This window comes from Sardina pilchardus, chromosome 11, assembly GCF_963854185.1.
Source record: "Sardina pilchardus chromosome 11, fSarPil1.1, whole genome shotgun sequence".
NCBI lineage: Eukaryota > Metazoa > Chordata > Actinopteri > Clupeiformes > Clupeidae > Sardina > Sardina pilchardus.
The window spans coordinates 25044955-25117043 of record NC_085004.1 but is presented as its reverse complement, the minus strand read 5'-3'; the positions used below and the strand labels follow the sequence as shown (position 1 = coordinate 25117043).

Sequence of the window (72089 nt, the reverse complement as noted above, 5' to 3'; positions counted from 1 at the left end):
TGCCGTCTCACTGTGTCATAGTGGACTGCCGGGAATCTTAAAGGATGCCTTTAGTTTATGGACAAAATAGGCTACAAACAGTGCTAAGAGTCTAACCATATCCAATTTCCCTCTGATTCATACCATGCCGGCTTTTCCTTTCTAGATGTTCCTATAACTGAGCAGTTGTAAAAGAATGCAACGTAAAGGACTGTACTGAATGCAAAATAGGAAACTAAAGTATTAACAGACTGATGAGCTAAAGGTTTTCTGGTCCAAAACAGGTGCAGACCCAATATACCCCCCCCCCCCCCCCCCCCCCCCCCCCACAACACACGCACACACACACACACACACACACACACACACACAGGCTCACACTCACACAAAATGTGTTCAATTATCTTCCAGCATCGGTAAATACTGGCCGTACGTATCTGTTAAAAAAAACTGGCTCAACAATATGAATCACTGTGGAGCGAGGAGACACCCATCCACTCCCTTATCTTAAAAGGGACGTAGCATGTAGCAGGCATGGGCTCTGGTGTTAATGAGCTGAGAAATACATTTTGAACACAGCTTATGGCCGCCTTGTACTGCAGCGGGATGAGAACAGCTCAATAAAATATACACAGGAGGTCGAAACAGGAGGGAAATAAAAAACCCTTTTTGACAATGTTAAGCCGTGCAGCTGCTTTGAGGCAGCCGAGGGGTTTTTATCGGCTCCTCAGATGTTGGATCATGGGGCGAAGAAAGCTTTCCAAGGGTAAGCAAAGTCAGAGAAAGCTGCGTTACTGTACCCAGAGTGCCCCCTACACCCACAGCATGGACGCACCGGAGAGAGAGAAACGTCTCCGCGCGGGGGTCTCGCGGAAAAAAACAAAGGCGCCCAGAGACAACCTGAGAGGAAAAAAAAGGCCTCCACTTTCCCAAAGTCGAAAGCCTCACGGCTACGGCCTAAGAATGAACATCGACGGATATGTTAGCGGAGCATATGCTTTTTTTCTACCACCACAACAAATGATGTGTAGGAAATAACGTTTTTTTTTTTATGTTTAGGTTTTACAAACTGTCCGTACGTAGGAAAACAAACGTAAATGAGATTTGAAAGGACTCGACGGAGAGGCATGTGAAAGCGAAGGCATAACGGACCAAACACAGATCAAACGATAACACGTATGAGTTCATATCTCCCCCCCAGAAAACGGATAGGGCCAGACCTGCCGAGGCGTGGTGGACAAATGTGTGACAGACACGTCTCTGCTCTCGGGGGGCGACGGTACTGTAAACGCCGCGCTGATCCGCTGCACAGCAGCTGGCCAGAGGAGGGGGAAAAGGGAGAGAGAGAGAGAGAGGAAATGAGTTTATTGATGCATGCCAGTGTCTGTGGAGGAGCGTAATAAAGGACAGGTCAAGTAACAAAAGCTGTTCTCGCTCACACCAACAGTCTCCTCGCCGCTCGGTAATGACCTTTTTTCCCCTCTCGCTCCGTCTCAGGGTTAATGATTCTACACCTGGCCTCGACCGCGCACCATGATATTTTACTCGGACGGGGGAGTGGGGGGGGGGGTGCGAGCGTGTGATGTATGAAGCCGACACTTGTTTTGGGGGTGTATAAATTAAAAGAATGGGCCGCACTGACACCCTGGATGATGAAATAAAAGGCACTTTAGGTAATTCCTCCGATAAAGCCCTCCCCGACCCCGCCCTGTCGCGCCTCAAACGGATGATAGAATCGGATGCACTGGCGCGGGCCACTGTCAGCATCATCTGTCTCGTCCCTCCATTAGAGCAGAACGCTGGAGCACAGCCACCTGCCAACACAGCTCCGCACCGCACCACACCGCACTGCACCTCTCCTGCTCCTGTTCTGGCCTGGGTGGCTGCAGCAGCATCACGCAGCCTCCATCACGGACACAGCCCTGGGATCAAACCCATCTCTGGAGGAGGGGGGGGGCCCGGCTTAGCTTCCCACATGCAAAGAGAGTCAAAGGAAATGTCAATAAAGAGAGTGACACTAATATTCAGTGAGAGACACCTCTTGTGTTGTTAAAGAATCACATAGCAGTCGTGAACATTTTCTGACTAACATACAGTACAATGCGATTATGCTGGAGAGGGACCACATTTCACAGCATTCGCACTTTTGTTTCTTTTTTTTTATAAACATCCACATTGATATTTAATAGCACTTAAGCTATTTAATAGCGTTTCTGCTGTGTGCCTGGTTTTAGGCCTCCCATCCTCCTCTATAGCTGCAGCGAATGGGCTGCCTGGGCTGTGTGGGTGGGTATTTAAGAGTGAAATGATGATATTGCATCAGGGCGATAAATAAATGAATAAATATGTGGACGGAAGCCGGATGACAAACGCCAGCACTTGAGGCAGCACATTAGTTGTTGACAGCCACGGAGTGGGGGTCTAGGAGGAAGAGGGGGGGGGTTGAGGCTGGCCGGCTGGTCGGTCGGTCGGTTGCGGAGGCCTGTAATTCTGTCTCATTACCGCCCGAGTTCGCACTTCCTCCCCGGCTCCTTAATTCATCTCTTATAGTTTGTCCTGTCCCCAGCTCTTGTTTTATGGCTAACTAACTCACGCGTTATGGCCCTGATTTACGGGCCAGGATTGAGAGGCGCACAAATCACGGAATATTTTCATTGATTACCACAAATTGTCTAATCTGCTGTATGTTCTGGGCTCTTGATTGGGAGGTACTTACAGATTGCCTCCTCCTAACTTAAAAATCAATCAGGACCAGCAATGAGGCCGGCTGTCTGGAGCACTGGCCTCGTCCTCAATCAAATCTGTGGCAAATTTAAATCCATAAGCCATCAAATGAATTCTAATTTGTATGATGCCTGCCTCTGCAGTTTTCCCCACGTCTAGGCAGGAAATGGTGGAGGCGGGCTCTTGTGTCGGGGCTTTAAATAACCCACATAGCAGCATGTCCAATTAAACAACACGCATCTGTATCTGTAGTGAGTCACCTGTCTACAGCGTAGCGGCGTTAATGGCGTGCTAACATAGTGTGACACAGAAACCGCTGGCTAGTATAGGTGCTGTTCTATTTTGATGTCAGTCATCATGTCCTTTGTTTGGGATGTTTTGTTCCTGTCGGTTAGTGCGACGTCCTCTGTCAGTTTTGACGCGTGCTGACATTTTGACACGCAAGGTGCAGTGTATAATTATAGAATGCCTCCGGAATGCCGGAGGTCGGCCGTGATTCAGCCAAATAAAAATGCAGTCACATCCGCTCAGCCTCAGACCCCAAGAAAACCCCACAGGTCCTCACAACAGGAGGGGGGGTGGGGTGGGGTGGGGGGGAACAAGCTCCTGCCAGCCAGTCCTACTGGTTTCACAGGCAGGTTCAGGAGCCCGGTCTCCCCACCACCTTTGATGGTTTCAGGGGGTGGAAAAACACACTCTCTCCGGTGTGTTTGGTGTTGCGGCGAGGGCACGGGATCAGTGTCTTTGATATGAGGCAACGATGACAAGTGCTGATTTTCAGTGGAGGAGACGTGGAGGTAACCGAGCCCCAGGGCAGTGCACCTATTCACACATTAGCGTCACTGTCAGACGGACAGGCCTCAGAGCCCCCCCTGCTCCCACCACTGGGGGGGGGGGGAGGAGAGAAAGTGGCACGTCGGGCCCCTGCACCTGGTGACCACCGGAGAACTACATCTGAGCTTAAAGCGCCATATTACATGATATCAACATTCTGGTCCATTCTACTCTATTCCAGAGCCACATATGTCTGGGGATCTATTTTATTCTACTCTACTGTATTCTTTTTTTGTTTTACAAAACATGGATAATGGAGTTCTATAGATATTTGTACAAGCAGTGATCCAACAACCATGGTGGAAAGAGGAATAAAGAGAGAGAACGGTGAAAGTCACCTCCATTGCCTATGGTGTGTGTGTGTGTGTGTGCAAGCATGTGTGTGTGTGCATAAGCGTGTGTGTGTGTGTGTGTGGTGGAGGGTATAGTGTGTGGAGTGGGAGAGAGGAGGAGGGGCCGGAGGAGGATGGGAATAGTAAGTAGAGAGTAATTACTATTCAGTAATTTCATCCCCTCCGCCATACAGATTGTGGAATGGTTTTAAAACTCCAGGTCTGAAATGGAAATTTTTTAACTCGGCCGTTAAAAAGTAAGAATTCATATAACTTTCTCCATTGAGATTTTTATAGATTCCAGGTTACAAATGACCTTGAAAGAAAAGAAATCGACACACACAAAAAAAGACAGACTTAATGAAAAGCTACTTGACAGAGATCGAGTTACAGTGGAGGTTACAGTGGTTTGATATGCGATGGAGGAAGAAAGCGCCGGTTCTGGATCAGAGGATATAGTGGGATCTCCGAGGGGGTTCAAAAAAGCTCATGTCCGCACAGACACTCATTAGGGAGCAGAATGCTCTGTCGTAAAGATTGCATTTTAGTCGTAAAATCTGAGTATGCATGAAAACTAATTTAGTATTTTACTTTATCTTTTTCTACAGAGATATTTTCTAAAGCTCCTTACATGCGATACGTTGTTGATATAACACTAACAGATGTTGACGTTACTTTGTCAAGAGTTTAAATAAGATTATGGCAGTGGTTCTTAGAACATAATAGCAAGTAAGGATAATGACTGTTTCTCCTGTTATTTAACATTTATTCATCTGCATATCTTTCCCAGTTGGCCCTCTCCTCTTATGAGACAGAGCCAATTGTGTTGCCCTCTAATGCACTTGCAAATGGTCTTGAGAATGTCCACAATCGCAATTATTCGCGCATAACTCATATTCGCATCGATCTCCCCTCTCTCCTCTTTTTAATTTCTATCGCCATTAAAAAAGAATAGTTTAAAAAAAAACATTGTTATTCAGCGCCGGTGCAGTGGCGCCGAACACACACACACACACACACACACACACAGCGGCCAGTGGGGATGCGGCCGGATCTTCATCCGCAATCAGAGCCGCTGGACAGGTGAGCGCGGAGCCCCCATGCTGTCGCCGCCGCGCTTGAGTGGCTCTGCCCCGCTGCCTCGCCAGCCCTCGGCCACGCCAGCCCCCTGCTCGCGGCCTTCTTCACTGTCTGCGCTCATCAATAAATCCATCCCGGGGATCGATGCCTCCGCGAATCACTAGAAGTTATCAGCCGAAAGCTGGAGCGCACCCTGAATCTGCAAACACAATCACTATGTAAATCCATTGTCTTGGGTTCCTCCAAACACAAAAAGGCGGCCCCACCACTACAATGTCGCTAACAGAGCATTAACAAGCTGCTTTCTCTCCTTCGCTCTCTCTCTCTCTCTCTCTCTCTCTCTCTCTCTCTCTCTCTCTCTCTCTGGCGGACGGCACATTAAATATAAACACGCGACTATGGCCAAGGGGTTTTGGATCTGCAACCGCAGAGTATTAAAATATATGGAACAGAACCTAGTTTGCAAATAAGTGCTAATTTCCAAGGGAACCACATTTTCTCACATAATAAATGCGGTGTGAGCGGCATGTCAAACGTGTCCAGGGCTCCAAGAGAGCCGAGACTCGCGCTATAGGTCAACGGTGGCGAATATGCCGCCTGCCAATACCTGTCTCTCTTCCCACAGATTAAGGCGTGTTTATTAAGCGGCTGCCAAAATGGCTGCCATCTTTTCCAGGGGCCATTACATGTTTACCAGGGGGCTGCCAATGGCTGGTCATTTCTATGCCAAGCTGGAACTCCCTTGCCATGACATCTGTGCCGCTGTCAAGAGTGTTGCTGCTCTTGTCTCCTCCTCCTTTTTATTCCCTCCACCCACCACCACCACCACCACCATCCCCCTTGACTGGTCAGCCCCCACCCACCACCATCCCCTCTTGACTGGTCAGCCCCCGCCTCCTTCCCCCCCCCCACACAAGCTCTCTCTATTGCTGCTGGCTCTCTACCACCACCACCACCCCCCCACACACACATACACACGCACAACACCATCACCCCCATCTCTCTCCCAGACAGCATTGTCACACACACACACACACACACACACACACACACACACACACACACACAACACCCTTGCCAGAAAGAGAGGGAGAGAGAGAGAGGACTCACAGTGATGGAATAGAGACCGGCAGTTGTTCCTTCAGCCCCAGGGTCATTATTTAAAAAGTGACAGAGACTCCCAGTGAGCGAACGTGAGGAAGGTAAAGATATAGGGTGGGGAGAGATGGAGGAGAGACCAGAGACAGAGAGAGAGAGAGAGAGAGAGAGAGAGAGAGAGAGGAGGAGGAAGAGGAGGAGGGGTAGCCAGTCTGTGCAGGTGCATTGTCCAGTGGAGAGAGAGGAGGGTGCCGTGCCGTGCCGGGAGACAAATGAATCCAGCAGGCATTTGGTACACACCGGAGATTGCTTATCGATCCAGATCGCAGTATTCAGGCCAGCCCTGGAGAGGCCTGAGAATTTTCTGAGGGAGTTAATAACCTGGCAGCTCAGCTGTCTTGTCCAATTCAGCAAAGGCAGAGGCCTAATCAGGGCTGGATTCCTTTTTCTGTCCGAGGAGAGGGCCAGCCTGCGTTTGTGTGTGTATCGTGTGTTTGTGTGTGTGTGTGTGTGTGTGTGTTGAAGGAGGATAGACCCTCTCTATTCCTGCCCTGCTCCACCTCTCTCCCTTTCACTTGTCCTCGCTCCATCTCTCTCACCCTCCGTCACTCTCTTCCTCCCTCCTTCCCTCCCTCCCTCCCTCCACATCCCTCTCTTCCACTCCGTCGGAGCTCTGAGAAAGATTGAAATGACAGCCTATAGAAAGAGGCTAATCAAATTGTTTATTATCAGTCTAAATCAATATGTATGGATTGCTAAAACATCAAAGTCAGCCCCTGCAAAAGTAATAGTCACGGGGAGCCCCTCGGCAGCTGCACCGGCCTTGACTGGGGGCCTCTGGACATCTCGCCTTTTTAAGCGACTTTCACTCTTACTTAAGTCTCCGCGACCCATAGGGGTCAGCTGGCTAAAGGGGAATATGGGGACCAGGAGGGGGGTGAGGGGAGTGGGGGGGGGGGGGGGGGTGAAGGATACAGCAGACTGGATTAGACCCCCCCCTCCACCCCCCCATCCTCACCCTCCAGTGCCAAATGTGTGTGTCTGACCCAGCTGAATGATAAACAACCCATCAATCACATCTCCGCCGAACAATTGCATTCAAATGCAAAAACCCCAGTCATAGTCATCAGGTGCTGAAGTCTGTAGGCTAAGTCTATGTCCATGTCTGTCTGTGTCACTTTCACATGTCACGCACAGACAGGAAGAGAGGCGTGGGCCCTGAGAGGGACGTGCCGCTGATCTAGAGCAGGGTCCACTGGACTGGACCAGTGACCACTCTGAACCTGATACCCCCCAGAACCTATTCTGCAGAACCTATTCTGGCTTTATCTGACCAGTGGATGTGGATTGAGAACCAAGAACTTTCAAGTTTCTATAGCCAGTGTTTCTGTTCTTATTACACCCAGGACTTCAGAGTTGAAAAGACATGGGGCTGATGACCACTGGATGGACAGTGTGCGACCACGGCTTACACTGTGACTTATCACTGAGGGGTGTTTCATAGCGACCCTGACACCGTGCAAACAGCTTGAGTGTCTCAGCGCTGATGGCTTGATTGGCTGCTGGATGAGGCTATCTTCTTCAGGCTCACTTCCAGACTGCCTCCAATGAATTCCAAAAGCTAACTTGATTGCTTCAAACACAGCAACCCTAAACGCGCCACAAATCAGAAGCACTGTATAGTACGAGGGTAATTGCTATATCTCAATTTGATGTCTCAGCCAATGGGGTTGAGCCCACTCAATCTCAGACAGATACTACAGAAACAGACATTGAAAAGTCTTTCAATATGTCTGTCAAAATAATAAAAAGTCATCCATTGCTTTTTGATGATATCTGCTCTCATTCATGTTCTTTGTCTTGCTCTCGAAGCAGTTACACAGAGGCATCGCACAATGTTCTGAAGACCTCTCAGATTAGCAGGACATTGATGTTCTGCAACTCATTGATGATGATTATAGATATTTATCGGTCGGGGACATAAGGCCAAATCTCTCAGGTCTCTCTCAAGTGAAATGTTGGCCTGATGTCAATAATCGTAATAATAACCGTGACAGAAAAACACATCTGTGATATAAGCTTCAGCTCTAACACATGGGGATCAATCAATATCACCTACCAAGACAGACAGAAGAGAAAAGTGTCTATGCTATCACCAGACAACAAAGAACCTTCTGCCACCAACTAGACATATTTAGATACACACACACACACACCCCTACACACCTACACACACACACACATACACAGAAAGAGATAGAGGGAGGGAGGAGGGGAGACAGAGAGATAAAAAAGGGATACTTCGATACACATTAGGTAAGATATCCATACCAGTTTCAAACATGGCTGAACTGAATAAACTCAATAGCAGATGACGAGACCTGAAGACAAGATACCTGAAACCTTTGATTTATTAATATTATTTTGTGTTTTTATTTTACAAATATTTCATTAGTACGTAATCAGTGTCGATGTTATTCCCTGACCTGACTTGTCACCGGTAGACAAGGTTGGACATTTTGCATGTAATGGCCCAAGACAAGACAAGTCTTAGCACTCTCATAGTACTCTAGCACCATCAGGCCCCAGTAGATGGAGACACCCAAGTTTCAGGGCGCACTTGCCAGCCAAGAGGATCACTTCTGAGCGAGTCGCTCTGGTGTGACCGGCGGGGGCACGTCCGTTACCCATGATCCTTTGCCCCCGCGACGAGGGTCTCTAATTAAAAGTCTGCAACGAGACACCCGCCGCCGCAGCCCTGGACCCGCTTGATCAGCGCAACACCCAACAATTAAGCCCTCCGCCAAGCGCCAAGGCTCTGCATTATTGATGGAGCAGAACGCTTCATTAGAACTCTTTACACAGCGCCGGAACTGAACAGCGAGTCCATTGTCATCAAACACCACTTAAACCGTGTCAAAACAGCCCAGCTGGACGAGGCCTCCCTGTGCATCCGGGTTACGGAGCGCCGGACACCCGCGCGTGCGAACAGGATACGGCCGATGAGGGGTGCCACAGCAAATCTGACAACCCTTGGTTAAAGAGAAAGAAGAATGATAAAAAAAAGAAGAGGGGGGGGGGGGAGAGAGAGAGAGAGAGAGAAACTGTGGAAGTGGGTTTTAATGGCTAACGCGGGTAAGCGTAAGGATGCACGTGAACAACTGAACCGCAACTATGACAAATCTCCATGTGATGAGACGGGAAATGTTTGAAATTATAAACAATCCCTGACCAGGAAATATGTCCTTTACATCAAAGGAGGGCTTTGTTATGGGGCGCCCTAAGCTGTATCACCGGCACAAGCCGAGAGTCGATCAAGCATGTCCACACTCCACAGATAATGCATTACTTCATAAGGTAATGAAAACCGTCTGGCTTACATTTCCTGCATGTTCAATCTGTTAAAGGACAAGTGTTTTCAAAAGCAAAGTGTGTGCTTTGAGGTGTGTGTGTGTGTGTGTGTGTATCTTTGTGCACTGTATGTGTGTGTCTAAACTCACACACAGACACACACACACACACACACACACACACACACAAACACACACACAGACACATAGACACACACACACACACACACAGCTATTTACAGAGGCGGCCAGGGACTCATCACTGCGGTCTACCAAGCACCTCGACAATAGGCTTAATTAATACACACTCAGTGCCTGGTAACAGTGCGGCTGCGAGTACATCTCGTTCAGAGACACTTAATCCAGCGGTAGATTTGGTTGCTCCCCTCTCCAGCGCGCTCTCACAGCATCCCAATCAAAGCCACGGGGGCCGTCTCTGGTGAACTCATTAGACGGCCACGCTTAGCAGGAAGAGGAGAGAGAGAGAGAGGGAGAGAGAGAGAGAGAGGGAGAGGGAAGGAAGGGAGGGAGAGAGAGAGAGAAGGGAAGGAAGGGAGAGAGAGAGAGACGGAAGGGAGAGAGGAAGAGAGAGAGAGAGAAGGAAGGGAGAGAGAGACAGCAGAGGAAGAGAGAGACTCCCTTGAGCCCAATGCACCCCTGCCCAAAGCACTCATCACAGCATCCCTCTTCACACACATACACACACACATACACACACGCTCAGTCTGTACACGCATACATGTACACACAGACACAAACACGCTCAAAACAAACACACACTATGTGTGTGCAGTCTCAACAAATGCAACTAAATTTTACGAGCACTATAGTGCCAGAAGATGACATAGCAACAAAACACACACACACACACATACACACACACACACCTCCTCACTATTGGATTTTCAACTTATGATTACATTCATTAACAGGCATTGCAGTTGATGCGGCCTCACATCCTGACTCTCTGGTTTAGCAGGAGATTAATCACGGGCTTTTATCAGCCCACACCAGCATCTCTCTCCACCTACCAGCCCAGGGAGGGAGCTGGGAGTCGGGTGGAGCAGGTGGGGTTTAGGGGGACAGGAGTCAGCACCGGGGGGGGGGGGGGGGGGGGGCAGCTACAGGAGACCCAGAGGAGGGAGGGGTGGGTGGAGGTTGGTTGTGCACAGGGGTCCAGTGGTTAAAACAAAAATCATTTGCATCTATTTACATCCAGTGACAGAACAGTACGTGTTTCATGAGCATGCATGCAGACGGAAACGTCATTAGGTCAAATTTGCTTGGTAACTGATTACAGCGAATCATGCGCAGGCAAAGACATCAGACAAATGAAACTTTTAACTGTTTTAAAAAAAACCTATGAAAAGTAACATGACTAATCGTCTCAGTGTTTTACTGACAGACTCTAGCTTATGAGACGTCTCTAACTATTATCTGCGGTGCCAAAGGAAAGCGAAGAGTCTAGAATGATGAATGCACGCCGTAAAGGAGAGAGTGGCTTTGTTTGTATGTTTTAATTGTCTTTAAACAAACAGAGGTAAGGTGCCTGTAACTGTGTTTGTTTATGTGTGTGTGTGTGTGTGTGTGTGTGTGTTTGTATGTGTGTGTTTGTGTGTGTGTGTGTGTGATTGTGCATGTCTATAAACGTTTGAGTTGAAGATGGGTCTGGAAAATGGGGATGTTTACGCTCCTTGCATCATTCCTCAAGCTCCAGGGATGGTGGGAAGAGAGAGAGAGAGAGAGAGAGAGAAAGAGAGAGGGATGGAGGGAGAGGGAGGGAAAAAAGGTGAGTGATATAATTCTTCCGTCCCCGCCCTGCGATGCATTACCCAGGATGTACAGCAAATTACACCCAGTGTCCATTAGTTCCTTTCAGGGTTAATATTGATGCAGATATCATTTCTATCCGCCATGTCATTTATTTGAAATACTATGTGAGCTAGTAGCTCCGGCAGTGAATCAAATCAATTGATAGAGCAGTTAGCCCGGGCGGCCGAGGCTGCCTGCGAGGCGCTGAGCGAGCATGAAATATTATGGAGATTGTTCTTTAAAGTGATCTCTTTATCATCATTTGTCTGCAGGCCGGGCGATCCTATCCCGCCGCTGCCTCCCTCTTGGGCACCAGCTGTCATAACTCAATCAGCCGGATAATGCGCCGCGCCGCGCGCGCGCGTGTGTGTGGCGTGTGCCTGGTGGGAGTCGTGGGGCTGAGCTGGAAGGAAGGGGTGGGGGGGTGGGCTGGGGGGTTGTGTGGTCGTTGGCCCCCACCCCCCCTCTCCTTTTCCGCTTCCCCACAACATACTCACACATGCACATACACACTGCTGAGACACGCACAAATTACTATGATTAAATACACACATACACATATGTAGTGTGGGTTAAGCACGGACACAGATGAATCCCCACCACCACCCCCCACCCACACATGCACACACACACACACACACACACACAGAAATATGCACAAGACACACACACACTCTATAATACACTCACTCACGCACACACACACACACACACCCCTCCCCTCCACCCCATCATCCGCTGGTCCCCTGCCGCACGGCTGCCACATTTGTCAGAGAGCATCCGGCGAGCAGCTCATCACGCGCGCTGATGGCCCGTCTCTCTGTGGCCTGCTTGTTTGTGTCAGCTCCTGTGTGCTCGGCTGCTAGTTTATGTCAGCCACTACTGTATGCCTCCCTCTGCCACTGCTGCCTTCTGTCATGTTTAACTGGCTGGGGTGGAGAGAGGGGTGGGGGGCGGGTGGGGGGGTGCTGGCCCCCCCTGCAAAAACGTACAATAAATCACCCAAGCCATAGGCCACTATTTGTTTTCTGGGCACTGGTTATACTGCTTGTGTGTGTGTGTGTGTGTGTGTGTGTGTGTGTGTGTGTGTGTGTGTGTGTGTGTGTGTGTGTGTGTGTGTGTGTGTGATGGTGTGCATTGGGGCCATTTGTTTATGGCTACTTAAGGGGAGCACATACGGTCAGCATCACCGGAGGGGGAAAAAGGTCACTGTCTCTCTTTTGTTCATTGTGATATGTGTTATGCTGTCAGTGTTTAGACAGGAAAGATCCCCTCTCAAGGGCCTGTCTCATCAGCATAAACAAATACTGCTGACTAACCAGTAATGAATCAGAGACAGGAAGTAGACGGATATTCATATCTTGCCAGCTTGTACTGTATGACAGTAGACCAAAAATGGTCAGAATTGAAAGATTACAAAACAATGCAACAAATGTTTCCCACCAATTTTCGACGATTCCCAGGACATGGAAACACCAGGCACATGCAATTTTGTGGGCATGTCGCTCCACCAGGCTGATAAGGAATAGAAGTTTTTGGTCCTTGGGGCCCAGCCCTTCTCAAAGCTGGGGAGACTGAAAGTAGTTTTCTTGGCAACCGTTGAGACCATAACAGTTTTTTTTGTGGGATGTTGGTGGTCTCAAGGAGAGGCATCAACCCTGCTCATAACTGCTCATTTGTGGTGTAGCGCCACCTAGCGAAAGACTTGTGATGAGAATCTGTAAACCACATGAAACATGTCATGGGGATCACCGACAATTTCTGGACACTCCATGCAAGTTTCTTATAATTCTACCCAAAAGGGAGCACTGCAACTGATGCATTTCTTAATTTCTAGAACCACTTTGAAATATGATGTTTACTCTTGGCCACATTTGCTCACATCTGATTAAGTATTGTCTTACTTTACAAAATGGCTGCCAACAGCCAATCACAGCCAAAACAATTTTGTGCCAATATCTTGTGATGGTGCAGGCTCAAAGTCTTGAGCCACTATGTTGTGATGGTGAAGGCTGCACTGTTAGCCTATCACATGCTTTAGAAGCAAAAACTTAGTGCAATTGCACTAAGATGGGTGGTGCTCCATTTGACAGATTTCAAGACAACCATGCATGTGCCCATGTCTTGATAAGGGTTCAAATGTAAAGAAATTTGACATACTGAATTACAGCTATAATTTCTGCATGCATGACAACTTTTATGCAATTCTCTCCACAGGGAGTAGGGTACTGCATCTAACCCATAGACCCCTAAGATCACCACTTGGATATGGATATGGGCTTGCCTGTCTGGGAGCAACATCTGGTGTGTAGACTTTGCATTTACACATAAGCTTACACACACACACACACACATGGACATAGGGGTAGGGTTGGCAACTTTCTCAACCCCAAATGAGGGATACTTTGTTGCAGGTTTAACATTGTGCATAGCATAAAACATCTATCATTGACAATTTGACAAGGCCAACGAGGCTGTGATTGAAATTCGGGACTGTAACTGTCCTTGACGGGACAGATCAAAATCACCCATAATACGGGATGTACTGGACAACTCGGGACGCTTGGCAACCTTACATAGGGGGGCACACACACACACAAACACACATATGCACACACAATGACACTCATAGACACACACTACAATAGATGCACACCTTTGTTGCAGATTTTTCTTAATTAGGATTAGGAAGTAGGCTACACACAAGTTTGTGAACTTGAATACTTATGTACAAAATTTGAAGGTTTTGTAGAATTAACCTTTATACATAAGCAAAACATTGGTTCAGAAATCATTGAGCAACCAAGTGGAAAGCATGTAAGACTTGCGGTATACAGTGAGTTGGGAGTAGGAGATGGAGAGAAGTTGAGAAGCGTGATTTATTTTTCTTTATATGCCGCACCGCACAGTCTTATTATGAACTGCTACGCAGTAGCCTACATCTAGTTTTATCTCAATGTAATGAGGCACTGTAGGAAGTGGTATAATAGTGGAACACATTTGGTCAATTATCAACAGTGTTATTTGCGTTGTTACAGCCTGTGTGCACCAGCTAATATGATACAGACTCATTCATTCCTATATGTCTTCTGAGTTCTGCTTCAGAATACAATCAAGCAAAGGGATGTATTATTGAAGATCCGGTCACCGGAACCTAAGCAGCCTTAGCCATGCGTTGCTCTCCTCCGCACACCCGACTGATATTACATCACTTATGCTGCCCTGGATTTGGTGGCTGTAAAGAATCTGTTGGCCTCAACGGGATACTCTCTGTTCAAACAGCATTAAATCATGGCCAATACTGAGCAATGGCTGCCCGCTGTAAAAATACTTGTTCTGTGTGCAAACGATTACGAGACGAGGCTCAGGAGGGTAAAGGCATTGTGTTTCGTTTTACTCTCTTTTGGATGGTGATCATGAGAGAAATAATGTGAAAAGGGGAAAATAAGGAGATTGCATAAAATGACAGTAGAGGCGTGAAACAGCTCTGCCCCTGTCAATGCGCTGATTGTAGCACAAGGCTAGACGATGACAAGGCCGGAAGGGGGAACAATGAGGGGCTCTTAGCACATGGCGACTTGCCATTTGTCACTGTACAGTGATAAAACACGTCCAGAAGTGTCCTTTGAGCTCCGAAAAATGCCTGTCAAATCCATTAATCAAAGCAAGATGGCCGATTATGCTATCGCTAGCGCCATGAGACGGGGTGGGCTGGGGGGGGCACTAAAAGGCCGGTCAGTGATACGACACTCCCCTCTCTCACACGCGCGGCACGGCCGTGACTAATGATGACCACTCGCCGGCCATATTGATCATGGCGGCCAGGGGAGGGGAAATGGTGAAAGATGGGGTCCGCGAAACCCTCCCTTCGAACTTTAGTGCACGTCCAGGGCAGGCCTAGGGCGCCTCTAATGAACAGTGTTTATTTTGGGAGGGTGGATTGTGCCTAGTGAGTGTGTTTCTTAACGAGACCAATGAGGGGGGATCAATGCGGGGCAATGGGAGGCAGCGAGTCTTTTGGCCCACTCCTGATTCCACAGACCGGGCGGGCAACATCCATCAGCGCCGGTTGACACGACTTGCCAGCGCGAGCCGAGAGAAGAGCTTAGCTATCTCAGCACCCCGAAACGCCCGTCGCTATACGTCGCTCCGCAGAGTTGGTCCGTGTTTCAGGGCGAGATCAAACGCAGCACTTTTTTGTTTCGGAGGGCGCCAGCAAGTTTCTCTCCCTGAGAAGAGACCGTGGCTCTGGCTCTGCGGCGTGCGCGTGCTGCAAACAGCAGCTGGATGCCATTCCTCGGCTTTCTCGCCTGCCTCGCTCTGATTGGAGAGATGGACGAGAGGGGTGTTCTGCTGCCTTGCCGCCGACGCTGCCGCCGCCACCGCCTCGCCCTCACGATTTTTCCACAGATTCAGCAGGAAATGTTTTTTATTGTGCATGTTTTGCCTCGGCGATCCAAACAACATAACTCCACGTGCCTCTGCTCCGCTTCGGGCCCATGACAGGAGTTTGCTTTTAATGGAGTGCATTTGCAATAATGTGTCTTTATTGTGTTGGCCCAGAGGGAAAGCGGCGCGCTCCGTCTAAACCGTCCAAATAGCTTGAAGTCTAACTGGCTCAAATGCGCAAAATCCAATCGTTTAGTCACTGTTTTCCATTGCTTTGAGATCTCTTCTGTGCATACCGGTAGCAGACACGCCGAGCGATGGCCTCGGGCAGTTCCCAGAAGGCCGTGCAGCGCGCAGCAAACTGCAAATTACACAGCGGGCTGGTGCAAAGCAACCCAGCCAAAACAACAAGCACTTTCGTCTTTCATTCCCAAATCATACAAAAACAACATCCAACTTGGCCCCCCGAAACCGAAAGGGGCACGCCCACTGGCACGTCCGAAAGCCCTCACGTCCGATCTCGGCTCCGCAGAACACCTATTACATGAGCCCTCGTTGGCAGTCCCCCCCCCCCCCCCCCAGTTCACCCCCTCCCTCTTAGCTGTTCATTCATGAAAACTCCCCTCCTCCCCTCCCTCCCCACCACCTCTTTCCCCCGCCTGCACCTCTGTCCCGGTCCTCCCGAAGCTCTGTCATTCGGCGCAGCTGGTTTGTTTTAAGAACAAGGCCCCGGCGGTCGGTGGTGGCCACCAGACGGAACTGCGAGCCAATCCGCGCGGCCGCAGTCATCCGCGCCGGTCCGGGGAACGCTCGCAAAGTTAAATATAGAACGCCTTCTGGGTTGTCACAACAGATTTAATAAATTCCTCCCCGACAGTTTTGCGTAATGCACCCCTTGTTTTTAAAAGACCCAAAACACTCCCTTTCCCTTGTTGTTTATTTTCCTCAAGCCCCACTTTTGTTGATCTCGAGCCGTCGAAAACACACCAGCGCAGCGCTCGTGTGCTGAGAACAAGCTTGGAGTGTTTAATAAACTTTATTGGCTTTCTGTCTAGGGGGGCACCTCCCACGATGACTGCAAGAGGGAATACGACGAGGATAGAGAGGGAGGGGGGAAAAGAGACGTTATCGCCATTACACCATCCGATGAGCAAGAGCAGACGAGGAGGTAAGTCATCTCCATTTTTCTGACAGTTAACACTGATAACGCTCCAAACGGAGAACATACCAATGAGCCAATGACCATAACCACCCAATTGTCTTTGAAAACGTGCTTCGCCTGGGAGATGGAAACAATCTAGCACATACAATTAATATAAAAAATGCAATAGGACCACAACGGGCGTCAACAACAACATCGTTGCGTTGTGCCAGAAACCCAACCAGGAGAAACAGCGAAAAAACAGACCATTAGCGGAGCAGAGCAGAGGACAGGAGAGCAGCCTCAACCAGAGCACAGACAGAGGCAGTGTGTTGCCCAGCTGTGGGCGAGCCAGGCACTGGGCTGGGCGTCTGCGCACGCACACACACACGCACGCACACACACACACACGCACGCACACACACGCACACACACACGCACATGCCCTCGGTAGGCTGGCTCTCTCTCTGTGTCACGGCATCAGAATGCACGGCTGTGTCTGCATGTGGGTCCTGAGAACAGCCTGACGGTTTGGCGCGGCGCTATCAGGTGCAGATAAAGGCCATGGAAAGACTGAGAGCAAAACAGACAGGGGAGCTTGGGTCTCTATCACCGCAGGCCCGCGCACACTTCCTCTCGGCTGCCTCTCTCTCTCTCTCTGTGCTTCCCTCCTCTCCTGCTGTTTAAAAAAATGTCCCTTTTTCCAGCTTTTTCTATTTTTCGCTCTCTCTTTTTTCCTTTCTCTCCAACAACTGCTTTCATCATTTCTCAATTATTCTCTCTTTTTTTCTGCCTTCGATTTTCTTCATTTCTCCTTCCCATTTTCTTCTTTAATCATTCTCTTTCAGTGTTTTCGAAAGGCCCCTTTAATGGCGAAACCCATTTTGCCGTGACTCGGGATCAGTGATGATGTAGAGAAGGGCAAGAGATGCCTCGAGGCCCAATGATACCTAGTGGGCTTACATTTCTGCGCCGTAAACCAATGAGGTAACATGCACCGTGAAACTGTAGTTTTTTCCTAAGCCGAGCTTGAAAGGGAAATATAGGAAATTCAGGGCAGTTTGGGTTTAATCATGGGCTGGGCAAAAACCAATGAACACAGAAGTAATAATGATTTAAATTTCTGCTCTCTGTGGAGCGCAACACATGTTCCTCTGAGCGGGGAGGGAGCACGGCATGTTCCAAAAAAAACCTGAGCTCTGTTTCCCGTGGAACGGTACCATATAACCAGACCATACCGTGATCTGTTAATGAATAACACGAACAATTTCCATCACTTGCCATATTAACCTGCCCGAGAACCTGAAAAACAGTCCCCCCCCCCCCACCTCCAGGGGAACGAGTGCAGATGTGAGGGAGGTCAAATAAATGGCCATGATTCATCCGCAACCCTATCCCAACATCCACTTAGCCCGAGGTCTGTCTTGCCAGGAGCCACCTGTTGCCCCCTTTTTAAAGAACTCCGAGCTGCACAAGTTCTGTCATGTGGAACCTGTCTCTCGGCCTTCCCCGCGCCAAAGACTTCTAATGATTTAAATAAAAATTGTACACGGCCTTGGAGACGTCATTCGGCTCCCCCGTGCACACTCAGAAGTGTGTGTGTGTGTGTGTGTGTGTGTGTGTGTGTGTGTGTGTACGTGTGCGTGTGTGCATGCGTGTGTATGTGTTTGTGTATGTGTGTATAGTGGCCATTCTCTTCCAGTAATGGAGGAGCCAGATGCTAAGTCAATCACAATCCCACTGCCAAGCGTTACTGTACACAGCTGTACATAACTTTGGGATGGATTCATGCAACAGTCCATTGGCTTTTATAGATTACCGAAAAAAAACATGATTTGTAACGGTGCGTAATGGGGAACGATTTTATTCACTTCGGACTAATTTAACAACAATTCTAATCACGATTCTTCCAAGAGAACCAGGAAAGAATCAAGCAGACATAAGGCCCTTTCTTGGACCAATCACAAAGCATTTCTCTTGGCTCCAGGTCTTTTTCTTCCCTTTCTTTCCCATCACCACAATATTTAAGCCGTTGCCTATCTAGACTTTCAATTACTTAAAATGCCCTTTTGATCAAATTTAATTAAAGGCGGGCAATTACTTGGGCGAAATTAGCAGCATTTAAATGCGTCCATTTACTTGATTAAAGTTACATGATGAGAGTGAGGTAAGCTAAGACCAATACTTGCGCGATGAAAGGGCAGGGGAGAGATATTGGGTGTCAGGTGTGGCCCCGGGAGCAGAGTGACGGCGCATTACAAAAAGCCGCAGGTGAATAAATGAAGAGCAAGTGGCGTGTCGCTTCCGTCGCGGTCGAGCTCGGCTGAGTATCGTGTAAGGCTTACAGCTTTCTGAATGCCGTGTCACGTAGTCGCGACGCGATTCTTCGTGGGGCACGGATACTCCAGCCTCTGGTTACCGTTCTGAGAAACGCACACCTAGCCAGCTCCATTTCTAAGGCCAAAAGAGAGAGAGAGACAGAGGAAGGAGAGAGAGAGAGAGAGAGAGGTGGAAGGATTGGAGGGACTCAAGACTCCATTCTGATTCAGTTACAATTTATGCCATTCAAACATTTATGTTTTTAAATATGATATGTCACAGAAACCACAGTGAAATCTAAGGTCAAAAATGCTTGTCAGAGCTGGAATCAGGTAATATGTGAACTTCTTTAGTTTAGCTTGTCATCTTTTCCTCTCTTTCTCAAGTCACTTTCCATTTTCACTGGCCACATTAGTCCTGTCCTGTGCCAGTCAGGAATGAGAAACTGCAGACCCTCATGCTGGTGGACGTTGTCGGCAGGGGAAAAGAATTCATAGATTGTGTGAACTGTGTGTGTGTGTGTGTGTGTGTGTGTGTGTGTCTGTATGTGTGTGTGTGTGTGTGTGTGTGTGTGTGCCTGTGTGTCTTTGTGTGTGTGTGTGTGTGTGTGTGTGTGTGTGTGTGTGTGTGTGTGTGTGTGTCTCTGTGTGTGTGTTTGCCTGTGTGGGGCCTTTGACTGGCCGTGGAACAGGTAGCCGTCACTCTCTTCCTGCCACGCGCAACACAAACCAGCCTCCACAGTTCCCCCCGCAGTTCCCTCCACAGTTCCCCCCGCAGTTCCTTTCTGCCTGCTGCCGGCTATTATTTTCACATGTCATAAAGTCCCATGATGCTCATATAATCAGTAACATTCAGTGGTGCTGCGGCTTCTTACAAATAATTAGCCCAAATTGACCCGCGTCTTCCTCCGGGCAGCCCCTCCACCTCCTCAGGGTCACAGATATGAATGATGAGGCTGGGGGTTAACTGTGGGTCACGGACAGCTTCCTATCTCCCCGGTTATTTATTCAGGAGAATGAGAAATTGATCACATTATTGCGTTAAGAGGGGACCTGATTCGTTATAATCAGCTGGCTATTGGCAGCTGGGCGCCAGGAGGCATTGCTGTTGCATTAGATATGCTCTGGCAGCCATAGGTCACAACTGGCCAGGCCATTTTACAACTTCACGTCACCCCCACTGACCTTTTGATGACCACTTTACAAAATGGAGGGGTGGGCAAAAAGAAGAGGACAGCAATAAATGGGAGGGTGATATTACTCGCAGGGTGCACACCGTTGCTCAACTGACAACTTAGATGCTGCGATAGCTGAAGCAAAGAATAGTGTAGTTAGTAGCGAATTGAACAAATAAATAGACGGATATTACTGAAGTGGTGTATACAACCAAATTAGAATTAATTCATAAATTATTATTTTAATTCTTAAATTTACATGATTTGCCATAGTTTGAAAAAAAAATAAATGTCTGACTTTGTGTATTCAGCTTAATTCAGTTGTGACCTGAATTTTGTATGCAATTTTAAAATAATTGTAATCACTTTAATTCCAACATGTGATGTAAGTGGCTAATTAGCATTCAAATGAAGAGCCAGTAAATCTGTACGTAGAGGTGAAAAAAGACAGACCCAAGGACATGACACCATGTGTGTCTGTGTGAGAGGGATGGGGGACGTCGCTCTTCACGAGCAAACAGATGTCACGGGCTAATACTGTAAAATTCCCTAGTGTCTTTAATTCAGTTGTGAACTGTGGTCCCAGTTCGGCTTTCTTATGACAATCTGCCACTTTTCGTCAGGTGGAAACGGCGATCTTTGCGTTGTCACCCAGATTTTCCGTTTCCTTGTTTTCTTCCTTACTAACCTTTTAAGGAGAAAGGCATCTGTAAAAATGGTGTCAGATTAGAGCATGCAGACGATTCTTTGATTCTGCCATGCAAGTTGCTCGCTATTTCAAAGTTCAAAAAATCATCAACAAATCATCTGTGGTATTTTGCACTGTAAGCACAAATTACTTCATGGTATTTCGAATTAATAACCCAGAATTAATAATTCAGTGTTAAACATATACCAGTTCAGAAAAAGCTTTGAAGTAATACAATAAAACATAAACGCCGGGGAGACAGTGATAAATGTAAAAAGAATAGTCCACTGAACCGGGTCCATCCTTTCCTCAGCTCTCAGGAGGTAGTGGACATCATCTCAGGTCATTAATCAGATGGATCTGGGCCGCCTTTGTGTGCACAGGGAGGGTTCCTGTGTTTGTTCAGAGTCGCGATTTAGACCAGAAAGGACTTGGGTACAGTGGAGTATCTCTCTTCTCTGTACATTCTCTGATATCAGGCCTGTCTCTCTCTCTCGATTGTAGAAGTCACACTACGAACTCTGTTGCACAGTCGTTGGCTGGGTGGTGTGTGTGCCTGTTTAGGGTGAAAAACATCTGCATTTAAATTATTCCACTTCCTCAGGCTTGAATAAAATCACCTCCCTCCTCAAAACAACAACAACAGGAAGAGAGCCATTTTTACAATAGTTTCACCAAGATCTGCAAGAGGTCTGGGCTTCCTGTGTGTAGACTGTGTGAAAGTGCTTTAGTTGTGAAAACTGTGTCGGAAAAACAGAATGAATAAGAACATTTTAAAGAATTATATGTCTTGAAATTCATTAACTGTACTCACATTACATTAATTCATTAACTGTACTCACATCACATTAATTTCGGGATATGTAATTATTTAGTTTAATACTATCTGTCACATGCTGTGCACAGATAATAAATAAATCAATAGATAGATAGATAGATAGATAGATAGACAGATAGACAGATAGATAGATGATGGCACTCTCCTCACATATCTGCCATTATGGTAAGCAACCATGGACAAACTGTTATCTGGTTAATCATTAGCTAGGTGTTGCCACTGGCTAACTGCCTTAAAAACACACAGGTCATAGAATCTGCTCCTCAAACGTCCAGTGGGGGAACTGGGAAATGAAAGCCATGAAATCAGACAACAGGCCATACTACTGAGTTTCTCTCAAAGGTGGCACAGTTTGAAGTTAATCCTAGTGACCACTCTGAAAGTATATGCTCCATGTTTTGTTTTGAGCAAGGAATAGTGTAGTTAGTAGTGAATTAAACAAATAAATAAACAGATATGACTGAAGTGGTGTAAACAACCAAACTAGACTGAATTAATAAATTCATACCACAAGTGAATTATAAATATAAATATTAAAAGGGGGTTGTGAAGGAGGAATTCATTTCAAGGGTTTCATTTGCAATTGAAATTGCACAAATAGAGTACTGATGTAATTTCACTTAATATGTGGTATGTAAAGAAAAGCAGGAAGGGTGTTTTGATACAGACACCACATTTATTTGTAATCTTTAATTACAATTTTTGTATTTTTCTCAATCAGCTGTAAGCATATAATATGAGATACATGTGAGTCCTAATACTAATAAATGTGTCATAATTATGCTAATATGCAGCCTTGCATAGGTTTATGCAAACTTGTGATCATGTGAGCTTTGGTGATACATTTTTTTAAAAGCAACCTATAGAAGGCAGAGCATCGGTTGTAAAAAGTAGAAAATCTACAGCAGTAAATGTTACACATTAAAAGTGTTCAGGTTCAGTACAGCCCACTCTGATCCATGTTAAAAACACAGGTTGGAACTCTTTACGGTTACGGAGCCTTTTCCCTGTTCAAGCGAATGGTGCTGAGTCATGTAAGAAAGCTGGGCTCTTCAAGCACGACTCTGCGAAATAAACAAAATCTCTTCCTCTTAACATTCCGCTGTCACACACTCAAATGCAGAATTGATCCTACTGGCTCATAATCGAACGGAGACACTTTAGAAATCCCCCCTCTACTCCTGGCACCGTGTGATCTCCCCAACGGTAGTCAGCATGAAGTCAGTGTATACACACCAACGCCCCCATGGTTACTCAAATGGCGTCGTTTGTATGACTAATGCTTAAGCTTCGTTCGTATGAAGTTTGCCTTGTCGATAAATCATTACGCGTCCGGTGAGACAAGGCAACGACAGGTAATGTGAAGAGGGCCTGACTACTAAGTGCGAGTAACTAAAACAGCCATTGAGTGCTGAGGGCATGTAGGATAAAATGTTCAAAAACCTGTCATGGGTTTTGAGGAGAAACAGCTGTGGCACATATATGAATCAACTTGAAACTGTCCAGGCCTCATTAATGACGATGGAACGGCTTAAAAAGTCTGTTTCTGCACAGTTTCATCCACATCATGTGTAGTGCTTTAGTTTCCCGCAACATTTAGTAGAACTGTATGCCACTTGAACAAGCCTTGTGTGACAGCCGACATAAACAGTTGTGAAGACTGTTCCTAAATCGTGACAGCTGTCATTAAGGCAACTTTTGTCAGCAAGTTGACATAACGCCTGTGTTAATAAAATGTTGTTGACGTTAGGCTATAGACGTCTGTGCGGAGTTGAAGTAGCATGTAATTGCAGCTGCTAAGTAATTAAGTGTATTCATGGAATGTCAGATTTAAATCAGGCTGAAATTTCAATTTATCTCAAATAATGCCCCGTAAAAGGACATTTAAATGTCACATCAACATTATATCAATATGTACAGGGGTGCTATGTAAACAGCAGCGCATATGAATATTTATATACATTTATATCAGCGAAATCAAGTCATCAAGTAGCATATTATAGGAGTGTGACTGTGCTGACAGTCCTCAGTGTCAATCAACTTGAAACAATTTCAAAATTCAACACTGTTGGAGCTGACATGAAGAGTTAGCTTTGCGTGACATTTGGCCAGAGTGTGGTCACGTCTGCTGTTTAAGACAGAAAGGGCTTACTATATTGCAGTTTGACAGTTCCTTGAGACAACTCGTACCTCGAGACTTAAGTACGTCTCTCCCTCTCGATCCCCCCGCCCCTCCCCGGTGCATGTGCGTGCAGGCAACCGTGGCGGCGAGTGTGTGTGAGTGTGTGTGTGAGTCTGGTGTAGGGAAAACAGATCGCTGTGACACATTCTGCGACCCCATGAAGACTCCTGAACACTCTGGTGCCACATTCCGGAGAGTTCCTGGTGGGCCCATGATGGAGCCGTGTTCGCGCTACACTACTGACTTGTGGCTCACGTCAGAGCTTCAGTCTGATGGATGAATAATCTCTTTCTCCTCACGCTCTTTTCTCCTCCCCCCCCCCACACTTTCTCTCTCTCCTCTCCTGTGTCAGCTTTTCTCCCTCTTTTTCCGACCACTGCTATCCTTTCCCTTCGATCTTCTCCTTTTTCGCGCAGCGCTAACTGTTCCGCTGCGAGGGCCGGTATGACTGTGCATTTCTGTGTCGGAAAAAGGAGCAAGCGGGTCAATTTGTTCCTCCGCCGTGCACACTTGCCCCCGGTGACCCCCCCTGCCACCCCCCCCCCACTCCCCATTCTACGCTCTCGGCTTTTTCTGCCGGTGATCAATGGTGCCTGACCCACCCTGTCACACAAGTGCACCACAAGTGCCGTCCGTGGCCGAGCGACCGCTGCGTCCGACTCTCGGGCCACTTACCGGTCCTTGAGCCCCAGAGCACTATGTGGGAGTGGGCGGCAGAGGAAGATCAGGCTAATGTGCAATCTCGAGACTGACCCTAGGCCCCCCCTCACCACCCCCCAACCCCCCCCCCCCCCCCCACCCCACTCCCTGTCCACCCCGCCATTTACATGCTTTACAAGTGACTACCCTGTTCTCACCTGGTAAGGTCATCCCTTACTGCCGGCAATTTGCGTCTGGCTGCCCAGGGCTACGTCTTTTGTAGGGAGACATTCAGCTGCGTTTATGGTGCCCTGGCCCAGTAAAGCTGGAGTCAGTCTGCAGTCTGCATGCACACTGCTGGGGGAGAGAGGCGGCGGGGTGGGGAGACACACACGCAGACCCAGTCCCACTGGGGTCCGCTTGACGACACAGTAAACTTACATGGGCCTCCTCGATAGTTCCACCCCTAGCCTAATTGACCACAAAACAGCTGACTGAATCTTCATACGTGCATGTTCAATTTCCCCTTCGTCTTCTATTGGGGGGATGCTCTCTGGCACAGAGCAGATCTGTGGCTAGCAGTTTTGAGTGAACGTGAATCACATTCATCAACAGACTTACTGCAAAAAACATCTTTTTTTGACATTAAACACATATTTATGGTACTAAAAATGCTACCTTAAATGTGAGATATTGTGGAATACTGTGTACATCTACACAGTTTATAAATATAAGATGTAATAATGTCATTATTTTAAAACGGCTTAACGGCTTGATTAAGAACTAAAATGGTTTGCCCCATAAGCGCTCTTGTGTGATATTCACTGTGACTCACACACACTCATCTGGCTAGAGAGCAGGCACTGGTCTAGCTCACCATTAGTCATTGGCCACTTCCGCTCTTCAGCCCTCTGGTATGCAGCACCACACATTGAGCTCTGGCACCTATAGGAAAAAATAACATGTTGACATATAGCAAATCCTATATGACTGCCGTCTCCTCTCTGCTGCAAGACATGGTGCTACTGACTAATTCTTAAGATTTAGCTTATTTCCCTGAAATCCAGAGTTCCCGACACTGGACACAGTTTAGATTAATAGATTGGGGTTTAAATATAGTTTAATTATGATACATTCATTTTAACCTTAACCGACATTGTCACAGTTATTTTCCGAGTAACACCATGAAATTCTGAAGTGCTTTGAATATTGATGGTGAAAATAACAACAAAAGTTCATAAGAATTTCAAATGTCTTAAATAATTTAGTTATTTCTAAACATGGGCAATTGTGACCTTTGAACAGAACTTCTTTGAGATTTAAACGCAACTTCTTAAATATCTATGAATATACATGCAATCAACATAATCAACAACCACCAATACATGTGTATTAGTTTATAAAAAAAGATGAACATTGCTTAATATCATTAAACATCAATATCATATGCGTAATGTATGGGGGAAAAAAACAGCAGTGCAGCCATGGTCCGAGGCCAACCGATCACCTCATCTGCAGTTCATCACCGAGTTTCTGTAGAGATATTGGAGAGGACCACACCAGAGAGCTGATAAACCCTCTGTGTGTGTGTGTGTGTGTGTGTGTGTGTGTGTGTGTGTGTGTGTGTGTGTGTAATCCTGCCTCCTGGTTGCAGCGGTGCCTGCTGCGGTGGTCGTGGGTCTGTTTGATCTGGGGCAGACTGAGTGACTCACCGATGCTCACCGCTCTCTCTCTCTCTCTCTCTCTCTCTCTCTCTCTCTCTCTCTCTCTCTCTCTCTCTCTCTCTCTCTCTCTCTCTCTCTCCTCTCTCTCTCTGCGCTCTGTGCCGCACTACACCGCACCGCACACACGGCGGTGGGAACTCCGCAGGTTGGCAGGAAGGTCTGAAGGCCTGTGTCTGGTCCGTCTGGAGAGTGTGTGTTATGACTTTGGGCACACACACACCATGTCTGTCTGAGACAGATACTGATTTACTGGACCACGCACGCATATGCGGGTATTCACACACACACACGCAGGCTCACACACACATACACACATACACACACACACGCAGGCTCACACACACATACACACACACACACAGGCTCACACACACACACACACACACACACACACACACACACACACACACACACATGCACATCGTTGCTCACATACACACACACACACACACACACTTCCACACTTCCAGTCGGAAAGATAGATTGGCACACTCACACACTTACACTGCTCACACACACTCACAAGCTCACACATACTAAACCATGTATCTGATACATGTGCATTGACCACATACTGTACACACACACACACACACACACACACACTCACACACCTTCAAAGGCATCCGGTGTGGGCAAGCTATACAGTGATCTATTGTATCTCCCAGCCTGCATCAGAGGCTCAGAGAGATAGCGCACTATGCTAACAATGACACACATGCTCCAGAGCTTTCATGCTAAGGCCTGTCATGACATCATGCAAAAACATAACCGTGGGAACATCACACGTTTTCTTTCTATTTTCTTTTTTTTTCTTTTCGTTTTTTCTTTCTCTTTTCAGATCTGCCCTTTAAGATCTCTGTGCTCCACGGCCGCGGCCCCTTGCATGCTGTGGATCACGTCTGACTAATCGGCGTGCGGTGTCTGTGTGGGCTCGTACAGTCCCTGTGCAGGGGAGGGGGGCGGAGGGGAGGGAGGGGGAGGTGGGGTGGAGACCCCCCTGGTCCCAGAGGTGGGCCATTACTGGCCAGATGAGGTTTAATTACCCAGAATTGTTAAGTGCGCTCTGGTGGGGTGGGTGGATGTGACGCCTCCAGTGCTCCAACACTGACTCCAGTGTGACACAACACCACGGCCTGTGTGTGTGTGTGTGTGTGTGTGTGTGTGTGTGTGTGTGTGTGTGTGTGTGTGTGTGTGTGTGTGTGTGTGTGTGTGTGTGTGTGTGTGTGTGTGTGTGTGTCTGTGTGTGTGTGTGTGTGTGTGTGTGTGTGTGTGTGTGTGTGTGTGTGTGTCTGTGTGTGTGTGTGTGTGTGTGTGTGTGTGTCTGTGTCTGTGTGTGTGTGTGTCTGTGTGTGTGAGAGAGGGAGGGCTCCCACACAGGTACATTTACAGCTCTCATTGCTAGATCAATGCAGTTCAAAACTGTATGAAACATTACACAGAACTAAGCTATTGCAACATTAAAATACCATGATTATCATTTTTTAATTCATTAAATGTCAGTGGCAGTTTATTTTGTAATGGCAGTTTAAAATATCCATATTCACACTAAATATTATATACCATATCATAGCACAAATATATAATTCACTATACATTTCATAGATTCATTCAATGTAAAATAATAACCTTGTAATGTAATAACTTTGCTTATTTTTACTTAGGTATAAGAAAATTGAAAACTTGGCTAAAAATACTCTAGAATTGGATATTAGTCTCTCTTTGGCTAAGGATGAGATTATATTGGATTAAGGGGTATTTTTGCAATGCAAATGAATGCTCATGAAATCAATAACCCCAGTTCAACTCAATATACAAACTAATTAAGTGGTAACACAATCAAACCAGCATAAAGTAGAGAGCGGAGCTTCTTCAGGAAAAAATCCAATCAAACCTTTTTATGTGAAAGATAAAATCTAAAGTGATCTCTCTTTGTACAAATAATGGCCTGAGCTTTGTGCTAGTTTAATAAAGGAAACTTGTCTTAAGAGGTTACATTCAATGTGCATATTCTAATCAATATGAATTACATAGGGTTTTATCAGTCTTATCTGCACTAGACGGCTAAACTAATTAATGTTTTATTGAGTGTTTTAACTCAATTATTTTCCAAAGTCACAGAAAGGTACAATGAAATTTGCTATGCACTCCTCTCCTACTTAAGAGCAGTCTAGTGGAGCTCATGAGTGGCTCTCCTCTCCTCTGCTCATCGGGCTGCATATGTATGGTGTCAAATATTAAATTAATATTTGATTTATAATATTGTTTTATATTTTGTTGGAAATGTATTCACACTCTCTCTCTCTCTCACACACACACAAAAACACACGCACACACATACACGCATACACACACACCATTCATGTCATGTGTTTGTTTTATGTGTAAATTGTGACCCTTTCGCTTCCCAGCAACACCTCCCCCTCACTCACACACACACACACACTCTCTCTCTCACACACACACACAGCACAACACATCCCAGTTCATTCCAGCTGATTGCTCATTTTCTAATGCTAATGGCCAGCACGGCTCTGCTCTGCTCTCCGGTTTCCCTGTTGTCAGCTGGCCACTGAGGCTGTGGGCTGGATCTAATGGACTCTGACAGGAGGGAACGGATCCCATTCAAAGGGGATTTGATATGTGGCATGAATGTGGTGACCCTCAATGGACATATTAATGACCGTTATCATTCAGCCACTTTCCGCCATTCATAAAAGCCCCCTTCTCTTTTCCCTCTGGGCTACCCCCCCCTCCCCCCACCCCACTTCTCCCCAACACACACACACCACCACCCTGCATAAAGGACATGACTTATGGATGAGCTACATCATATATTGTTTTCACTGGCTTTTAGATAACGCGTCAAAGTAGCTGGGGGCTTGGAAGGGGTGTGGGGCAGGATGGACTTGGGGGAGGTGGTGTTGGGGAGGAGTGGAGTCGGAGGAAGTGGATGGGAAACATGGGTTGGGTCCTGTAGAACAGTAAATAACAATATGGGGGGGGGGGGGGGTCCAGGATATGGTTTCGCTCCATCCATGCCAGCCTTGGTGTAAAAACAAAGGCATGTACTGTAGTCAGACACAAGCAAGTCAATGTTTAAGCCAGTCCGCTATATCGATGTGAAAAATTCATCCCACAATATAAATGATTAACCTAGCATCACACTTGAAAGATCTGAACCGTAAAAGACATTAATCCATTTTTTGTAAATCTGAAAATATGTGTGGACTAACAAACAAAATGTATTTTATGGTTTTATACACTCACACATATCGAAACCAAATTTACAACAAACCAAACTACAACACACACACATATGCAAACCTCATTTACCACAAAATATAATTAAACTTAGCTGTGTAAGCAAAGGGACTGCTACATGAATGTTCACTGGATATTTTTATTGAAAAATAACCCATAAATGCCTCAATGTTTAATTTTAAAACACAACAGTTTACATGTTAGACTAGAAATGGGGCATGCAGACAGGAACCACGGTCTCAAATTGTAAATAGTAAACTCTGTAACATATACATTCTATACAAGACGCTTGGGAAATGAGCAGATTGTATTATAAGAATATTTTAACAAAACCAAATGTGGTGCTTTCAAATACAAATGTGGGTGCGAGGCAGGAAACACAGCCAAGGCAGAAAACAGAAATATTGTAATTTAACTTATGGGGCAGGATGTTCATCAGTGTGTGGTTTCGCCTCTCCAAAACAAAGCTGGCCTCGTTGGGCAAGGCTCAATCGGCCCAACGAGCTGCACTGTTAAAATCTGCAGGTCTTTTGTGTGTGAGCACATAACCCATTCACAAAGACGCTGTTCGTGTATTACAAGGGGTGTCCATTACAAACATGCAAGGCTCGACAGCTGTAACCTGAGTGGCTTTGCCTTGTACCTGGCTAAGATAACTGTCAAAGATTCAAATTTTTCTCTCAAAAAAGAACAACAAACGCATAGAGATCAAAAGATATACACAATTGACATGGCTAATTTATAAATCAGCAAGTAACCATATACCCTCACCCCACAGATTAACATCTGATGATGAACACAAACAGCCTCCAAAATATTCCCACTCATGAAATGGCTTACTCACGAGAGCCCAAACCAGACCTTGTAACTTGGTGCGATGTTTCATATGAAAGCATGTGCTTGCTCTGAGTAAGTCCACAGTGGAGCAAATACTGTACCTAAGCATATACAGTACAGCACAAGACCTCGTGTTCGGACATAACTCTTGAATGGACTGCAGTGGGTCATTCATGTGCAGCTGAGCTGTCGGTGACTGTGCAGGAGACAGTCATCCTTTTACACGTGTTGTAGTTGTGTGTGTGTGTGTGTTTGTGTGTGTGTGTGTGTGTGTGTGTGTGTGTGTGTGTGTGTGATTAATACTTCACATCTCATGTCCAGAATCAGAGCTCCAACTCAGCTCTGGATGCTTTCCTTCTTCCAGTGAGTGATTGTGACATGTATGTATGGTCATTGGGGATGCCAGGGTGGGCCATGTAAGGATCTTTTAAAATAATTAGTAAAAAACATGGAAATCACCTGAAAAAAAGACTTCAATGTCACCTACTGTATATACTTGAATTAGCTCTACATTATTAGTCTGCTGTAAAGTAATATTTTTGTGAACTTAATTAACTTCAACAGACAAACAAATGAGTTTTTTATAGTGCCCAAAACAGACAAAACAGAAATAACCTTGTACACATACTAAGCCGTACATCAATGACAATGACTGAGACTAAGAGGCCAATAAAGTAAAAACTGCATTTACCCCTATTCAAAATTTTTCCACATACAAAAATACAGCCGTGTAGAGTGTAAATATTAGACTGTGAACAGTGTTCTAGGTTTACAGGGTTTCTGCCATCGTATATGACCTGATGTGGTGATACTTCATAGAGGGTTGGTTATCTCATTTTATGCAAATTATTACCAACTGTTTACTTCCTACTTTCTTCAGGAGTGGTAGTCAGAAATACAATATACATGTAAGTCCTTTTAATTTGTTATGAATGCGCAATTTGCAATTCACTCCTTACAAACTTACACCCACAATCTTTTCTGGTGTAAGATGTATTGAAATCACCTCCATTTTCATCAGTTTTATGCTACATCCATTTCTCATGAGGACAGGTCTATTTTTTTTGTTTCCTTCAGATGATCATACTGTTATGATCTAATGAAATTATGTTGATGATGAGGCTAAAACTAGTTGCTTAGGCGCACATAACGTTTCCTTTATTTTATCTCTAACTTTTAATCACTTATTTTCTACATTAAGCAACCAAAGATAAGTGATGTAAGTTTTGACGCAAGCAGGATCATTCTAAGAACAGTTAAAAAACAAAACTCAACCAGAGGTGGGCTCGCGATAAAGCACCCGTGCGCTCCAGAGCCAAGAGCTTCTGGAGAGAAGCAACAGGAAGTCCTCGCTCAGAATCTGACAGAGATACAGCTTCCTGCTGTCACTGAGACCGAGATAGCCTGGGATGCAATCGAACGCACAGGGAAGGAGAAGAAGGAGGAAACGTGGGAGGGAGAAAAAAAACACCTCTCCTCCACAGACAAGTTTCTCAGCGAACGCCTCGATTCACTTTCACAGTCCAGAGATCAAAACAAGCCGCCATGTTGTTTCCAGGGAACAAATGTCTTAGCAGCTGGCGCGGTGTGAACACAGATATAATGCTGACAGGAAACTGAGGCACTGGCTTGTGGAGCTAATTATGGGGCAGAGCCGTGGGGGCAGGTTCACAAACACCACTTTTTTTGTGGCGTCACTCCGGGGGTACATGATTAACTTCTATTAAAGGGTTTCTTCTGGCCATAGGTCAGCCCGTCTTGGCCGGTGGTATGACTGAAAAGCCCAGACAGAGGGAGTCGGAGGGGGGGGGGGGGGGGTTATGTGTGGTGGGTCCAAGCATGTGGGGGGTGGGTGGGCTGGAGGATTGCGTCTGTTGAGATCCCACAGAAACAAGAGCAACAATCACAACATGCTGATGGCTGAGCGGGGCTCCACCCAAGAGCTGCTCTCTGACCGAGATATACGTGTAAGCAGCGCCTTACTGCATTCTTTTAGGTTTAATTGTCCCTCTTTCGGGCTTGTTTTCACATTCAGTTAAGTTTTACAGTGTTGGTATCACCGGGGAGAGAGGCACGTTATGGGCCCTCGCCCCCCCTTGTGCCACGCAGGCAAAGCCCTGTCTCATATAAGCAGGGAGGTGGAATTCAAGCCGAACCCATCCAAATGAAAATACCTTCGCTTTCGGGAAACTAATTACGTCTTTACCCGTCTCCCTGTCTGAATGGAGAGTAGAGGTGGCCAATTAACCTGCTTCTCAGAAAGGTCATTTATCATTTGGTTACAGTGAACATCTAGACTTCTTGGGTCACATATTTGAAAAACGTCTTTTCTTAAGCTAAGTCTGAGATAAAGTTAGCCTAAACTCTGGATGTGTATTCGGCAGTTCTGAACTGAAGGCTTGTTTTCTTTTTTCTTCTTTTTTGCCTTGTGGTGGTGGAGGGGGCTCTGGGCTAGCAGTGAGTCGTCCTTTCACTGCCCGGCCTGGCCGTGCCTCCTTCAGCCAGCTTGCCCGTATTTAAAAAGTTCCTTTCAGCACATCTGCCCTCTTTGTGTGGGCTTTTATTCACCTGACTTGCTCAAGAGATTCGCTTTATCTTAAAGGTCACTTCATTCAGCCAGGCACCAAACAGAATTGAATATAACCGTTCTGATCTTTCCCTCGCAGAATTCATGCTTGAATTCATTCAAATAAAAAAGAGGGGACTCTGGCCGGCAGCAGAATGAACTGAAAAGGCCCAAGCCGGGCTATTGAGAATGTCTCATGTATCATACAGTTCCACTTACAACAGAACATTTTCATTTAATGACACCGAACATATTAACCTTGGTCACCACCCAATTACTCAGAATAAGTGAATTATCTGCGGCCGAATGTAATTTGAAAATGTTGTCATGCAATACTAGGCAAAAGGAAAGGGTGGAGGATGGAGGGGGGGGGCAGAGGATAGGGGGGGGTGAGAGAGAGAGAGATGGGGGGTCCCTTTCATTAATACAACTCTCATTAAAGAGCAGGCCTCTGGGTTATTTCAAATCCATTAGCTTTGAACAGGTGATTCCCGCTTCCCTATTCACTCCCGGACCACCGAGATTCCCAGGCCGGAATGCACCCGTGCACTGGCGGTTTAGAATGACACGGACACAGACAGACAGAAGGGAGGAAAAAAAGTGATTTGATGAGCTTTCCTGTCTCAGCTCTCCTCTCTACCAAACACCCTGGCAAGGAAATGTACTGCGGCCCCCATTCATATTTAATTAGGCCCCTCTGACATCACCCATAGGTAATGTTACAGCATTCAGGTTTAGCCACTATGGCTGCGAATGAGTCGAATGTACATAAAACATGCAGCTCCCAGGAAACTCAAGGTTTTCAGAGATGGATCAAGTCACACAAGAGGCCAGATGCACTTTTTTTTCTTCTCTCCTCTGAAGGCTTTCATTTCATGGAATAATAGAGGGGGCACCATGTGTTGAAGTCTTACTCAGCATAACAGTGAATGATGTAAATGACACCAGATGGTGAATATTCAATATGTGCGATGTGGCTGGTGTCAAATGACTACGTGTTCTAACCTGCCATAGTCCCTGCCCTGACTCTGGTACAGGCTGATTGAAGGTCCAACTGAAGGGGAGGGATTCGAATGTCAGGTTACCACAACTTTGTTGAACTTAGTGCCCCTTCAACGGATTAAATCAGCCGTTCCAGTTGCAATCATTTTTTCTTCAACACAATTCATATTGTTTTCCATGCTCATTGAATTTGCTTCTTATGATATAAGATAATGTAATGAAATGTCTGAATGGCAAAGCACACAATCACACATAAAGGTCATAATGTCAATACACACGATTAGACATGCAAACTGATGAATAGACAACTTTTACCTGAAAGGGCCACTGTGAATGAAATTGCAAAACTTTTCTCAGGGGATTAAAACATTTGTTTATTTGTGACGGGGCTTTGGATTTCATGATGCAGCATCACAGGACAGTCACCCCTCCCTCCCCTCTTAACGATGTGCCTCGCATTCGTAATTCACCGCCCCCCCCCCCCCCCCCCCCCCCCCCCACCCCCTTCTCCCTCCCTCACCACACGCCTGAAAACATGCTGGGGTCCATTGATAGGCGTCCATGTCGATGCCTGACAAACCTCCAGGCACTCGGCTGTAATTGGAACGGTGGCTTTAATCCTCAGATCAAGACGAGCTCATTGACAGCCTAAGCGGGTGGGCATCCCACCGGAGCCTTATTAGCGCAGACACCCTCCTACGGACGTGGCCCACGTCAACACCCATGCATACAACTGTCATGCAACCACCTGACAACGCAGAGAGGACCTTTTCCCAGACCTTTAATTAGAAACCCTCCGAATATCTCATCACATTATTATTATTCCTCTAACACAAGATGCACTATTTTATCAGTGATGGGCATCTAGCATTAGAGAATATGAATGACGAGTGATTTATGGAAATTGCTATTGTGGTGACGCTGTGTCATATGTGTCGGCTCAAACTGCATAGAACAAAACAACACGATGTTTAATCTGTGAAAAATATCCGCATCGACAGAATCTGCATGGGCTTACATGTCCAAGGGGGCAGATAGCCGACTGTATAACTGCAGTGACTCTCATTCAGTCAGACAGGGATGAGCTGCACCCACCGCAGTGTGACCACCTCAGATATCTCTGAGGACAGAGCCCCTGTCCTCAGTCCTGCGGCGACGCTCGGCAGATAGCCTCTCCTCTCCTCTCCGCTCATCTCGCCACGATAGAAATAAAGTCTTGCTGAAATTGCCCCGTGTCTTTTCCCCTCACCTTCTCTGGGGGTAATCTGGTCTCCGTGCCCATCACCCCCTCTCCTCCAACACACACACACACACACACACACACACACATATAAACACACACACACACATACACACATACCTCGGCTACAAGCTATCCTCTCAGCCACACTGACATCTTCTTGGCAGAGACTCAGTGTCTGGCTCCAAATTCCATTTTGCGAGAGCCAAGCCAAGCCGCCCCCCAAAAAGTGCACCCAGTGTGTTCATTTGGAGCCCCCAGTGAGTGCCTGCGATGGGCTGTCACTGAACATATCAGCAGTGCACACCTCACCAGAGACTCACACACCAGCAGCACCACGGCAAGAGGAGCGTGCTCTCCATCTCTCTCCACAGCACATCCACACACACACACACACACACACACACACACACACACAGATGCATACGTATACATACAAACACACTGAATTAAGCCCATGCAGCATGATTATGATGGAAAGACTGTATGGCATGCATTGCACACACACACACACACACACACACACACACACACACACACACACACACACAGATGCATACGTACAGTATGTACATACAAACACACTGAATTAAGCCCATGCAGTATGATTATGATGGAAAGACTGTATGGCATGCATTGTTTCAGCTGGCAATTTATGTAATACTTGATTAATTCACTTGAATGGACATGCACCAGTAAGGAAGACCCTAATAGTGGAAAATGCAGATCAAAGAAATATACAAAAAAAAACTTAATTACCATTACCATTTAGAAAGCTTAAAATTAAAGGCAGACAGGCTTTTCAATTAAACAAAAAGCATGCAATCAATGCTTCCAAAGACCCGAATTTAAGCAATAAAACAGATTAGTAATCAGTCATTAGTGCTATAGAAATTCCACTGCATTGTTACACAAAGTAACCTCTGAATCCCCCAAAACGCCAGTCCCTTCAATGCATAGGATGAAATTGGTATGGGTAATTCCTCTGCCATTGTCCTCCGCAGAGAAGTTAGTCCATACAGGAACCAACACTACAAGGCTGATTGGTTGACCTCTGGCTGTGTGGCCCATTTAGGGGGAGGATGAAGGGGCTTTTTCATGTACGGGGGAACAGGAGGTATCGCCTTCCCCACGCAGAGCTAGGGCCCCATTCAGGCCCCGGCACAAAGCATTATTATTGGTTTTGAATTGAAATGTTAATTTGAGGAACTGTGTAACTGTGTGGCAGTGCGGGGCATTACAGCTCATTTCTCAATTCTCCATTTGGAAGAGGTCGGTTAATGGTTAAACGGTATACAACTCAGATGACCAGGCTTTTACATACACAATCGTCACGATTATCGTCACAACACGGAATTACAGGATATAGCTCTGCTGAGTCTACAAGACAAACAGAGTAGTGTTTTTATAACAAAGTAATGTTAAACTATTACACTAATGATAACCAGCATCAACAAATAAAGACAGAAATCTGACAAATAAGCCGTGAAACAGGGCTAGGGACACGTGCCTGCTCTTCTCTGTGAGCAATGCAACCTGTTGGACAAGCGCCACGCTCGGTTGAGCAAAGAGAAAATGGATCAAAGCGTAAAAAAAGTGTGTATGATTTTACCCCCACCGCCCGCTGTCCCCCGGCACCACCCCGAGCAGTAAATGTCAAGTAGTCGTGGTTCATAAACGCTGAAGAGTCAGTATCGATCAGAAGACGCTGAGCGCAGAGAGAAGGAGAGATGGAGAGAGAGAGGGATAGAGAGAGAGAGAGAGAGAGGGAGAGATGGAAGGGTCGTCCACCCACTCCCAGTGCCTTGTGGTCAGTGGGTCAGCACTATGCTGCGGTAGCTCGTGAGGAAATGAATGCATCAGCAAAGGAGGGAGAGAGAGATCTATATGACGGAAATTAAACAGCATAATCAAATTGTTTGTGCAACCGTTTAGCATCCCATATCCCCCCTCCTCGTCCAGGCCAATGCACTGACCACTAGAGAATGGCCATTCGAAGCCATTACAAGGTACAGCAATAACTAACAGCGATTAGAGGGGTATTGATAGTCGGTGGCCCACACACTGCCCTGAGAAATGTTATTTGGTCAAGTAGCTGCAATAATTAAGTATATGAGGGTCAGTCAATTTAATCTGGAGGTTTTATGGATTGATTCCTTAATGGTGAAGGTAAGGCTTTGCAGTGAACTCAAACCTTTCAAATTGCTTTGTATTGAAGTGGGCTGGCAAGATGGTTTAGTTTCCTGTTTTTTTTATTTTGTGTGGAAATAACCAAAGCTCTATTTTCCCATCAAAGGCCCTACACTGAATAATGCCCTCGCTAGTCACAGTGACTGAATAAAACGCGTCGTTCAGATGGACATTCCCTTTCATGAAGATACAGCTCGGTGGTTATATTTAGACGCGTCTTTGTAACGTCATTTAAAAGTTAACCCAGACGTCTGGGAAATGTTTTCATGAATCTCAGGTGTGTACAGTCAGTGCAGAGGAGTGTTTTGCATTCACACACAACTGCATGTAAAGTAGTGTGTGTGCCCTTTTTTAATAAGGAAGTAGTCAACCAAGCTAACCACCACTGTGAAACTAAAACGAGGAACCTGCTGCGGATCTCATACTTGATAATCCTCCGCGCTGCAGCGCCGCAGGCATATCAAACACTGGCCCACCTCCAGCAGGACAACACTGACCGGACAAGGTTACGCGCGGGATCAAGGTCGACAGGTTTCCGTGCTCCTCATGTGGAAAGCCTCCACCGTAGCCTGTGACGGGCCGCGGTGCACTGAACCCCCCCCACCACCAACGCCCCCCCCCCCCCCTCCTTTATCAGAACCTCCATCATTTTCCCACGATCCTCAGGGTGAAAAAAAGGAGGCCAGGCGACCATTCACAATATGTCCATGCATATTCATGCGCTCGGTTTTACGGCGCACCTACACTCCTCATTACAGCAGGGTTAATGATAAAGCTGGAGAAGCCATGTGCATTTAGCCAGTGAATGGAACAGGTGCACAGCTACAGAAACGCTTTTTTTTAGGGATGGATAGACTTTTTTTTAAAGGTGGATACCGACGGTCACTGATATATGATTATATCACTGATTATATCGGCTAACGTATACTGTCACTGATATCTGCTGTCTTATATGCCTATGAGTGAGGGTTTTGTGTAGTGCTTGTGTGGCCTACATATGCCTGGACTGTACAGGTGTAATGCTATTTCTGGTCTCTTCCTTAAAGGAAGGCAGCTGAAATATACGGGGAGTGTTTGGACGCGGCGCGGACAGCTTGAGGGGGAGACGAGGAGCGCGTCAGCTGTCAGCGGCGGGTGGCAGTTGAGGGATTATGTCCTCTCACAGGTGCCCTCTCGTCTCCGGGGCCAAAAATGACAAGTTCAATAAAACTCAGCCGCGTCTTAGCCGAATCACCCACCGCAGAGAAACCTACACCTCTCAGCACAGACCAGAGAACAGTGGCTGTGCCGGGAGGTGGAGGAAAAAAGAAAAAAAACTAGGAGACGAGCACGCATGCATGAAGGAGGATACTCTTAAGGAGCCTCACATTGCCTGGTGTCTTAGTTTTAATTCACTTATGGTACATCACTCACCGTCAGTTATATAACGAAACATCACAGCTGATCAGGACAAAGTAAGGGACAGGAAGGTTGGAGAGGATATTTTAGCGACGTTTTTTTTTGTGTGTCTTTTTTTCTTAAGGACATATTGTGATGAGGGAAATCTAATCGTGGAGATGACATTAACGGAGAATGTCCGTGAGACTCTGTGCGTCTAAGACTCGAGGCAGACACTGATGGCTAAGGTTACCGGCCGTAATTCTGATGCTGAAAGGGGCACAATCAGCGTACTTAATCTTGAAGCGGGTCTCTTAAAGAAAAGAAAGCCGATCTGGCCTCCATTCTACTGTACCATAGAGCAAGTGTGTGTGTGTGTGTGTGTGTGTGTGTGTGTGTGTGTGTGTGTCTGTGTGTGTGTGTGTCTGTGTGTGTGTGTGTGTGTGTGTGTGTGTGTGTGAGATTCTCCTTTAAATGGAGATACACATTAAATTACACACACAGGACTGGACATAGAGTTCTGTCAAAGAGAATACCAAACCTTCCTTTTGGGGGAAAAAAAATGTTTTTGTGTTTTCATACAAGCTGTCTTATAAGCCAGCCTACCTTTGAATGGGGTAAACTCAAACCGCCGAAAATCCAAGGCATTAGCATCACAATGTCACTAAATGTCTCTCTTGCAATAAAACCCTACTAAAAAGGGTCCTGCAATTTTGCTGGTGATGATAAACAGGGGAGGTGGGGGGCGGAGAGGAGGAGGAGGAGGAGGGAGAGGCGCTTAGACGACGGAAGAACTGTAGGTAAGACAAGACCTTACTGTACGTCCACTGGCAAGCCCAAGCGATACCCGCTCAGCGTTGGGGAAATGGATCATTGTGGTGTTTCTGCAAGCATGAATGCTTTATTAAAGTATGGCCCAAGTACCCCCCGCCCCCCACCCCCTGTCTGCCAGTCCACTGCCCACCTAGACCCCACATTAAGTCTGGGGACTCCAACAGGCACAATAGATCCAAGAAATGCAATATCTTACAGTCCCTCTGTTTCTCACCACACAAAAGGGAAGGGAAAGGGGGGGGGGGGGGTAAACGGCGAGATAAATGACCCCCACACTTGGACAGACTCCAGATGGCAGTGCCACTTAAATAAGCCATGTAAATACTATCTTAAAACCATGCCAGTCGAAGGGCTAACTCGAATGTCAAAGTGACAAAAAGAGAGGGAGCTGGAGACCGATGCCGTTTTAACTGAATTAGTTTTGGGTGGGTGAATGTTTCCACCGAGGCTTTGATTACTCTTGTGTGATAACTATGCATACACACACACGCATACACACACACACACACTCACATACACACACGCACACACGCACACACACACACACACACACACACACACACACAGAGGCAAAGAAGAATCCTGCTCTGTTTGCCCTCGCAATCTGGAGCTCTTCTTCCACCCAGCTGTGTACACGCCGTGGAGACTGACTCCTCTTTCCACAGGAAACTATGTCATGAGAACCAGAGGAGGAGAGGAAAAGAGATGGCTGAGGGAGGGAGCCAAAGAGACAAACCCAGAGAGAGAGAGAGAGAGAGACAGAGCCAGAGAGAAGGAGTGAGAAAAAGGATTCCATCGGGCAAGTCAGGAAGAGAGAGAGAGAAAGGGAAACATGATAGAAAATACATTGGGCTGGACGAGACGTAAAAAGCTGACATTTGATTTTTGATAAGAAAGATATTTTAAAAGAACAACAACAGCAAAAAAAAAACCCAACAACAAAAAACAACAGAAGGACTTCCCTCGCCCTTAAATTCCCACTTCACGCTCCCCGCCCTGAAACCTCTCTGAGGGCCACTTAAGGGGACATACGACAGGCCTGTCACCTGGGAGTGACTGACGGACAGGCTACGCAGGTGTGGCCTGCTGTCCCAGGCCAGCCGAGCACACGTCCACCCCCCCCCCCCCCCCACCACCACCACCGCCACCCCCCATTGTTCCCAGCAGGCCTTTGATGTGGCGTCGCCCAGGCCAAAGACTCAGCAGGGAGTCCTCACCAGCCCCCCAGGCCACAGGCGGTATTGACTCCTGAGGGCCAGGCTGGGGAACAGAGGCCGGGGATGCGGGTGGGTGAGGAGTGTGTGTGTGTGTGTGTGTGTGTGGAGGGGGGGGGGGGGGGGGGGGGTGACAGGACAAGGGGAGTTAGGGGGGGTCTGGAGACCAGGGGTGGGCCTGTAAAAGCAGTGGGACATCCTCGACCGCCTGGCTTGTGGAACAGCCCAGAGACAGCTGGATCAGTCGAAGCTAGCCTCTGACTGTGTCATTATAGAGTGACCTTTTTTTTAGAGCATAGGCCCACTACTGTGGTCCTCTTTTTGGTCAAAAATGAGAACCAGGTTATTGCGTACACAGTGCATAAGAGAGGGAATCAACTCCAATGCCCTGGAGATACAGACGTGGAACAATGTGGAACTAAAGATGTGGAACAATTTGGTAGCAAACAGATCAACAACAAAACTAATGTCAAACCATCGCTTGACATATAGCAAAAGCATTGCTATCCAATCCTACAGTAGCACACAACAGCACTCCAGTCCATTTAACCACAACACTGAAGCATCCTATCATAACAACCAGCGAAAAATCAATACAGCTGATGGAGAGTGGACTGGCAGCCTTATGACGGACATGCTCCCACTTAAGGAACACACTGGTTGTGATGGGACAAAGTTGACAGCTGGGTTGTGTTTTTTGAAGAGAGAGAAAGAAAAACTGGGACTCCTTTCTGGGTGGTCCAGTCCTTGACATAATTCATGTCTATCAGAACTTCACAGGAGGACCCACGAGCTCATATGAGAGAGAGGGAGAGAGAGAGACAGACAGAGAGAGAGAGGGAGGAGATATAAGGGGTAGAGACATGAAACCCTTTCTCAACTGCCCGTGATCATGTTTCAACCTGTCCTATTGCCTTCTCCTCCCGTGGCGCTTGTGGCTTGGGGGGCTGATGATGATGGTGGTGGTGTGTGTGTGTGTGTGTGTGTGTGTGTGGGGGGGGGGGGGGGGGGGGTTCTGGGGCTGTTGGGGGGTGGAGGGAATAAAAAGCCACTCATGGCGAAGGCACAGTGGAAGAGATCAATTTTACACTCTTGCCACCTGAGATTCGAGTGTTTCTGTAATACCGCACAGCTTAATCAATACTCAGTCAAACGTGAGCTGCAGGGTGCAGAGCAGACCCTGTGGAGAGACGATGGCGGCTCGTCCCTGTCATCTGTACCACAAGGTTGCGAGGCGAGGCGATGGACCTCCACGAAAGCTCCTCTGATTCTCTCTCTTTTAATGAGCACATGACAGCACAACATGGGCTTTGTGCTTTGTATTTTCTCCCAAGCAACGCTCTCCCGAAATTCACCAGAAAATATACAAGAAGTCTGTTATTTTCATATAATTATGCAGTTTGTAATCATCTGTACTTTGTAGAATCTGAACTCGTGCATTCTGATTTGATCTCTTTTAAATGACTGAGTTGAGGGGAAATACAAATTAAAAGGGAATATTCCAGAATTAAAAGGGCATATCTTTGCAAACTTATTTTTCCATTGCTGGATTACATCATTATACAAACCTTCCCACTGAAGGAAAAGATTTACTGAAATCACAGAGCAATTATACAACCTACAGCTGAAGGATAGCTTAACATATAACCGGACCTAATGACACACTAAAAAGCAAATATTTGTTCTCTTTGTTTTATAATTTACGTAACATTATAGTTGAACCTTTATTTTCCATTACCAGTATAATTTGGGAGAAATATCGTTTACAAAACATTTGGGCTACAGTGAAACATGTAAGAAGCATTTCTAATTTAATCCAATGTGGTCATGAATATAATGAGAGGGAAAACATATTTATACAGTTTACTTGTGTGCAACAGGCCGTGTCAGCGATATGAGCTTTTTTCTGAACATCAGTCTTCAAAGAAGACAAAAGCCCACTGTAAAATACTGCACAACTGCAGTAGACTCACGCTATTCAGGAATAGTGTTAAGACAGAGAAAACACTATTTGGCCCTACTCGCCATTACTTTTTTCAAGTCCTTTCTATAACTTTTGTATTTTTATTTTATTTTATTAGATAGGAGCCTAGCCTATTTATATAATTATGAAATCATTAAAGCAGATGTTACTGAGTGACTTTCATTGTGGGTTTATAAAGTAGCCTAGGCTAGGATGCGCTTTTACATAACAGGTTTCCATAAAACTACTGGATTTCACTGATAATGATTATCCACCATATTTCGTCAGACTTTTACTTAATTGATTAAAATAGTCACATCTGAAGAATTCAATCTAGGTTGATCACGAATTCGCAGGATATTTTTTGCAATTCTCTTTCAAATTCAAACGGCTGGCGTAATTGCCTGAGACAGTTCTACAGATCCCCTATCAAAGATTAGAACACTTTCGTGTTTCTTTAAAGTCAATAAACAGTGGTCAGTCAGGTATTCAGTTCTGTAATAAAAGAATCCGGAAGCTGATGCGCTGTACAAACAAAGCTCTATCGGGGGACCAGATGTGACCGTCAAAAGGAAAACAGGCACAAGGGGCGGGGATCCACCGTCGGTCTTGGGCTCTTTGCAAGGATCATTTAGCATCGAGATCTTGTAAATATTGGGGAATTTAGCCAGCTATAAAATCCAAAGAGGAGGGGGAGAAGGGGGCGAGGGAGAGAGGATGCTGGGCTCAAATTAACAGATCCTGCATTGCAGGAAGTGCAACGATGTGTTAAATTAAATGCAGCTGGTGAAAGGCAAAAAGGGAAAAAATATCACTTCAAATAAAAGAAAAGAAACCAAATACCTCTCATTCTGCCAGAGAAATGTATTGCTGACTTTCAAAGCGACATGTTTGATTGGAATTGTCTTACAGGGAAAGTTAAGCGAAATAGTTGTTCAGGACCTCTTTAGTGGTTTCCTCATTCGGTCAGTTTCCGTGAGCATCCAGATCAGGCCCATCAGTAGGCTTGTCGAAATTCCTGAATTAAAGTTTTTAAAATGGACCATTTAATCAAATCTCCTTCACCAAGTAAGGTGGGCTAGTATAAAGGTAAGATAAGTATATTTTACGAAAGTCTGTAGCCTACTTTAAATGAACAGCTAAGGTCGGTGAATTATGTTCCATTCCAAAATATCTGTGAAATCTTGCTTTTTATTCGGCTCAGAAAATACAATCCATCAAGTGTTGTGAAGGAAAAAAACAAGTTACCCTCACAAGACTGGCGGCTCAGATAAATCCATCTAAATAAACGCTAAAAGACAGAGGATTCCAAACCGATCGATTCTTTAATTAAAGATTCAGAGCCCTGACAGCGGAGGGCAATGATGAACTAAGAAATCTGACTTCGGCAGCTTTATGTTTTTTAATGACCAAGCTAGCGTCCAGCTGCTGTTTGCACTAATTGCATCTACATTCGGATTCAGATTGTTGACACGCCAATGTTAAAAGATGCTGCTCAAAGCAGAGAAGAGAGGGCAAGAATTACAGCCTGTTTTCAACACACTTTTATCTGCAAAAAGATGGTTGCCTAATGCATAGGCTACTTAACTTACAAGTTTGTGTCACACTGAAATACACATATAAAACTATGCATCCAAACAAGCCACCATGTAATGTTCAAGCAAAAAAGAGAAAAAAAAGACAACCTAATGATCAGACAAAGTGGACTTGTAACCATACAAGTAGCATAAAATCATAAATAAATAAATATGAAAAGGAAGAAATACCACGACCACACATTTGCGTTCTTTTGGAAAACTGATGTATTTGATTATTAGAGTAAAGAATTACAGTATCTTAGATGTTAGTAAGTATTAAAGTGTAGAGAAACTGGACCCATAAAGATCTTTCCAACTTTCCAAGAAAGTGCATGTAACAGTCCAATGGTTTTCAAACCTAATATATATTTATATTTATAAAAACACTATTATTTGTCCCCTGGCCAAGATGGACGTTGTCTTGTGAGCAATATGTACATTTGTTGTGTGATGGAATTTGTTGTTCCACATCTGATATTATTTACAGAGCGCATCTACACATTTTGCATTTGATGTCAATGGGGATGCTTAAGTATATAGCAGCAACATGGAATCCAGCACGTTAACACAATAAGAATCACACCCACAAGGCATCTGCAGTTCAGACCAGGATGGAGACCTTTCTTGGAATTCTTCTCTTCACTAACAACTGTCCCGCATTTAAGTTTACAGCCAGTAAGCCAAAAGGTTTAAAGGAACAAAACAAAAAACTGAACATAGAATAAAAAGCACTATACAGTGAACATTTAAGAACAAAATGTATTAACTCTAAAAGGAAGGACTGAAATGCAGTTATTTTTCTCTTAAATAAAAGAGCAAGAACAGTTGGTTGTAGGACTAAACTTGTTAGTCCCTTGCCTGAAGTTTTTTTTTTTCATGGAGGAAAAGTTAATACACAACTGATTGACCATCTAGCACAGATCAGTTATTTACAACCACTTTTGTTTTGCTTATTCAAGATCTAATGCATTACATGAACATCAACATTTTTGTTATATATACTACAGATAGAAAATAATTTAATGCCAAGGTAAAGTATTCTACCCAGATATACTAAGTTCCAAAAGCACATTGTAAGCACTCATACAGGTCCATTCGGGCGAAGAAGAGAGAAAAAAAACCTAAGTAACTGTTAATGCTTCCACTTGGTTCCGAGCAAGGTTATACTCACTAATAAATAAGCTCCTTTAAAACTATAACAGGTTGTACATTGTACAAAAAAACAAGTTCTCTTCACACTCATGTTCATAAAGTTTTCAATGGCAAGCCAGATCGGTGGTTTAAACTCCTTCTTTTGTTCTCCTTCTGTGCATCTATGTAAATAATCCTGTGTTTGTGTGTGTGTAAGTGTGTGGTGTGAGTGTGTGTGCACAAGTGTGTGGTGTGTGTGTGTGTGTGTGTGAGAATACTTATGCGGATCATGACAAGTCTCATTCTCTAGTTGGTGACAATCTCTTTGTTGTCCTCCATGAATCGTGTGAATCGGAAGTGGGTCCCGTTCTCCGTGTTTGCCATCTTCTCGAGGCCAGCCAGGGCGGCGCCAGGCTCGGTGTTGTGCAGCTTCTCCAGGCTGCCCGTCAGGCCTCCCACGGGCGAGCTACCGCCATTACCCACGCTCCCCGACAGGGAGGGCGGCAGGCCGCCGTTCTGGATGACCGAGATCTCGTTGGTCTTCATGGCCAGGCCGTTGGAGAAGGCGGCGGCGTACTGGTTCCAGAAGCTGGCCGGGTCCCCGTTGCCAGCCCGGGGCGTTAAGTCCTTCTGGAAGATCTCGGGGAACTTGACCGGGTTGGGCCCGAGGAAAGCCATGGGGCCGTCCACAGACAGTCGGCGGCCGCGCCTGGCAGGGGCGCTGTTCCACATGTGTGTGCCCATGTGGACCTGCAGAGAGACGGAGAGAGGGAGGGAGGAGAGAAAAAAAAGGGGCTGGAATTAGTAATGTTTACAAATTTGGCTACAACACTGTACCACAACATACTAGATGATGCAATGGAAAAAAGTCAGAAAGTAATGAATGTATTTAGTATTAAACTGGCCCATTTTCTGGAAACTTTTAAAAAAGCATAAGAAGCCAAAAATTTGCAATATATCAGACTTATTTTTCATCTATTTGTTTTGATTTTTTTTTTTTTGAACTCCATAAGCACAGTCTTGTAAGGACAACACGGTGACCTGGTTAGGACTACAACTGAACTCTGTCCTTCATCTATGCATTATAGTATCTGACATTTACTGCTGATCTGCCCTTAGCTGAGGAACAAACTGTTCCTTTCTGCATAGAAAAAAACATGAGTGATGTGAATAATTGAGGTACTCATTATTGGATTAGTTTCTATAAGATGTACTTCAGTTACCATGCAAATCTCTTGGCATGTGACATAGTTATGTTTATCTCTTGGCAGCAACATGATAACCGTATGGTTATACATTTCCAGCAGCTTACTAAGATATTTAAGGAATGTGTACTTTACTAAGGCAATCTATCATACAAATGCCAAAAAAGATCTTTGTTTTGCTTTTCATGGCCATATTGCATTGCAAAGTATGATCTAAATACAATAAAAAACTACCTCCTAGCTCCTTCTTTCACAGTGTTTGCCTGTGCCACGACTTTTTCTTTTTCACATGAACAACCAGACCTCTACAATTACTGATTTATGCAGGGGATGTGAGGCTAGCTACAGATTTATATCCCTTCCTGAAATTTAAGCCTTAAATGTGTCAGGTTTCTCTCATTCTTCACAGCTGAGCGGCGGGGTCACTTGTGCCAGCTGAACACATTCTAATTCCTGTTGATCCCCATGCATGGAGGTGGAGGTTCATTAGTATGAAGGGAACATCATGTTTTTTTCCAGATTAACATGAAAAAAAAAATGCATCCTTTGACATAGTTGTGAGTAATAGCCTTAGGTAACTGTAAAACCATTCCGAGCTGCGGTCTGAATATCATGGTCTAAGGTTTCCTCCCACTTTTTTTCTATTAACGGGGATGACTCAATTTTTCCGCTTATGTACCTCTAAGACTAACAAGATAATTAGCATTAATTATGCACCACTTTGTGCCTATTACGAAAATTCTCAATAGCAAAGCAAATGTTGATGTGATTATACAGTTTTTACGCGACTTTCGGGGGGGGTTCAACACCAGACAAAAATTTACCTTAAGATTTCCTTTGGTGGTGAACGCGCGGCCGCAGATGGTGCAGGCGAAAGGCTTCTCTCCGGTGTGGGTCCTCTCGTGGATCTGGAGCGCGCTCGAGGACGAGAACATCTTCCCGCAGGTGTTACAGTAGTGCTGTTTGGGCGTCCGGCGCGGCGGGGCAGACGGCAGGACCGGGGACGTGGAGGCCGAGGAGGTGACCAGGCCCGAAGGCAGGTCTTTGGAGGGTAGGGACAGGGGCAGGGGCAGGGGCAGGGGCAGGTCCTGGTGCTGGTGGTGGTTAAAGCTCGGCAGGAAGCCGTTGACCTCCGTCTTGATCATGGAGGACAGCGAGCTGATGGAGAGGAGCGAGGGGCTGGAGTTGGACGACAGGCTGGTGTTGGAGGGCTCGAACAGCTGCGAGGGCAGGTCGCGCATCTGGTGGGTCAGCATGTGCTGCTTCAGGTTCCCCTTGGTGGAGAAGCCCCGGTTGCAGGCTGTGCAAATGAACGGTCTCTCTTTGGTATGGCTTCGGTAGTGGATGTCCAAGGCACTCTGGCAGGCGAACGTCTTGCCGCAGATGTCGCACGCCGTGTTCTTGGAGGCGCCGCGGTCGCGGAAGGGGAAGAGCAGGCCCAGGGCGTCCTTCGACGAGTTCATGGAGGTCAGGTCGAGGGCGCCGAGGCCGGCGGCGGCGCTGTGTGATTGCATGAGGCTCGCGCTGATGTGCTCCAGAGACATGGCTCTCTGATGCCTCTCCTCCAGGCTGGGGGATCTCCTGTGATGATGCTGCTGCTGATGCTGCTGCTGATGCTGCTGATGCTGCTGCTGATGCTGATGCTGCTGCTGATGGTGCTGGGGCATGGCGCTGGAGGGCGACGCCGCTTGCATGGAAGAGGTAGATTCGGACACGGCCGGACTTCCCACGCTCTGGCTCTCGATGTCGCCTCCCAGGGACGAGGAGTCGGTGAGGTGATCACCCTCCATCAGGCCATTCTCGGTCAGACTCATTTTCGTTTTGCCCATGTGCAGGTCCTCCGTCGAGCCGCGCTGGCTGGCCCTGTCCTGGCCCTCGTTGCCCCCTGATTGGTCATGTGGGTTGGGCGAGTTGTACAGGCTGTCCTGCGACGCGTCGGCCGACCTGGGGGTGTCCGGGATGCTGCTGCAGTCCAGGCCCTCCTCCATCCCGTCCATGTAGTCGTCGGACATGTTCTCCAGGTCGTCGAAGTTCCTGTCGTCGAACGAGCCGGCGTCGGAGCCCATGGTCTCGGAGTAGCTGTCGGGCATCGGGGTGTTGGGGATCTGCCCGCCCATGTGCATGCGGATGTGCTGCTGAAGCACCACGGCGTTGGTGAACTTCTTCTGGCAGATGGGGCACGAGTGCTGCACCCGCAGCGGCGGCATGGCCCGGTGCACGCTGTAGTGGGTCTTCAGGTTGCCCTTGGTGGTGAACGCCCGGCCGCAGATCTTGCACTTGAAGGGCCGCTCGCCCGTGTGCGTGCGGTAGTGCATCTTGAGCGCGCTCTGGCAGCTCAGCACGCGGTGGCAGATGACGCACTCGTTGGGGTCCGTCACCTTGCGGTCGATGTTCTCCACCAGCTGCTGCAGCTTGGAGGTCTCGGAGCCCTGCAGCGGGTCCAGCAGCCCGCCGAACGGGAACTTGGCCTTGAACTGCTCCGACATGAGCGGCATGAGCGGATTGGTGGCCATGGGGGGGCTGTTGGACATGGTGTACTCGGTGGAGCTGTCTCCGGCCGAGCTGACGGCCAGCCGGATCAAGTTGGACGAATGGCTGCTCTCTTCGCTCTTCCCGTTTGAGGTGGGCAGAGCGGCGCTCTCGCCCTCTTCCGAAATGCCATCGTTGCTCTTAGTAGAGGGCTCCACGGCGCCCATGTCGCTCTTGGCCGAACTGGTGGGGCTCGTGATGGCGACAGAGTGGTTCTCCTCTTTCTTGATGAACGGGGGCAGGCTGGGAATGGTCGGCGGGAGCAGCATGCCCACCGAGGAGGTGAGCGTGGACAGGACAGGCTTGCTGTCCAGCCAACTGGTGACCGGTTTCTCGGGCGGCATGGACATGCCGTAGGGAATGCCAGTGCTAGTCGGAATATTGTCCAGGTGCTCGGGGACCGGATACGGGTTCATCTGAATGTGAGGGTACTTGTCTTTGTGGCGCTGGAAGTGGACCTTCAAGTTGCCGCGCGTGGAGAAGCGGTTGCCGCAGATGTTGCACTTGTACGGCCGTTCGCCGGTGTGCGAGCGCAGGTGGATCTGCAAGGCACTGTCGCTCCCGAACACCTTGGCGCAGAACCTGCACTTGTGTTTGAAGAAGGCCTCCTCCGAGCTGCTCTTGTGCTCGAAGGACGAGACGTTGGGCGGCTTGCCTTTCCTTGCCAGCGCCGCCAGCGAGTTCAGGTCCTCCACAGTGGAGCCCACGCTGGGCAGGGCGCTGGAGAACATGGGGTTGCCCGCCGGCGGCTGAGGTAGAAGTGGGTTGGTAGCCGAGTTGAGCAAGCTACCGATCCCGAACGCAGGCGCGCTCGACTTCGCCAGGGAGGGATTGAGCTGAGCGTGGAGGCTGGTGGCCGCAGGGCGCTTCTCGCCAGGCTGGGCACTGCTGCCCGCCGATGCTCCCATGCCCTGGGACCCCTCGCCGCCCGCTCCAGAGGTGCTCGGAGGTAGCTGCGCGGCGCCAGCCATCTGCTTCAGGCTGCTGATGGAGGCCGACTGGCTGGCCAGGCTTTGGGCCAGGCCCGCTGCAGCGGCCAGCTGCTGGGAGAGGTGCGAGCTGAGGGTGGTCAGCGGGCTGGTGCTGGAGGAGCCCAGCGTGCTGGAGGACGAGGTGGGGGGCGCCTGCATCTCCGGCGACTGGGAGGCCAGCAGCAGGATCTGGTGGCGGATCTGCTCGATGAGCTGCAGCTGGTGGATCTGCTGCTGCTGCAGGGCCAGGAGCTGCTCCATGAGCGCCGGCACGGCCATCCGCTGACCCCCCGAGGAGGTCGACGAGGAGGAGGACGACGACGTGCGGCTCTCCTGGGAGAACTGGGCCACGGCCACTTTGGTGCTCTGCAGGTTCTCGATGATGACGTTGCTGTTGATCATGGAGATGTTGCCCAGCTCGGTCAGGTTGGCCAGCTGAGGTAGAGAGGTGGACAGGGCCGAGCTCCCCACCAAGGAGCCAGCATGACTGCTGCTGCTGCTGCTGCTGTTGTTGATGTTGTTGCCACCACCACCACCACCGCTGCTGCTGCTGTTGCTGCTGTTGTTGATGATGTTGATGGGGCTCCCTCCCTCGACATGGCTTCCTCGGTCGTCATCTCCAGCGGTGATTCCTGACACATCCACTTCCATGGACTCCTCTTTGTTGAGCGTGTTCTGCTCCAAAAGGTCACAGGCCTCCACTTGATCTGCGTTATTAACTGTGTCATTCATCTGCTCGTCAGGATTAGGTGGGGGGGAGCCTGGCGAGAAGGTCCCGGAAGGGGAAGGTCCCGGAAGGGGAGGCTGGATTCTCATTCACAATCAGAACTAATTGATTCTTAGTGCAATTCTTCTGGTGTTGTTCAAGATCAGATAGTTCAAAGAATTCGGCACAACATCTGCCACAGACGTGGGCATCCGTTTCCTTGCAGGGGGTGTCTTCCAAGGAGGCCTCTGCGTCGCCTGGAGAAAGAAAGCAGGCAGGGGAGGGGGGACACAGGAGGGGAGGACAGAGGATTAGAAATGTTTTGCAGCTGAAGAAGCAGCTTTATCTATTCAAATTCTTTTGTTGTTAATCTTGAGTTAATCAGTTTAACACTTATCCCCTCTTGATACATTCACAAAAACAACTATCAAAAAAGCAACAGTAAATCCATAACGAACAAAAGAAAAGCATTTCGGCACACCGCTATGAGTAACAGGATGAGAAAAAGAAAAAAGGGGGAAAAAAAGGAAATCAATAATACTCCTCAACTTTTGCTTAAAAGTGATCTTTGAAGACGATTCTGGGTTTCATCAATCTGTCTAAGGCAATCATCATCTTCAGATAATCCATCAAAACATAAAATACTATGAACTACGGACATTGGACCCTAATGAAATTTCATAGAGAAGCATTGATTTCCAATATTTCATACTCTTCAATGTCTACTTGTCCATTGGGCGCAAATCAACCATTTGAAGGACTTATTAGACTTTCAATTTGCTGTCAACTTTGCTCATTTTCAAGCAAGTCCAGGCACCTTGGACAGGTTATCCCTGTCACTAAACTAATTTGTATCCAGGCAAGCTGCAATCAGAGGCTGACAAGAACAACAGAGCCTTTGGCATCCAGCTCGCTCTCTGCAGCCACTAGGACACTCACACCACCCAGACAGACAGAGCCACAGCAAAACTACACCCTCATACCGTCAAAGCATTTTCTCCACAAGCAAAACTACATGGCTCGACACACGGCCAAAGCATTTTCTCTTTAAGCAAAACTATGTGACTGGTCAAAGTGTCAAAGCATTTTGTAATTTGTATATATTTATTTATATCAAAACTACTGGGCTCATCACAGGGTCGAAGCATTTTAGCTTTAAGAAAAACTATATGACCAGTCATACCGTCAAGGCATTTTCTATATAAGCAAAACTACAGGGCTCATCACACAGTCAAAGCATTTGCTCTATAAGCTAGACTGCATGGCTCGTCACTACGTCAAAGCTTTTTTCAAAAAGTACAATTCGGCCTGTGTTCCCTGAACTCACATTTTTAAGTAGTAAATAAATAATGTGAAATGAAAAAATGCAAACGTCTTTACAGGAAGACATCAAGATAATTTAGAGACAAAGAGTTTGTTTTACATTCACATACAAGTGACGGTATTGTAATAAATCAGAACTAAGTGATTCCACAAAGAGCAACATTTTCAAAAACTATTGACTAATTCAGCAACATAACACAAGCCAAAGCAGTGTTGAAGGCTACATGATGCAGTATTTAATAAGTTGTTGCCACAAAAGAAGCTGCTCTCACCTTACAGACAATCATACAGGACTTTGAGCCACAGGCCAGAAACTATCAGACAGCAGTTTAAGTGCCAATGAGCTGACCGCCATAAAACACAGACGCAAAAAAAGAAAACAAAAACACGTTTAAAACAAGAGAGAAACAGTGTTTTGTTCTGCTCACTCTCATTTAAGAAATGCAGGAGTTGCTTGAAAAGGGACAAGTCAAAAGACTGCTTCCCCCCTCCCCCCTTGGACAAGACTTATCCTAGAACACCCCCCTCTCCAAACTCCCCCTTCAAAAAAAAACCCACCCCACCTCTGCCAAACACCCCTCCTCATTGTTGCGCAAAAATCTTGCTGTTTAACATACAAGTTGATTTACAAATTGCAATTCTCTATGAATCCCTTTCATTGCGGGCTGCGCCCTCTACGTTTTCATCAGCGCGAGGATTCATTTGCAAATGAAATCCCGCAGAAGTGCGGCCCGGCCCCACTGCGAGACAGGATGGCTTCCCATTGTTCGCCCAGCATGGGAGCACCGACTGCAGCAGCAGTGGCAACACACAAGCCAGCTCATCGTAGGGCCCCGACTCAAAGCCAGATCCTGTTTAATTCAGGGATTATCTCCCTCAATGTTTCTCCGTGCTACAACATCAGATAACGCAGAAGTTGCCATGACAGTAAAGCCAGGCCTCACACCATCCATGCCATGCAAACAGGAAGCTTCAACTTCTGATGAAAACTTTTTTAATAATAACCCACCCCCAGAGTCCCCGCTTGCGAATTGCTAATGTGAAAAGACTTTCTGCCCCCTCCTCCACTAACAAATTTATCTCAGTAAGATGAGCGAGATGAAATGAAAACCGTGGTGTCCTTCCTTAAACAAAGCTTGAAAGAGAATAGATATTCTTTACGCATTTAGAGACCGGAGAAATGTTCCAGTTTTTCTGGTTAAGCGTAATCAAAGCTTTGTTGTTTCTTTACATAATATGCTTCACAAAGTCACTACAATGGATTGCACTGAAGTGATGTGAATTGAACAAGTAAAATGTGACTAAAGCCCAACATGTCTGATAATGAATAACTGGTTTATAAAGTCAAATACGTTAGAAATTGACAACACAATCATGTGTCATGTGTATGTGCAAACTTCAAAGTACACCAAAAATACTTGGTACTAAAGTCATATGGCTAGATCACTTTTCAAAATGAAATGGTGGAATTAACAAACGTCAAAAAAGAGAAAGCAAGCGAAAAGATCATCATTTAAGTAATGATTCTTGCAGTCACTACATACTCAAAAAATACATACAAAAAATACAAATATTCTTTACTGGTAAACAATGACTTGGATGCACTGTATCGCAATATAATATTATGGCAGAAGTTGGTAAAAACTAAATCCGAACAAAACATCTTACACCTCAAAAGAAAACGATGCAGAAAACGGGGAATCTCAACTTAGGCTAGGACTGAATTAGTTGTGTAAGCATATAGCTTATATTTGATCTCTTATTTGTGTCTTTCTGATCAAATTGGCTATAACAATACTAAAAATGTATGTGATATGAAATGATGTGGATCAAAAACTAAAATTAAAGTAATTAATTTAATCTCATTGTTTTACACTTGAGAAAAAGTTCATTCGGTTATAAATCTAAATTAGTTTGAAATATTCATTCATATAATTTACATTTTCTTATAACTGGTATGAACATATGTTACAGTGGCCCATTGCTCATTGTTGATATTTGATAAACTGCACACAAAACATAAACGGCATTCCAAAAAGTACTATCGTACATGTTGCCTACATGTAATGTTACATACGTAGTCTTTTAAAAGAAGACTTCTGGAATTGTTTTTTTAAAAAAAACACTTGCAAATGTTCCCATTTCTGGAGCAGATGTGTGGATTAACGCTGAGTCTTGAACAGAAATAAAGCCCAACTTTTAATGGGAACAGTGCCCTGTAGTGTTGGATCATCGCATAATCAACATGCCACAGAGACGCCAGATTACAGGCCCACGAGAAAACAAGGACACACACACACACACACACACACACAGAGGGAGAGAGAAGAAGAACAACATTTCTGTCTCAAAAGAGAGAGGGATACACAGCAGTGAACAGGTGAGAGGGAAAGAAACGAGTGAGTGCTGAGAGGAGGAGAAAGAGAGAGAGAAAGACAGAAAGAGAGAGAGAGAGAGCAGAGAGAGCAGTGCCTACGGTATACTTTGGCTCGGCAGGGCCGCTGGCTTGCAATGCTCCGAGAGACCAGTCACTTCAGAGAGGGAGGTCGAGTTCCTCAGCCCTCACACTCTCCTAGCAGACTAAAGGCCGAGGAGAACCTCGCTCGGAACACACTAGCTGCGCTTCCGCTTACGGCAGCCTCCCAGGGCTGGACAGGGGCTCTGCATGCCTGCCCCACTGGCATGTTTAACACTTCACAGAGGGGTGGGAGAGGAGGATGAAAAAAAGAGAGAAAAAAGAGAGAGAGAAACACGGAAAGAAGCAAAGTCCTTCAGGCTACATCTAGACATCCACTATATAAACATTGGCAAAATGACAAGTAACTGAATCCTTGTTGTTTGCGGGGTACAACAGTGTGAGAGGGACCGCCCTGCCAATCTCTCTCTGGGGGAGCCACTCTAGAGGTGAAAGGGGATGGCGGCCACATTGATAACCCCCCCCCCCCCCTCTCCGCCTATCCCTCCCTCCTGCAAATAAAGCGAGGGGTTCCAGTCGGGCTGCCTGTGGGTCTGAACGGAGGGGTCAATGACAAGGTAGAGGAGAGCGCACCGGGCCCTGAACTCCCATCACCTTCTCACAGAGGGAGGCTGGCAAAGGTTAAAACAGCTCAACATCCCTCCCTCTTGGTGAGGGGGCTAGGGGACAGCCTCACTTCCTACTCACTGACCCCCCACCCACACACCCCCCCAACCCCAACCCCTTCTCCCCACAGGCCTGGAAAACCTATGACAAATGCACACCTCTCCAATTTAATTTAGCACTACACGAATACTCCAGGTGATTTTCTGCATAAAAATATCCAGTGTGTTTCACATGGGCCTACTTAAAAAAAACATGTTTAATTCTATTTCAGTTGAATTCCTACTCAGACATTATGCCTTTGTACAGGGAGCAAAAACTACTGGTGTGGTATTTGCAAAGCCTTTTTGACAGAAGACACTCTGGCCATTGCTTTGACACTATGGCCTTCAGTTTGCTGTCAACGATGACGAATACTGTCCTTCATGTCTTTATTAAATTTGAGGTATACATTTGGCGAGGTCAAGGGGAGAGACAGTTTGGTACAAACTGCTATAGAGCCACTATTCATACGTTTATCACGTTTAACATGTTTTGTGTATGCGTTAACGCTTCTGCGTAAAACTCGCCCAAAACAAACAAACCCGTCAGAATTTTAAAAATGATGTAGGCTACAATGTATCAGAACGCACAGGCACGTTCGCGTAACATTGTGTTTTGAACAAGCATGTTTAACTTGACCATTGTACCACATCAACGTAGAATATGTCAGACGGTATATATAATATAGGCTATAACTTGCCGTGAAATTAAATGACTGTCGTCAGTACCAGTAAAGTAATGGCATAGTATGATGAAATTAAAAACCATTATAAATAGCCTAATTAAATGCCTTAAATATACCTCACTTGTGTTATTATGCTGCAATTACAAAATGAAACATATTTATTATACCATTTTAGGACGGGAGGATGATTGCACAGTAAAATAAAATAAAATAATATTTTAAAAAACAAAATGGTTCGTTATCAGTAGTTTAAGGTTGTCAAAAAACTACACTTTAACGGATTATCGTGTCCCAAAGATTGAGGTTTTGCATTATAACCAAGTAAATAACTGCACACACTGCAGAAATGCTATTTACTATTATTGCAATTCAAAAATTACATTTAGACCCGCTACTGTGTCCTTACTTTAACTCCCATGATAAAGTTGATAACGACCGAGTGTGTCTATATTGATGAGGTAGATGAACAAAATGTGTGTATAAGAAAATAAAAACTTTTTTTAATGTCCAACTCTGTCTACTTTGAAAGACAAAACGTTATGTAGCAACAAATAATGACCTTTAACTATAAACAACCCTGTGACTCAGGCAACACTTGAAGTTAGAGGACAACGCTGACGTATTCACATCAAGTTGAAATGAACATCTGAGGGTTTTTCAATTGTAGCCTACATGTCTGATAACTTGATGAACTAGAAAGGAGAGTTTGTAGCTTGTTCTAAGATCTAGCTCTTCTTCTGTATTCTTTTAACACAGTTTGCCTGTAGTTACGTTCGTTGTGGTCTTTACTCATGGAAAGTAGGCTACAATTTACACCAATACATTTGGATTTGATTGACAATTTCAAAACGAGAAAAGGCGTGAAGTTTTAAACATATATTTCAAGTTAAATCAATTGAAGATAATAATACATACAAAATAATAAACCCATAGCCTATAGAGAGAGACATACTCGTGCCTCCCTATTTTCCCCTTATCGAGGTGTGTGTCGGTGTGTGTGCGAGAGTATCGGAAGCAACATGACATATGTTGACTTCGAATATTTTGCTAGTTATACTTTTTGCAATGCAAACTTCCTAACAGAGAAGGCAAGAAATACACCATTACGAAATAAATTCTAGACATTACACAAGTTCTTCAGAAACAATGGGATGATTTCTAACGCACCGAAAATATTTGTTCAAGATTATAGCTAGGGACACTGTGTGTCACTCTCTGGCAAGCGATGAGTTTCTCGAGTTACAGTAAGTTTTCCCTCGCATTTGCAACTTAACCAATCCGTTTTAAAACTATTTTCAGGACAAGATAGTCCCATTTACTTCATTTATACAATCCTCCCCTTTTTCAAATAAGTTTACAGTAATGGTATGATTTTGAAGTATTCGCGAGTACGATAGCCAACGGATTGCCCCCGATAGATAGAGCCTCACACCGCTGAAAAGTTCGGGAGGAAAAGTTCTGAATGGTCATGACTAGAATAAAATACTGCGCATACCTACATTAAAAACAGGCAGTTTACTCGATCAAAGAGTTCATTGTTATTAGGGGCAATGGAATGAACTTAACGGTGGGGACAAAGGCAAAAACACATAGGCTACGAGAGCCTGCTGAACTCCACTAGCCTACACTGTAAGCAACTTTGACCGGCCAATTTACTAGGCTATTCCTGAATGAAATCCATAGCTGACTTGATATCTACTTATTTTCGGTGAACACGAGAACTTGTTAACGACTCGTTCTTCAGTGAAAATTACGACTGCATTTGACTACAACAGAAGCTTAATACGTTTCCGTGTCGAAATGTTGTATTTAGACTTAACGGCAAGAAACACTTCACCTGCTTTAGTCCTGTTATCGTGGCAAATGTGCTATACATGATGAAATCTTGGTAAATATGGTGTAGGCTAAACTGCCTGAAATGCGTAACGATGTCTGAGCTCAGAAGCGTTAGTGGAGCTTACCGATACAGTGTAGCCTATGAGAGATTGCATAGAAAAGTTGTTAGTGGAATACGATTGCTATTTGGTGTCAGTAAACCCCGCAAAATACAAGAAAACTGGACAACGGGCGCCGAAACCTGGGCTTCGCATGCAGAAGAGTAGCTCAGAGGGTTTCGCCGATCTGCACGAACTTACCATTGTGCTCGGATAAGGCCAGATGCGGGTCCGACTGGAAATGCTGCGGCTTCGCTTGTTTCCTTCGCGACATGCTGGCTCAAACATCAGCCAGGAAAGAATAAAAAATCACCAAAAAATCTTCTCAAAATTACGAAAATCGAGCCCATCCACCGCGCATGTGTCCTGTTATGATTATCAATAATGCTTTGCGATTAATCATACAGGGGCTCTTTGAAAGGCGATTGGCACCTCGCCAGCCCCCTATTCAAATGAAGTCTCTTTAATCAATTAGCTCCTGATTTGCTGGGGACTCTTGTCTCTCTCTCAGCTCCCACCCAATGAGTTGATCCGTGTGGAAGAAAGGCTGGATTTTCCAACTCCCTTTAGATACAGTTTAACCCTTCTTAGCAACCAGCTGGTAGCAACGTAAAGCTTATCTTTACTACTGGAATGCCAGTTTCTGAGTCCATGTGGAGAGAATCTAGTCTACGGATCAAAACGGCAATCACAACCGAAAGAGTTCAATAAAACACGTTTGACCAGGTAATCAGAATGAAACATCCATTTCCTCTCCCGAAACTGCCACTTCTCGGCAACTTCACGCGTCGCGCCGCAGCATATCCCTCTGTCGGATTGGCATGAGGGTACAGTCGTTGATATTCAGATCTTGTATAATGAGAAAACACGTCTACCTTGTCGTCCTTTTCTCAAGGCTATACCAGGAAAAAATAGTCGAGTAAATTAGATTTGTGCCGAGTGGCACTGTCAGCGTGCAGGAAGTCCACGGTATGTATCGAATATCCCAAATCTGATTCATTTGATTATTGCTGAACTAGGTAACTCGCACGTTTTCATCACGCACCGCATTCCGCGAACAAACAAACTTTAAGGGCCCATGCAAGACTGTGAGAATTCTTGGGCCCGGCCCATCTATGATGCTATTGGTCACTGGTCTATTCTATCACAGACCGGCGGAGGTGCTAGCGCCCTCCCTCCCTCTCTCTCTCCCTCTCTCTCTCTTTCTCTGTCTCTCTCGCAAGTGGCCAAGTACTTCTGTTCTATAATGCTTCTATGAAACATTTGAGTACAGACAGTCTTTGCGCGTAATGTTTACTTATTGAAGACAACATGTAACCTATGCTGTAGTATTTTAGTCATAATTGAAGTCGATTACAATTGATATATCTACAACACATCTATGTTTTAGTAGGCTATGTACAATCAAGCGCAATTTTATTACAATGTCTGTATGTACATTCATTGGAAAATTCAGTCTAAAGTAGGCTATTCACTTTTAGCTTTGTATCCACATTTATGTATAACATATTAAACTTAATGTCCTCTAAATTGTGATGGGTTAACTCATACATTTTCATAGCTTATCGTGCCAAGGCGTCACGCATTAGCTTTTCCACCGACTTTAGAGATGTAAATGAATAAAGGGTCAGACTGCACCAAGGCCTTATGTCCCTGCGAAAGATAGAGTGCCGTTTGTTTACCTGAAGTATACAATTATCTAAAATGTAACAGATGAAGTGTGAACACAGGTAACACATCCACCATTACCATACATAGGCTACTTGTTTAATGTAAATAAACTGCTGAAAGTGAAACATTTATTCAAAGTAATGTTAACACCCTACATAAATATAACCAACAATTATAATAATGGCAATATTAATAATGATGATAATAATCATCATCATCAGCATTATCTTAATAGTAATGATAATAATACTAATAATAATCACATATTCGGTTAAATACACGATTGATGATGCTTTAGTTTGGAAGTGTTTTAAAAGGGTAGGGGCTACCTCCCACAGGAGCTGCTGTTGCAGCCCGAACGTCGGAAGATTTATTATGTGGAAAAGACAAACGAAGCTATCAGTCGGGGTGATTTTGAGAAATGAAGATAATAATGTTACTATAGGTGATGTCTTGGATGCCATTATTTTTCACTGAATATTTAAAGAGGTGCTGCAGGCGAGATGGATCTAGTTCTCTCCTGCGTCAGCTATCTATACCTAGGACGACTGTTATTTACTTATTAATGAAAGAAAAATGAGAGGATAGGAACAAAATGTGTACTTTTATTTGTGAAACGCCGATATGCTGGCACATGATCAATTCTCACTGAATTTTCTCCATGAAAATCAAATAATGACCTACCTGGAGAAGGGATTACTTTAAGCGAAGATGGTCACAATTAGACATCAGAGTGTCAAATTTGTAGTCTACACTTTCAAACTTCTAACGGGAAGGACTGGCTTTTGAGTGTGATAAGTAAGATAGGCTTTTAAGAATTATTATATAAAATCACTTGAGGACAATTCACAATAGATACTCTAAGTGAATTAACCGTTTTAAACATGAAACATGTATGTCGAGAATGATAATGGCTATAAAAACCGGGTATGGTCTCGAAGAGGTGTCTGCAATATTGTAATGTCACAAGCAGGAAAATCAATGGTCAGTTAATTGATGTGAGTGTTGGTGTGAGATTGTAAACAGGGTGATTTGCAGCCCAGCCGAGCGAGAGACATCTTAAATGAGATTCACTCCTCATGGCCGGGCTATACGGTGTTAACAATCACTAGACTGAATGGCAGAAAACAGCGAGATTTTTTAGTCTGAACTGAAATAAGTGGAGAGCTGAATACAAGGGATGGGGGCAGGGGTTGAATAAAAGCAGTCAAACATACACTCCTACTCACTATTGTCGTCCTTAATTAATTGGCAGTGGAAACAACTGTTTGGAAATATTCTCAGCGGTAGAACTGAAAGAAAAAGAATACTACGCTGAATGATGATCAAGTTACCACCCAAAAAGATTAACCCTGGTAATCAGACAAACTTGTTTTATAAGGTGAGACGCAGTAGAAGCATTTATATTAATACATCAGAATTTAACGGATCTTCGTCTTACTAATGTGTGAAAACACGAATGTAGTTTTTGTAGCCGACTCGACGCGGAGAGTGACAGGAGCTGTTTCTTGCGCGCATGATGCGCTCTCACTCCTTGCGTTACGCACTGATCAATACGGAGCATATGAGAGCGGGAGCTGCATGGGGCCATCACTCACTATTATCACTGACATCCGATAATTGATCATTGCACAGAAACACAAAGCGTTTGACCGCATAATTGAATAGCATAAGCAATACGGGTAATTCTACCGAACCTCAAGACTCAGGTTGTTTGTGGGCACCATAGATCACTTTTCTCCCTCTCTCAAATGGAAGGCTTTTGTGACAGTCTGCATTCAACATGTATTCACAATGTTCTTAATCGCTGCGCACAGTGCCGAATGAATATAAAAGGAGTGGAATTAAATTATTAGACATTCTCCCCAAACTAGGCTGTAACAGTAGTTTATAGTGAATATTATTGCATGCATGTTCTATTAGACATATAGCCTATTCCTCAGTACTGGGGTGGTTATTTTAAAGTTCTGTTTAGATGCACTTAGTGTGTTTGTGTAAATGCATCGTTAGTGTAGCCTTTGAGTGTGTGTCTTTAGTTGCAACGGTTTCAACGTCCTCTATAGGCTGCCGCGGTACCCCTCATTACTCCCCCAAAGCCTTAAATTCTCTGTGTTTTATCGTCCTGATTTACGGTCGGAACAGTTGGAAGAGCATTTGACTGTTTTAATCCACCGCGTTTATCTAAATTCAGTTACGCGGCAAAATGATAAAGAGCTTACAAAACAGAAAGAAAACCTGACTGGGCGGGATGGATGCACACCATGACAACATATTCACAAATTAAGTATTCACTGTATATCCTTTGCTCTCAAAGATGTCGACACTTAAATCTCAACTCTAATTCTCTATGTTTTGTCAAATCAGGTAATTTTCTGTAGTTTTCCTAACTTTTTTTTTGCAATTTCTTAAAAAAATGAATGAATTAATGATTATATCAGTAATGTATCTGAGTCAATGTCCAACATAAGGTAATTTGTTTAGATTGTTATCACATCAGGTGGCCGGTAATTATGTTATGGTGACGTCTTCGGTCGTTGAGCAGATTAAAGAGATTCCCTTGCGTGACCAGACGGTCAGATACAGAAATAGATATCAACTTTAAGAGCCGCTCAGCAATAAAATGCTTTTAGACATAACCTGTGTTCGTTTTATATGCTTCAATTTTCCATACTTTACATGCAAACCACTTCTGGGTTGATTTGTGGAAAATGTTTTTAATTCATCAATTTTACTTTACTGCTCCATAAACTAGCTAGATTATTAGTTAGATCTGGAGAGGATTTTATACAAATATGTATAAAAAGCAAAAACAATAGGCAGAGGACTTTTCAAAATGATATTTAAAAAAAAAATGTTGCAATCAACTCATATCCCTATGCATCTGCATAAGCTTTCTTCCGAAGTTACTCTGTAAAGGAAAACCAGCAGACATCAAATGTGTGTTAGGCACAAGGTGCCTTTTGGCAGTAGTGCTTTTGAAAAATCACCTGCATTAAAATTCAGTACCTGCAGCAGCAGAGAATGGTGTCCATTAATTAAGAGATCAGAGCCTCTCCTATTGTCCTTTTGCAGCCCCTCTACCACTTGTGCCTGTGAGACTGTGTCTCTCTATTGTGCCACTGACAACTTCCTGCTGCATCACTCGATATCAATAGCGCCGTGTTTGTTTTTACATTATCTCAACTGGACTTGCAGCCTTGCCCCCCCTCTCAGTTCTGTCTCGTTTGAAAGAAAACAAGCAAACGTCTCAAATAAAAGTGTCACAAAAGTGCCAGAGGTCATCGGTCTGAAGCTCTTCCTCCTTCTGTGGTGTCAGTGTGAGATTATGCGATTGTGTGTGTGTGACGGAGAGAGAGAGAGAGAGAGAGAGAGTGTGTTTGTGTGTGGGCCATGTGTGCCATAGGTTGACCTGGTTGTTAGGTGTTTAGTTAGTCTTAAGGACACAGAAACTTGTGGTTGCTCGCCATGTAAATCACAGCGATACCAATGATGAGAGCATTGGCAGGCAGTGGGCAGTAATAACATGTCCAGCCGTCCAGTTCGGTCCAGACAGAGATCCCTGGATGGTTTAATTATGCAAATTTTTACAAAGCTTACGCCTCTTTGAAGGCAGTGAGTTTAGCTCGTCTTTACCAAATTAAGAGTTAAAATAGATCTGGTCCATAAACAAAGGGGCTAGGGGTAAGGATGAGAGGGGAAATGGGGGGGGGGGGGGGGGGGGAGTGAGTAACTGTCTTGGGATGTGGTATTTCTGTTACAACATTTGAAGAGTGGGGCTCTTCAGCTATCCTCTGTAGCATATCTCATTTTTACTGTCTCTACTTACACTGTCAAACAACGGCAAGATTTAATAATCCTTTCATGAGTGCATCCAGCTTGTGTTTGATGCTTTATTCTAAAGTGACCTTTCCCAGCAATTGTCTAACCCCGCAAACTCACCTAATAACTGTTTAAACCTGTTTGGAGGTTGACTTTCAAGCCTGTCACAGATTAGCAGACAGAGGTTGACTTCTTCCATAATTTATACAACACACAAGTAACATTTAAAAGTTTAATATCAAAACAATATTGCCGTATTATTGAATATTCTCCATACAGCTCTGTTCATTTCAGGTAATGACTAGCAGGCTTTCATTTGTTTGAGGGAACAGGGATTGAGATGATGAATAAAACCAAAGAGGTTGTGGACACTCTCTGCTGTTTTAAACAAATTCAGCTTTCGCCTGACGTTGACAAATGATATTTGGAAAACAAAATGTTTCGTTTGTTAGATGTTGCACTGAACAGAGGGCAAGAGGAAAAAAACACGGATACACATCACTTAGAATCCAAAGAAGGAAAATTGTAACACTCCAGACATCTTGAAGAAATCACTAACATAAGACATGCACTGTTTATGTATTTTTAAGAGCCTGCTACAAAAACTCCAAATTATACTTTAAATGAGCTCTACCATAAGCCATAAGTGCATGCACAATCACATTATATACACATTATGATGATTGTCCTCACCAACTAAAAAATACAAATGTAATTTCTTACACTTGGAGAAAAAAAAAAACAATGACAAAGTGTCTGGGAGTCAAATCTATCTATATATATATATATATATATATAAAAACAGTCGCCAAGGGGTTTAGGAGATCTGACAAATATCAACATAAAGAGTCGCCCGGTCAATAAATAACTGAGATGTTCAAACATATCAAGTGCTTTATTTGTGGGCATCCGGGACACGAGATGTTTATCAGGGGTGTCCAGAGAGCGGCGAGCGCAGGTTGGCCAGCGCCTTAACTCTGTCTCAGACAGCACGTTATTGCTATTGATAGTTAGCATCAGTGTCCCGGCTGAGGAATGGAACTGCCGGGTTGGGGGACGGCGGCTATTGATCTGCAGCTCGTCCCAGCCGCGCCTGGAGCCACTGGCAAGGGATGTGTGTGTGTGTGTGTGTGTGTGAGTGTGTGGTGGTGGTGGGGGAGTCTGTGTGTTTGTGTGTGTGTGTGTGTGTGTGTGTGTGTGTGTGTGTGTGTGTGTGTGTATGTGAGAGAGAGCGAGAGAGAGAGAGCCAGAGAAAAAGCAAAGGGATGTGATGGGGGGAAGAGGGAGGGCAGCAGGTAGAGTACACTGTTCACCACACACATACACACACGCACACACACACATACACACACGCACACACACACACTCCTACATAGCCTTAGGGACATGGCGGGATGTGAGGGCGGCAGAGGGAAGCCGCCTCCATGTCTAATAAGTGGTCTGTGCTGTGTGTACCCCAGCTGTCAGATGTCTTCCTTGTGTGAAATATCATGCAGTCAGACCCAGAGCATTTGTCAGATTTTAGCAGACCAGGGCAAAACAAGGAGAAGACAGCAAAGCTCACGGATGAATAAGGGTGGTCCATTTGGTGTTCTTTTTTGCACGTTATGTTGTAAAGACCGTATTTACAGTTTGGTTGTTCACAGAGTTTTCCTTGAGCATGTTTACTTTAGATGTAGTGTATGAGAGCTTGAAAGGAACACTCAAATTTCCATTTGCAATATTCTTTTATGTGCTCGTCTGAAATATTTAATGCAGCCTCCAAATATAAGAAAAATCATATAAGCATTTCAAGATGTTTCTACCTCATGCCATTTCTATTCCCCCCACAGCGACGGAAAAGAAAATGCCCAAATCGAGCCTTTTATTTTTAATTGTTCTTTAAAACAAGCAGCGACACACATTAGACAGAAAAGTGGGGTTTGGTGGTTTAAAAAGCAGCCACTGTCTGGAAACAAGAGCTGAGGAATTGCAGCACAATGTGTGTCCTCCTCCGAACGGCAGTTTGCGCTCCCACCGACCACACTGTTAAAGAAAAAGACAAACTCTCCAAGAACTCCCTCAGGGTCCAGACGACACACAGCTGAAAAAGCAAAATAAGACGAAAATAACAACAAAAACAACACAACAACAACAAAAACAACAACAACAAATATATTCTGTATTGACAACACACAAACTAGCCACACGGACCCCAAAAAAAGAGAACCCTGAGGTTTTTGCCGTTTCTTTTCACTTCTCCCATCGTTCATGGCGTGTAGTGGAGCGCGAGGCCTTTAGAATCTGAGTCATGGTTTCATTCCGCTCGTCCTCAGGCCGGACTCTCCCGGCTAGCCCCGGTCTAAAAGTGTCTGCCGAGGCCGCCGTGTTTATGTCTGTGCTTCTGTGCCTCTTCCTGACCTCGGGGTGAGTCACCGTCCTCGCACAGGGTGATGTCAGGCGTCGCGTATGAGAGAATACCATCCAGGTGTTTCTGCGGCTCATCTTCTAATGAGGGAGATATCTGAGGGCTGACATCTCCTGCTCCCCTCTCTGGCCCTCTCGCTCTCCCCTTTGTTCTTTCTGGCTCTCTTTACTCCCCCAGCATACACACACACACACACACACACACTCAATCACATACACACACACACACACACACACACACACACACACACACACACACACACTCAATCACATACACACTCTCGACAGATACACACAGAGCAGCCACATATACATACACACACACACACACACACACACACACAGGTTTCTTTTCATAGAAGTTTGCTGTTTTTTTTTTATTACTTCCTTGCCATTCAGTGCCCCTCCCCACTCTTCCCGAGTGGCTGCAGTCTGCAGTGAAAGAGTGCTGGCCTATTATCCGCTCCAACACTCAAACCCAGCTTTGTTTTGTCCGGATCGCTCCTCTCATGCTCGTTAATATTCACAGAAAGACCCATGGCTCTCACAGAATTCACCCTCCCAGCCTCCACCCTCCACCCTCCACCCGCACCACGCACCGCCTCCTCCTCCTCCTCCTCCACCACCACCGCCACCGTCACCGCCACCCTGGTAACAGCCAAGTGTGCCCCGTGAAGTGTAAACACGACGGAGGGAGGGACAACGCCTGACAAACATCCCCCCAGGACGTGGCATCCTGGCCCCCTGCATTCAGCACGCTGGCACCACCACCAAACAGTTAACAGGGATGTGAGAGCCATGGCACTGGACCCAGAGCCGCAGGCCCCTGCCCGTGGGCCTGAAGCAGTAGCCCCTCCTCCCTCCTCCGTCCTCCGTCCCCATCCCTTCCAAAATCTCTGTTCTCGTGCGGAGGTGTAAACGTTTGGAGGGACTGTACGTACGCAGGGGGAAAAAAGAGGGAGACTATATGGGAGAACGAGTGTTAAGACTGAGGGTGAGGAAAAGACACTTTTAAGCGACGATGGTGAAATTATTGAGTTATGAATGGTTAAGGTTTCACTTCATCTTTATTGAAATGACACATTGCACATTTCATAGTATAATATATAATTATGATCCCATAATTTGATACATACATATAATGACATACAATTTGTATAAATGTCGTTATGACACATGGCTCTTATTAAGGGCATTCTGTGGAGGTTTAATGAAAAGGTATTCCCAGCATGGGTTGAGCCACCCCACTCTGGAGTACTATCATTACACCCAACTTAATGTAAGATTTCCTCTTCAACACCTGCACTTTCAACCAAAATAGGAAGGGAAATTAACCAAGAGCCCTACATTTCTTCAACATACAGTCACCCGGCATGGGGTCGAGCGTTCAGACCCCTGGTGATGTTAACGGCACACTGCTATTATCACAGGTGTGATTGCTCACCAGCCGAGAGCCCCAATTTACATCTTAATTACCATTGTAATCAATGGGGCCGTGCGAGGGCTTCATCTGTGACACTCATGAATCCCCATTTGTGACCCACCGTGGTTCCCATAATCCTTTGTGGCAACAGGGGGAAGAGCGCCCGGCGGTCCGCTTATATCGTTTAAACGGCAATAACCGAGATGATGGATTTAAGCCGGACACCTCCGCGCGGACATCATTTCACACGTCGGAGCACAGAAAATGAAACGGGGAGAGCTTCGGCGGGGAGGCCTCGCGCGACGGGCGGGCGAGAGCGCGGCCCACTTTAAGATGACAGGGCAAATTGGTATGATGCACGCGGTATGACAGAAAGCAAATAGTCCATTGGCAAGTGATCCTCGTGATTTAAACTGCCAGTGATTGGACAGCAAGCTCACATTAAGCTCTTATTGATCAGCTCAGTGTTTCGCCCGTGATCAATTAGTCAATATGCTGAGGCCGAATCCAATACAGTACGCCAGGGAGGAGGAGAGAGGGAGAGAGAGAGAGAGGGAGAGAGAGAGAGAGAGAGAGAGAGAGAGAGAGAGAGAGAGAGAGAGAGAGGGGAAGGAGAGAGAGAGAGAGAGAGAGAGAGAGAGAGAGAGAGAGAGAGGGGAAGGAGAGAGTGAAGGAGAGAGGGAGGGAAGAGGTAAAGACAGAAGCCCTAATGGAGGGAGAGAGTTCAGAAGAGCAGAGGCCCTGCACTGTGCGAACAAGAGAGAGAGAGAGAGAGAGAGGGAAAAAGATGAAGAGAGGGAGGGATATAGAGAAAGAGGGAGGGACATGTAGAGTGGGAGAAATATAGAACAAGGGAGAAGGAGAGACTGAGGCTTGAGGTTCTCTCCACTACTGACCAACAGCTGTCAAGCCTCTGACATATGGCCTGACAAGGCAGGGGGGGAGGGAGGGAGAAGTGTGATGGGCTGTGCTGTGCTGTGCTGTGCTGTAGTGTGGTGCGCCCTGACTGTACAAGCTGACAGAACAGGCAATTCTGCTGAAAATGTGAAAGTCTCAATGATATGGACAGATGGACTCATAAATCACGGCCCCCGATACCTCAGCAGGCCCCACTGGTGCTGACAAAGATGAGAGAGAGAGAGAGAAAAAAGAACTCTCTAGAGAGAAAAGCATACATGGCTGAGTGATCTTAACTGTACAGATAGGATGGGAGCGGAGCTGTGCGCAGAGTCCTTTAGAACCAGCGCAAAAGACCAGCACATTAGGGTCCAATTAATCATTTGCGTAATTGTTGCTAATTGAGGACGAGATGTTATATGAGTTGAGGTACTTGCTCACCGACTCGTGCTCATTCTCTCCTCTTTTCAAACTGGGTTAATTGTCATATAATTATCTCTCTTTCTGTAAGTGGTCACTGACAGCATATTTACAAAAGAGCTCTCGTGCCGCTGATAATTATTAAATTAGTTAATTAATTAAAAATTAAACTGCGCAAAATTTGATCACGTAGCTTAAATGAGAAACATTTATGGGACGCCTTGTGAATGATTGCACTAATGAATTAAACATTCCAAATGAATGAAACAATTAAAGTGAAAAGCGTCTTAATTAATATTAGAGCACTTGGCGGCTCTGCTCTGCTGTCATGGTACATGCATCCACAGCACAGGTCTCCATGGGGCCCGAGAGGGATCCATCAGTCTTGCCTGGATACACGAGTTCAGCTCCATCAGGAGTATCTGTGCTTATCCTGGCCAACCATATGCTCATATAGCCCTCATAGCCAGGCCAACAATACTGCCGTGATGTCCTCCATGCAACAGAACTGTTGCATTTCATGTATCATTATATTTAAATGTACATATATGTACATATGGTGTGCATATACATATATAACACAAGAAATATGGCTTGAGTGAGACTGCCGTTGATGACTGATATCGTCATGGCTGTACTTCACAACTATGATCATGATCATGTGTGCCATATTGCCTTCATACAACAGTTCTATTAACAACTAATCAAGTTGACTTATTGTGTTTTCTATACTCTATTTTGATTCATTTATCATCTGCCCAATCATCTGTTTATCATACATCCCAATCAGACCAAGCAATGCAACACTTCAATTGAGAGCCAAAGTTCAGTGATAGAGGCTGTGTGCCCTAATTTAAAAGGAACGCATAGTCCAATGTCTAAAGGCTGAGCAAAGCTTAATAATGAGGCAAAGTCCATTTGCTAATTTAATATGATGAGCAAGAATCTTAAGCACAAGCATGAGTGGATCAGCTCAATGCTCCCACATGTCGCACGGCTTTAGTTCAGGCACGAGACAAGTTTGCTCACCGAGTGACTTTGCTCTTTGTCCTTCTGCAAATTAGTATCCTGTACGAGCTTATGCACAAAATCATGTCTATAGCCTTCTTGTTTGTGTCTATACGTCAAATATTAAAATGAGCATTCACACTAATCCATTTACTGAAGTGTAAGTACAGCTCTCATCCAGTCAGAAATGAATAAATTGAACAATCAAGACTAACTGTTGTGTACACACTTATAACTGCTAAGTTTCTCCTCCCAGTGTTGCCCTGCTGTTAACCTCTGCACAGGTCAGTGTGGTTAGTTAGTGTGGCCCAGTAAGCCTGCAGCTGACTCCACTAGAGCGCCCTTACCCTTGGCCTGCCTTTCCCACTGAAAATCCTCATGAAGTATAATGCAATTTAAGAGGTAGGCAACACCCTGCAAGGACCTGCTCGACACCCGACTCGGACACTGCAGGCAGTACACACACACACACACACACACACACACACACACACACACACCAATTAGGAAACACTCATAATTCAATGTCACCAAATTCAATTGACTTGGGTAAAATCAAATTTGTTACAACAAATAGAAAAAAACGCACTCTTGAATAATTGTTCGACTGGGCAAGACACTTTAAAAATATAGTGCAGAATTATTGAAACAAGGCATTCTGCTGTGAAAGACGCGACACAAATAAATGGAATTACAATGAGTCTTCAAATTTGAAGAAAATCCTAATGTGCAACATAGTGCAGGGTTTAAAAATAGCCGAGGGATTATTGGGAGGCCAGGTAATTGGATTGGCACTCTTGGGTAAATGGCTCCTTGCACCACATGAAGTCCATAAAGCAACAGTGATTCCCATCAGAGATTTGTAAAACTTCTCATGGTAAAAAATCTCTCCACTTAGAGACGTATCCAGCGCTAAATGGACGCGGCTTGCTGTTTGTTTATTTGCAAATTGTGTTGTGAGAAGTGAGAAGCGTACTGCCAAAAGGTCAAATTACCCCCTCTGCCCATGTGATGGGTGGAAAGACTAAAGCACGTTTACATGACTGCTCCGTCTTAGCTGAAATGAAGAGGTGCAGTGCACTTGGCAGACCACATTCATACCAATAGTAAGCATAAGCAAACCCATATTCTACTACTAAAGACTCTGTCCTAATACCAAAACATAAACAATATAGCATTGCAATACCACAACTGGTACCTTGACATCTGCAGTCAGTGGGAATGTGCATGTGAGAGTACATTATATAGGCCTATGTGAGTGTGTGTGTGTGTGTGTGTGTGTGTGGCGCCTATGTGAGTGAGTGAGTGTGCAAGCAAGAGAAAGATGGCTATAAACATATCATATATAAATGATAATGTGAAGACACAGAGTCATAAGGCCGTAAATCACAGGGAGCTGCACAAATTAATATAGTTTACAGTTGATGCAAAGATGGACCGGCCATAAATCCTGTCTGATTTATGCAGATAAAATCAAAAGGATTTCCTTTATGAATTCGCTCGATGCCATAAACACTCTCTCAGGCTCTTTCAAGCATTAAGCAAATAATCTCCTCAAGTATTTGCGCATTTGCACGTCCTGAGAATTCTTGTTCGCCAACATGGCAGCGGGACGGCTTGAGTTTACTATTCCTGCTGCAAGTGGGGATTGCAACTGTGATTATACAGCAGAAGCCTGTGCTGCACTTTAAATGGCAATAGTTCGTAAAAGCAATGTGGAAAAATAATCTTATACCACAAACTGCTACAGGAGAGAAAGAGAGAAAGAGAGTGGAGGAGAGAGACCTAGAGAATGAGGAGTAGAGAGACAGACAGAGAGAGTGAGGAGGAGAGAGAAGGATAACAGGGTGGATATGTGTTGGGAGGGGGGGCGGGGGGAAGTGGTGTCAGTGGAAGGCGGGTGGGGTGGGTGGGATGGGGGGCTGGGTGGGGTGGGGGGTACTGAGGTTGTGAGCAATTTCTCTTTGTTATCAAGTGAAATGACTCTGCAAATATGACAATAAATCACGGCGGAAATCAATCTGAGAGGAGGCGACTGCTAGGCACTGATAATGCATCAATCAATATTTAATGTTTAGACTTTAATTAATCCACAGGCGGCAAGCATTCTTTAAGTGACAAAAGGAGAGGGCGAGAGAAAAAAAAACGAGTGCTTTAGCACAGAGCAGCTCTTATATCAAACAGGCACATCGAGCCGGCTGGCCTCATCAGTCGATTCTTCCGGAGTTTTCTTTTTGTTTTTATTCCATTCATTTATTACAGAATCCTTGCAAAGTGACATATGTATGGTGGGATTAGCCAACATTAAACACCCAGGTTTATGACCCAGGTGCCAGAAAAAAAAAGATAAGAGCAGAAGGCTAAAGAGGCTTCTTGTAGTCAGGGCACGACTTTGACCAATGGTGCAATAAGGGACATTTTGGCATTAGGCAGCATGAGTTCTTACAGAGGCTAGAGGCCAAGAGGAAAGAGG

General features: G+C 45.7%; 1 protein-coding gene and 1 long non-coding RNA gene across 2 annotated transcripts; one reads left to right on the top strand and one right to left on the bottom strand.

Annotated features, from left to right (window-relative positions):
• Window positions 1–13450: 13450 nt before the first annotated feature.
• Window positions 13451–46109, top strand: LOC134095435 (uncharacterized). The gene is made up of 3 exons (XR_009940570.1): window positions 13451–13513; window positions 16654–16766; window positions 45857–46109. It is a non-coding gene; the product is annotated as an uncharacterized LOC134095435 (long non-coding RNA).
• On the bottom strand, window positions 44320–59022 carry sall1a (spalt-like transcription factor 1a). Its single transcript, XM_062548973.1, is given in 4 exon segments — window positions 44320–46248; window positions 47528–51004; window positions 51006–51166; window positions 58174–59022. Coding segments are annotated over 4 exon segments (4155 nt in total). The 5' UTR covers window positions 58247–59022; the 3' UTR covers window positions 44320–45804.
• Window positions 59023–72089: the final 13067 nt, after the last annotated feature.